The sequence below is a fragment of the Heterodontus francisci genome, chromosome 16 (assembly GCF_036365525.1).
Source record: "Heterodontus francisci isolate sHetFra1 chromosome 16, sHetFra1.hap1, whole genome shotgun sequence".
NCBI classification, from domain to species: domain Eukaryota; kingdom Metazoa; phylum Chordata; class Chondrichthyes; order Heterodontiformes; family Heterodontidae; genus Heterodontus; species Heterodontus francisci.
In genome coordinates, this window is record NC_090386.1 from 26,675,531 (window position 1) to 26,736,478 (window position 60,948).

The 60,948-nt window shown below is 44.3% G+C and overlaps 2 protein-coding genes across 3 annotated transcripts in view; both read left to right on the forward strand.

The window, feature by feature from the left end:
- LOC137378246 (lysosomal protective protein-like) overlaps window positions 1-20,886 on the forward strand; it is a 122,473-nt gene extending 101,587 nt beyond the window's left edge. The window contains exons 16-20 of the mRNA XM_068048472.1: window positions 1,484-1,632; window positions 8,524-8,599; window positions 12,999-13,088; window positions 16,139-16,240; window positions 17,674-20,886. Of these exons, the coding sequence (XP_067904573.1) occupies window positions 1,484-1,632; window positions 8,524-8,599; window positions 12,999-13,088; window positions 16,139-16,240; window positions 17,674-17,757 (501 nt within the window). The 3' untranslated portion in view covers window positions 17,758-20,886. The remainder of the gene's footprint in view (window positions 1-1,483; window positions 1,633-8,523; window positions 8,600-12,998; window positions 13,089-16,138; window positions 16,241-17,673) is intronic.
- Window positions 20,887-31,920: 11,034 nt separating this feature from the next.
- LOC137378015 (PRELI domain containing protein 3B) lies at window positions 31,921-50,379 on the forward strand. 2 transcript variants are annotated; one of them, XM_068048046.1, is made up of 6 exons: window positions 31,921-32,042; window positions 37,426-37,594; window positions 41,297-41,386; window positions 44,311-44,381; window positions 45,052-45,154; window positions 46,075-50,379. In XM_068048046.1, exons 1-6 carry the CDS (start codon window positions 32,011-32,013, stop codon window positions 46,186-46,188), a joined length of 579 nt encoding a protein of 192 aa, XP_067904147.1. In that variant the 5' UTR covers window positions 31,921-32,010; the 3' UTR covers window positions 46,189-50,379. The 2 variants fall into 2 exon arrangements, with proteins under 2 accessions (XP_067904147.1, XP_067904148.1); XM_068048047.1 differs by lacking the exon at window positions 31,921-32,042 and adding an exon at window positions 32,058-32,387.
- The last annotated feature ends 10,569 nt before the right edge of the window (window positions 50,380-60,948 follow it).

Genomic DNA, 60,948 nt, shown 5'->3' on the forward strand with positions numbered 1-60,948 from the left:
AACAGTTTTACTAAAATATAGTTTGAAAGAAAATGCAAGCATTCAGTCTGAGTGCGTGACAAAACCCAAGCCAATGGGAGTAAAAGCTGCTTTTAAATTATACCAGAATCCTTTCAGCCACAGAAAATCTGGCACGTTTGGCATTGCCACCGGCAACAACAAACCATCAGGAGCTGATGGCACTGGCCCAATAGCAAAGTGGCTATGTGGAGAGAGGAGCCAGGAGGAGAGTACAGTGCACCAGTTAATGGGGAAGGGTGAAGTGTATTGTGACAGAACAAAGTAGGTAGCAATTTTAAAATAAGGCAAGGTCAGATAGGAAAGGAATTTTAAAAGTATGGCAGTGGCAGAGTTTGTGATGTGACCATCTGCTGGAGGGAGGAATGACCCAAGACCAAGAAAATATTTATAAGTTTGTACGTTCTGACATTAAAATTCTGAACAAGGAAGAAGTTTCTCCAGCTCAACGCCAGAAGGATCTCTTTGGCTCGCTCTCTCCCCCACCCCCACCCCCGCAGAGCCTTCAGGCCTTGAGTGCATCACCCTCCCCATTTGCTTGCTCAGCTGCACCTGCAAATACGCAACTTCTGTCTTGTCCGACTTAGTGACTGGCTCCTTTGCAACTGTACTTCTCTTTACCCCACCCCTTTCCCCAGCACCACTGACACCTTCATTCATTCATTTTTGTCACCTCCAGGTCTAACTTTTTTCTCCAAATTTTTCCTGCTTGACTACCCTTCCCCAGACATACTGTAACCCACCTGGAACTCACTGTGGAACAATCTGGATGCTAAGACTTATACGCCCGTCACCCGGTCCTCACTCACCTTCTGTAACTTCATGTCACCCAGTCTGTTTACATCTAAATCCTTATATGTAAAGTGCTCCATACCCTTGCTGCACTCTACCTCAGAAACCCTCAGTTCAAGCACAACGCATTGTCTTTTCTGCACATATCCCTCTTCCTTCCAGCTGTGGCAGAGCCCTGTAGCCACCTTCCCCAGAACTCTTCCCCCTAGCCCTCCCTACCTGGCTATCTTCCCTCCCCCCTCTTTGTAAGCCTCTCCGATGCATGTTCCTTTTGACCATAATTGTCCCTTCCACTAACTGACCCCTTATCTGTCCACTTGATGCCTGCTAGTCCTATGAAGCATCGCGATTGAAAAGTGATTCTGTAAATAAGTTTAATTAAATGAGAAGACAAAGGGGGTGTTAAGACAGAGAAAGTAGAAATACTACAAGGAAGGTGATTTTTGGAATCATGAGCCTGATGGAAATAGTTGCCTAATTTAAGGAAAATTATATCCATTGTTTCCTTATTCTAATTGTGAACTAAAATTAGTAACGGTGTGATGGTGGGAATCAGTGCAAGGAATTGGTGAACTAAATCGATATATAACTCAACCATTCTTGAAGTTTTTACTGTTTGAACTGAACAGACTGAACTTTTGCTGTGTGTTTGTCTCTGGTATATTTTGTTTAGAAACTGCAAGAAGTACAACAAAGCCACAGAAATGTCCGGCTTGACCCCCCGTGCACCAACACCACTGCCTGCAGCAGCTACCTGAATGACCCGAGGGTGCGGAAGGCTCTTCACATTCCAGCCTTTGTGCAGAAATGGGAGATGTGCAGGTAAAAATCCAGTCTCTTACATTTATCACATAGAATTGCATCATAATTCAGAGTGTGGATGTAGAATTTCTCTTGCTAGCCCATCCCTGCTGTAATTTAACATTGGGGGTGGGTGCTTGTTTTGGGGTGTAATAAGGCTGAGCTCCAATTTGTTGTGTTTCTGGGATGGTGAGGATCAATTTATTTAATAAATTACTCCAAGGTGCAAGTCATTCCAAAAGTATTAGTCATTCTAAAGTCTGGTTATGGATAGAGTCTTGGTAGAAGATGCAATTGCAAAGTGATTTGTGTGTATGGTATAAATGATGTGCTCACATTCATACTATGGGTGGGACATAGCTGTATATATGGATGGTGTCCTCACAGCCGCACTGGGTGAAACAGTATGATGACATGACTATCCTTTGTAATGTCTCTGTATTCTTGTAAGAATGTGGAAGACAACTCTATTCTGCATCTTGTTTCACCAATCTTGAAGTATCACTCCTGCCTCCTAATGCTGGATCTGCTTACACATCTGATTAATTCTGTTTGACTTGGCACTTGTTGCTACAGGATACAAGTATTTGGTAATGCACACAAATCTTTTTCCTGTTCAGTTTAGTCTGCTGGTTTATCTGGCTTTGTGTGGTCACTGCTGCTTTTAGCATCGGTCTTTTCCCACAAAACAAAGCCTCATTCACAGCCTTACTTTGCAAACCCACACTGGAGTCATAAACCGAAAATGGTGAGGGCCCGGGACAGATTTCCGGGAGCGTCCATTCATACTACAATATCCATCATGCATTGGAACCGAAGTAGTTATCCAGCCATTGATCCAAATTTATAGCTGTTGTCTAGGTCCTGTGGGCTTTCACCATGGTCACTACTCACTTCTGAGGGATTTTATCAAATGCTTTTTAAAATAGTGACATGTATAGCACGAATAGTGATGCTTCATCCAATAATTCTTGCCTATTTTGAGAATTTGCTTGCCGTGCTGTTCCTTTCACAGACTCAGGTAGGCTGCCGTTCACCGCTTTCACTTCTGTTGCTCTGGAGCTGATATCAAAGTGATATTATCCAGCTCATACTACAATTATTCCAAGTGAATTAAACATTTTACCTCCAACAACTGCACCACACCCCACTCACCCCCTCAACCTGACTTTTTAAAAATTATTTTACAGGATGTGGGTGTCACTGGCAAGGCCAGCATTTGTTGCCCATCCTTAATTGTCCTTGACAACTGAGTGGCTTCCTGGGCCATTTCAGAGGGCATTTAAGAGTCAACCACATTGTTGTGGGTCTGCAGTCACATGTAGGCCAGACCAGGTAAGGATGACAGATTTCCTTCCCTAAAGGACACTAGTGAACCAGATGGGTTTTTAGGGCAATCAATGATAGTTTTGTGGCACCATTACTGAGACCAGCTTTCAGTTCCAGATTTTTATTAATTAATTTTTTTTAAATTAGTTACTTGAATTTAAACTCCACCAGCTGCTGTGGTGGTGAGATTTGAACCTGTGTCCCCCAGGGCATTAGCCTGGGCCTCTGGTATATTAGCTGTGATATTACCACTATACCACCCCTCCCACTTATCCCTCCTGATGTCTGAAAATGATTATTAGTATCACTCATACTGAATTCAACCTGTACAGTTGTCTGGAGGAGGATATGCAGTGTTGATGGTCCAACACTTGGGAACAGGAGGAGGCCATCTAGCTCCTCAAACCTGTTCCACCATTCAGTGAGATTATGGCTGATCTGTGACCGAACTCCACATACCTCCCTTTGCCCCAGATCCATTAAATTTTTGTTAAGCAAAGATATTATCAATCTCCGATTTAAAATTAATTGATCTAGCATCAACTGCCATTTGCAGAAGAGAGTTCCACCACCCTTTGCATTTAGAAGTGTTTCCCAACTTCACACTCAAAGGTCTGGTTCCAGTTTTTAGACTATGCCCCCCCAGTCCGAGACTCCCCAAGCAATGAAAAAAAATCTTTCTTTACCCCATTAGTTCCTCTTAATATCTTGAAAACTTCAATCAAATCATCCTGTAACTTTCTAAATTCTAGGGAATACAACCCTAATCTCTCCTCATAATATAACCCTTGTAGTCCAGCTGTCATTTTGGTAAATTAATGCTGCATTCCCTCCAAGGCCAATATATGTTGTCTAAGGTGTGGTGCCCAGAACTGCTCATACTACTCCAGGTGTGGTCTAACCAGGGCTTTGTATAGCTGTAACATAACTTCCGCTCCCTTGTATTCTAGTCCTCACATTGGCGCAGTGGTTAGCACCGCAGCCTCACAGCTCCAGCGACACGGGTTCAATTCTGGGTACTGCCTGTGTGGAGTTTGCAAGTTCTCCCTGTGTCTGCGTGGGTTTCCTCCGGGTGCTCCGGTTTCCTCCCATTTGCCAAAGACTTGCAGGTTGATAGGTAAATTGGCCATTATAAATTGCCCCTAGTATAGGTAGGTGGTAGGGGAATATAGGGACAAGTGGGGATATGGTAGGAATATGGTATTAGTGTAGGATTAGTATAAATGGGTGGTTCATAGTCGGCACAGACTCTGTGGGCCGAAAGGCCTGTTTCAGTGCTGTATCTCTAAACTAAACTAAAGACCAGCACTCCATTAGCCTTTTTGATTATTTTTGTACTTGTTCCTGGTTTTTTTAATGATCTGTGTGCCTGGACCTGCACAGTTTCTAGCTTTTCTTCATTTCCAAAGTATCCTGTTCTATCCTTTTTAGATCCAAAGTGGATCACTTCACATTTGCCTACATTGAAATCTATTTGCATCTGTGGAGAGAGAAACTGAGTTAACGTTTCAGATCTGTGGCCTTTCATCAGAATTGGCAAAGTGAAGGGGTGGGTGGAAGAAGAACAAAAGGAAAGGTCTATGATAGGGCAGAGGGCAGGAGAGATTAAATGACACAGATGTCAAGGAACAAAGACAAAGGGAGTAATAAAAACAAGAAATGCTGGAACCACTCAGCAGGTCTGGCAGCATCTGTGAAAAGAGAAGCAGAGTTAACGTTTCGGGTCAGTGACCCTTCATCGGAAAGACAAAGGGAGTGCTAATAGTTCTATTAAAAGACACAGCATTAGTCCAGAGAGAGTGTTAATGGCAGAATAATCACCAGCTCTGTCCAAAAGCAAATGTCTAAATAACCAGTTTAAGACAGGCCCATGCTTAAAAAATGAAGTAAGATAAAATAAGGCAGTCATGCTCTGAAATTGTTGAACTCAATGAGTCCAGAAGGTTGGAGAGTGCCTAATCAGAAGATGAGGTGCTGTTCCTCGAGCTTGCGTTGAGATTCACTGGGACACTGCGGCAGGCCAAGGACAGAAATGTTGGCGTGGGAGCAGGGTGATGAATTAAAATGGCAAGCAACCGGAAGCTTGGGGTCATGCTTGCGGACTGAGCGGAGGTGTTCTGCAAAACAGTCACCCAATCTGTGGTTGGTCTCCCCAATGCAGAGGCGACCACATTGTGAGCAGCAAATGCTGTATACTAAATTTAAAGGAAGTGCAATAAATCGCTGCTTCACCTGGAAGGGGTGTTTGGGGCCTTGGATCGTGAGGCGCGAGGAGGTAAAAGGGCAGGTATTACACCACCTGTGTTTGCGTGGGAAGGTGCCATGAGAAGGGGACGAGATGTCAGGGGTGATGGAGGAGTGGACTGGGATGTCACGGAGGGAACGATCCCTTCAGAATGCTGACAGGGGAGGGGGAAGATGTGTTTGGTGGTGGCATCAGGTTGGAGGTGGCAGAAATGGCAGAGGATGATCCTTTGGAATTGAAGGCCGGTGGGTTGGAAAGAGGACAAGGGGAATCCTGTCGTGGTTCTGGGAGGGAGGGGTGAGGGCAGAAGTGCAGGAAAGTGGTTGGGCACTCCTTCCTATCTCCCCCTGGACCATGACCCCACCGCAGAACATTAAGCCGCTGCCTCCAGGACTGTTACTGACCTCATCTCCTCTGGAGATCTTCCCTCTACAGTTACCCACCTCATTGTCCCGCAACCCCAGACAGCCCGCTTTTACCTCCTTCCCAAAATCCACACACAGGATTGTTTTGGTAGACCCATTGTTTCAGCCTGTTCCTACCCCACTGACCTTATTTCTTCCTATCTTGATTTTATTTTTCTCCCCTGGTCCAGTCTCTTCCCATCTACATCTGTGACTCTTCTGACGCCCTACTGCCTCCAGTTTATTATGGACGTCCAATCTCTCTGCACCTCCATTCCCCATCAGGACAGTCTGAGGGCTCTCTGCTTCTTCCTTGAGCAGAGGCCCAACCGGTCCCCATCCACCGCCACCCTCCTCCGCCTGGCTGAACTTGTTCTCACATTGAACAACTTCTCCTTCAATTCCACTCACTTCCTTCAAATAAAAGGTGTTGCTATGGCAGTCATGCTCTGAAATTATTGAAATCAATGTTGAGTCCAGAAGGCTGTAGAGTGCCTAATGGGAAGATGAGGTGCTGTTCAAGCTTGCGTTGAGGTTCACTGGAACACTGCAGCAGGCCAAAGACAGAAATGTTGGCACGGGACCAGGGTGATAAATTAAAATGGCAAGCAACCCGAGGCTCGGGATCATGCTTACAGTGTTCAGCAAAGTGGCCACCCAATTGGCATTTGGTCCCCCAATGTAGAGGGACGGCCGCATTGTAAGCTGCGAATACTGTATGGGTCCCAATTATGCCTGTATTTTGTGGGGTATGTCGAACATTCCTCATTCCAGTCCTACTCATGTCCCCTCCCCTAACTCTCTTTCCAGTACATTGATGACTGTATCGATCCCGCTTCCTGCTCCCGCCCCAAACTGACAAACGTAATCAACTTTGCTTCCAATTTCCACCCTTCTCTCACCTTTACATGGTCCATCTCCAACATTTCCCTTCCCTTTCTCGACTTCTTTGTCTCCATCTCTGGGGATAGGTTGTCTACTAATATTCATTATAAGCCCACGACTCCCAGAACTACCTCGACTACACTTCTTCACACCCTGCCTCCTGTAAGGACTCCATTCCATTCTCCCAGTTTCTCCGTCTCTGACGTATCTGTTCTGATGATTCAACCTTCCACAACAGCACTTCTGATATGTCTTCCTTTTTCTTCAACCGAGGATCCCCCCCCACTGTGGTTGACAGGGCCCTCAACCGTGTCCGGCCCATTTCCTGCACTTCTGCCTCACCCCTTCCCCTCCCTCCCAGAACCACGACAGGGTTCCCCTCGTCCTCAGTCATTTCCGTCACCTCCAGCGTGAAGCCACCACCAAACACATCTTCCCCTCCCCTGTCAGCATTCCGAAGGGATTGTTTCTTCCGCGACACCCTGGTCCACTCCTCTATCACCCCCGACACCTCATCCCCTTCCCACAGCACCTTCTCATGCCATCACAGGTGCTGTAATACCTGCCCTTTTACCCCCCTCATACCCCCCCCCCCCTCACTATGCAAGGCCCCAAACACTCCTTCCAGATGAGGCAGCAATTTACTTGTACTTTCAATTTAGTATACAGTATTCGCTGCTTACAATGCGGCCGTCCCTCTACATTGGGGGACCAAATGCCAATTGGGTGACCACTTTGCTGAACACTGTAAGCATGATCCCGAGCCTCGGGTTGCTTGCCATTTTAATTTATCACCCTGGTCCCGTGCCAACATTTCTGTCTTTGGCCTGCTGCAGTGTTCCAGTGAACCTCAACGCAAGCTTGAACAGCACCTCATCTTCCCATTAGGCACTCTACAGCCTTCTGGACTCAACATTGATTTCAATAATTTCAGAGCATGACTGCCTTTTTTTGTTTTATTTTATCTTATTTTATTTTTCAACCATGGGCCTGTCTTAAACTTGTTTTACAGGTTTTTGCTTTTGGACGGAGCTGTTCATTATTCTGCCATTAACACTCTCTCTAGACAAATGCTTTGTCTTTTAATAGAACTGTTAGCACTCCCTTTTGCCTTTGTTCTGTGACATCTTTGTCATTTAATCTCTCCGGTCCTCTGCCCTATCATAGGCCTTCCCTTTTGTTCTCCCCTTTTTCACTTGCTCAAAACCTATTACATTTCTAACCTTTGCCAGATCTGATGAAAGGTCACAAACCTGAAACATTAACTCAGTTTCTCTCCACACATGCTGCCAAATCTGCTGATTTATTTCCAGCACTTTGTTTTTATTTCAGATTTCCAGCATCTGCACTATTTTGCTTTTATTGAAATCTGGTTGCCACAGTTTTGCCTATTCACTTAATCTTACCATTATTCTTACCCTCTTGATTCATGAAGGGGCATTCAGTGGTGTTGATTTAGTCTTGTAGGAAAACAGAACTAAACTTCGCTGTGTAGGTTTTGTTTCTTAACTGGGGTCTAGAGGCTTTAGGTGTTTTGAGAGAGTCTGTGATGTTATCCGAACTCTCTCCATCTGAAGCTTGGGATACCACGTAAGACGAGCACAGTGCCTTGAGAATTCTTTCCCTGTTGATTGATTGGCACATTGAGGTAATAGTAACCTAACCCACCGGACAGGGATCCCATGGGATTGTGGAGGGGAATAAATCCCAGTTTTACTTCCAACCCAATCTTAGTCTCCACTGACTTCAATGTCAAGCAATATCAGGCGAGGTGTAAAACAATTGTTACACCTGATCCTGTCAGTTTCCAGACAGGTGGGTTAGGTTCAGATTGCCTCTATTACTTCTATTGCTGCACATTAATTAAAAATGTACTGTTTTTCATGGATTGCCTGCTGTCTTTCTGGAACTGCGATGGGAAGAAAGGTTTTCCAGGGAGTCTATATTTACAGGATGGTACCAGGTACCATAATATTTGCAAAATGACCTTAGAAAATAAGACCACGGGATTATTTTTAACCGCTTTCTTTGTTTTTTGCTCCTGTTTAGTGCGATAGTAAATCTGTTTTATCAGCCCCTCTACAATGATATGAAGGATCAATACCTGAAACTGCTGGCTGCCAGGGTAATTGAAACATTGCTGTTTTATTCCAAGTTAGCCTCTAACTTCTAGAAATTGTGCACCTTTCAATCATGTAGCACTGATTTTGGATTGCGGGGAGGTGAAGCTTGATTGCATTGTTTATTGTCTCTGTGCTGTGAGCCCAGAATGCAGTTCCATGAGCACCAGAAGCTCTCTGGTATCCACCCTGTGAGGTCAGTCTTCGTGTAAGCCAAGGTAATTAGTGTCGGTGGGCTATCAACTGCGAAGGACATTTTCAGCCGAGCCAAGTGCTGCCCTTACTCAAACATGTACACTTTCTGGTGGTGGAGCGGGAGGGAGCAGACAGTGGGAGGCATGGATTATGATCAAGAGCTGATTTGCCACCCCCGGTCTCTTTTCCCTCCCCCGCCACCCCCCCAGCCCCCGCAACCCACCTTGACATCTAGTCAGTTGTAACGAAAGGAAATGAAAGAACTTTTTTATTTATATAGTGTCCTTCATATCATCAGGACATCCTAAAGCATTTCACAGTTAGGGTTGCTCTTGGAGCATAGTCACTGTTGTAATGTAGGGAAATGAGCCAGCTGGTTTGCATACAGCTAATCTGTTTTTAATGAGGACAGCAGGAACTAGGAGATCTCCTTGCTCCACCTCCAGTAGTTTCAAGGGGTCTTTTAACACCTCTACCACTGACTCAGCTGGCTTCTGACCAGGAGCTGAGCCTGGGATAATCTTCTGTCTGATACCACACCAGGTGATGTATTTACTTTCTCTGCTGCCAAAGAAGCTCTGCTGCATTTGAGAAATATGAGGAGCTGCAAAATATTTACTCTTACTCGCGTAACCTCTGCTCAAGAGGGTGAACGTCCAACCAGATCTTTGGAACCTATCAATGCTGGATTGAACTTAGAGTTGGGAAACATGCATTAGTGGTCTGGGGACAACTGTGCCTCTCCCTGGAGAAGCATCTAGCTTCTGGAATGGGCCATGAAGCTAACATTGCTGCACTGCACGTCAGGCTCTGACCCTTAGTGATTACGACACAGAAGGACATTTAGCCCATCAAGTCCATGACGGCTCTCTGGAGAGCAAACCAATCAGTCCCGTTCCCTGGCTTTATCTCTAAGTTTATTTCCCTCAAGTGTTCATCCAGTTTCCTTTGGAAATCATTCATCTTCGCTTTCACCATCCACGTAGGCAGTGATTTCCAGGTCACTATCACCCGCTGCATTTTTTTAAAAAAGTTCTTCCTGACATCTTCCCTGTATCTATTTCCCAAAACCTTAAATCTGTGTCCCCTAGTCTTTGCACCATCAGCTAATGGGAACAGCTTCTCTTTGTCTACCCTATCTAAGCCTGTCATAATCTTGTACACTACTATCAAATCTCCCCTCAATCTCCTTTGCTCCAAGGAGAACAACCCAATTTCTCCAACCTAAACTTGCAGCTAAAACCCCTCATCCCTGGAACCATTCTGGTAAATCTCCTCTGCACCCTCTCAGGGACCCTCACATCCTTCCTAATGGCCTACTCCTGCTTCTTGTTTCTATGTTTCTCTCAATATGTCCTGCCACCTTCAAAGATCTATGCACATGAACCTCCAGGTCCCTCTATACTCTTTAGAACTGCACCATTAAGTCTATATTGCCTCTCCCAATCCCTTCTGCCAAAATGCATCACCTCATATTTCTCTGTATAAATTCCATCTGCCACTTGTCTGCCCATTCTGCTAGCCTGTCTATGTCCCATTGCAGTTGATATCATCCTCACTGTCTGCCACACCTTGAAGTTTAGTATCATTGGCAAATTTTGAAATTTTATTCTGTATTCCGATATCCCAAACTATGTAAGATATTTATTTTCAGCATCCTATGAATAATTTAATGATCATGGGTACTGATTTGTATTTCAACTCTGATATGGGGAATGGACCTCCAGAGTCAATTCATCTTAATTCACTGAGCTCCTTTTGAGAATAAGTTGGGTGATTGATTAGAAATGAGATTGAAAGTTACAGGTGAACGTTATGTTCAGGCAATTACCTTTGTTTTTAAAAAAAAGTACATTGTAATGTGCAATACCAGAAAATGTAGGGGAAGCTCATTGCTTTGGAATTTTGTAAGTTTTACACGATTACAAATTGTCTTAAGAATTTTGCAACAAGTTTGTACGAGACCATGATGGTGTGATTGTTCATGATGTGTTGGAGGACTACACTTAATGGTCTTTTCCCATTTCATGCTTTATGTGAAGGTTTGAAACTGAGACTACAATTCTCTCCTGTTTACCTGAAGGTGAATTGTAGAAGTTTCTGCATAGGTCTGTTGTTTAATTTTAGACATAGTGGGGGCAATGGTAACTTTGGGTTACAGTGTAAATCAGAAGCCCGAATTAAATATTTTAATTCTATTGACTGTAATGGGAAAAAAAGATTGGGAGAGATGTGAAATGGGCAGCCAATTTGCACAGGCAAAGTTACCTCAGTGCTTTCCAATACCTGCAATTTTCCTACACAATAACAGTGACTGCACTTTAAAAATGATCCACCAATTGTGAAACACATTTGCATTTCCTGAGGATGTGAAAGGTGCTATATAAATACAAGTTGTTTTAGTTCAGTTGTCTATATTTGGACCCTAATTACCCAGTATTGGGCTTGCATTTTTTTTTTGACATGCTCATAAAGAATGAAAGATATGCATTTTCTGCAGCCTCCTGATCACACCTCTCAAACATCCCAAAGCGTTTCAAGTACAGTTAATGACTTTGGCCGGAATTTTACAGTGGATGGACGGGAGCCGGACTCCGATGTGAAAGTCGGTGGAGAACCCGCTTTCACCTAGCACGGGGATCTGTCCCGTATTTTACGGGTCCCCAGGCTCTAATTGTCCCGAGGCGGGACTTGCACCCGCTTGAGGGAAGAGGTCCCGCCTCAGTGAGCTGCTGGCCAGTCAGCGGGCTGGCAGCTCTTAGTCCCAGCAGCGGTGGCCACTCCTAGGATTGCAGCCCAGCTGACGTCATGGATCCAGGAGGGAAGGTAAGTTGGGCATGTCTCACCAGGGGGGTCAGTCCTTCCCTGGTGAGGCTGGAGTGGTCATTCGGGGCAGAGGGGGGTGTCTTGGGTCCCGGGGGGTGGGTTGGGAGGCGGGGGCGGCCCTCAATCGGGCACCCTGTGCCTGACTGCCATGCCCCCCCCGACCGAGACGCGGAAAGGCCGGCAGTTTATCGCTGGGGTGCCTTTCACGTCCCCAGCACACCCACTTGCCATGGGTAAAATACCCGTGGAAGCAGGCGAGGGCTCTTAAGTGGCCACTTAAGGTCCTTGATTGGCCTCGGGCAGGCGGGCCATTTCCCACCCCCCGCCCGATGCCGTAAACTTGTCAGGAGGCGGAAGCGGGGCGGCTAGGCCTCCCAGAGCCTGCTGCTCAATTCTACGCCGCCCCCACGCCACCATCCAACCCGCTGGGTGGCGTAAAATTCTGGCCTTTGTGTGCAGTGACTGATATGTGGTCAAATCTGGTAGCATCTTTGTGAATAGCAAGGACTGTGCAATAGCAGCGAGAGGAATGTTCAGTTAACCTGTTTTTGGTCACGTTGATTGAGAGGAATTTCGACCAAGTTTACTCCTTTTAACCAGTGCCTTAAATTCTCTCCACATTCATCCGTCTTGGTTTTAATATCCATTCCGCAGGTCTCACTATGGTAACAGAAGACTTGTGAATTTTTGATTTAAAAATTCAGATTAATTCCCTGTAGAAGGTTGCAGTTTAATTGTCGACCAAAGTACAGTTTTAAAACATTGGGTGAATTGTGGAAGGACCCTGCTAAGTTTACTCAACACCCATACCCGCATTTTAAGCTGAAAGGTAACCAGCTTTCATTATTTTTGGCTGAAGATCATGTTGTTCCTCTTGTTGTATATCGATATAAACATTGCGTTGTGATGGCACTATCTATCTTTTGAGTAGCTGATGCTGTCATTTGGAAGTTTGGAGTGGGCCTCCTGGGAATGTCAGTATTTGCAGGGATCCTGTGTCCGCGCGTACAGGTTTGAAAGCCAGTGGCTTACCTTCTGCATTGTGGTGCCTATTCCAAAAAGGAAAAAAAGTGCATTTATATAGCGCCTTTCATAATCTCAGGATGTCCCAAAGTGCTTTGCAGCCAACAAAGTAGTTTTGAAGTGTTCTTACACCCGAGAGGTGGACAGAGCTTTGGTTTAATGTCTCATCTGAATTACGGCACCTCTGACAATGCAGTACTCCCTCAGTACTGCATTGGAGTGTCAGGATTATGTGCTCGAGTCTCTAGTGTGACTGTTGCATTATAGACTGACAGCTAACATGCTGATACTTTACTTGCCAATCTCTTTCAAATCTGACTGTTTTTTTCTGCATCAATTTGGCTGCATTTCTGGCAACAGCAATATCAGATCCTGGTGTATAATGGAGACGTGGACATGGCCTGTAACTTCATGGGAGACGAGTGGTTTGTGGAGTCTCTTCAACAGAAGGTGAGCTTTTTTTCCTATCGCTCTTGGTTCGGATGTGGCTTGTTTGCTGTGTCAAGTTTGAGTGGCTTCGAGCTGTGTGGAAGTAGCAGACTGCTAATTGTGTGCATCTACATTTGGTTGAGAGTAACACTTCACACACAACTGGGTGTATAGAATGTCTGGGGAATATGCAAAGTCTGAGGTAATACACAGCCATTTTGTGTATGTGTGGAATTTTCCTTGTACGTGATTTAACAGACATAACCAATGCAAACCACGGGTAGTTTAAATGTAAACACATCAAGCTGCTGTATAAAACACAGTTTCAGTCTCATCCGGAGTATTGTGTTTCATTCTGGGCACTGCATTTTATGAAGGATGTGAAGGCTTTAGAGAGAGTGCAGAAAAGATTTGAGAATGGTTCCAGGGATGAGAGACTTCAGTTATGTGGATAGATTAGAGAAGCTGGAGCTGTCCTCCTTAGAGAAAAGAAAACCGGTTGAGAGGAGATTTGATAGAAGTGTTCAAAATCATGAGGGGTCTAGACAGAGTAGATAGAGAGAAGCTGTTCCCACTGGCAGAAGGGTCAAGAACCAGAGGACACCAATTTATGGTGATTGGCAAAAGATCCAATGGTGACATGAGGAAAAACCTTTTTTTAATGCAGCAAGTGATTAGGATCTGAAATGCACAGCCTGACAGCGTGGTGGAGCTAGATACAATCGTGGCTTTCAAAATGGAATGGGATAAGCTCCTGAGGAGAGAGAATCTGCAAGGCTATAGGGAAAGGGCAAGGGAATGGAACTAGGTGAGTTACTCTTGCAGAGAGCTGGCACAGACTTGACAGGTGAATGTCTTCCTTCTGTGCTGTAACCATTCTATGATTGTATCATCTCTTAATCAAAAGTCACTCTTCAGAATGCTGCTTTGTATTGCCGTACAAGGTGATAGAAAGGAAGAACTTAGATTTATATAGCACCTTTTTGACCTCAGGAAGTCCCAAAGTGATTTACAGCTAGTGAAATACTTTTGAAATGCAGTCACTGCTGTAATGTAGGAAATGCAGCAGCTAATTTGCACACAACAATGTCCCATAAACAGCAATGGGATAATAACCAGAGAAAGTTTTAGTGATGATGGTTGAGGAATAAATATTGGCCATACGCCTGGGACCTTTCTACATCCACCTGAAAGAGCAGACAGGGACCTCACTTTAACGTCACATCCAAAAGAAAGCAACTCCTTCAGTACTGTACTGGAGTGCCGGCCTAGATATATTTTTTTCTCAAGTGTCTGGATTGAGCCTAGAAGCCACAGCTTTGACATTTTGAGGCCAGAGTGCTACCCACTGAGCCACGGCTAACACTCTGTGCATCTATTGGGTTTGGATATATACTTGAAAAAGAAATATGGTGGAGTTTAGACTAATTGGATAGCTCGGAAAGAGTTAGCACAAGCACGATGGGCCAAATGGCTGCCACCTGTGCTGGATGAGGCTCTGATTTCAATCATTCCAGGTACAGGAAGAGAAATGAAACTATTGTGGCAGTAGTTCCGAAGAAGGGTCACTGACCCGAAACGTTAACTCTGCTTCTCTCTCCACAGATGCTGCCAGACCTGCTGAGTATTTCCAGCATTTCTTGTTTTTATTTCAGATTTCCAGCACCCCCAGTATTTTGCTTTTATATTATTGTGGCAGTAGGTCTACTTGGCCAGGGCTCTGTTACATGCTATATGGAACTGGGGATAACCCAGATTCTTGATACTATTCTCTTGCTGGATAAGAGGGAGAGGAAACAGCAATGAATTTGTGCTGCCTCAAAATCCCATAACTGGGGAACCAGTAAACAGTCACAAATATACACTGAGCTCTAATTTTGATATGTTCCCAGAGTTAGGAGTTGGTATGCTGGGCTAGCTTTGAAGCCACTGGTTTAAATTTTAGATACAATAGAAGTTGTGCTGCTATGTTGGATCCTGAAATGGATTCACTGATAATGTTGCTCTGCTTATGAGCAAGATCTGTCCAACTCGAGTTCATTACTATCCACGCCTTGGATTTGGCAGTTTTATGTGATGAATATTTAGAGATCACTCCATTGGAATACAAGGAAGTTAATTCGGGCGATGAGAGGTCATGCCTTGTAAATCAAATTGCTCATTTTTTTAAATAGAGCAACTGATGGGCCAAGGCAAGCGTTGCATGGTTCCACCAAGGACATGATGCAAATAGCGCTAGTCAGGTGACGCTAGCCTTGGGCTTCAAAAGTCTTTTGTTTGCACGGTCGGGTAGCAGGCCTCTAATAGGAAGGATGAGATTGCCCTGGAGAGGGTGTAGAGGAGATTCACCAGGGTGTTGCCTGGGCTGGAGCATTTCAGCTATGAAAAGAGACTGAAAGGGCTAGGGTTGTTTTCCTTAGAGCAGAGAAAGCTGAGGGGAGATATGATTGAGGTATACAAAATTATGAGGGGCATTGATAGGTTAGATAGGAAGAAACTTTTTCCCTTAACGGAGGGGTCAATAACCAGGGGGCATAGATTTATGGTAAGGGGCAGGAGGTTTAGAGGGGATTTGAGGAAACGTTTTTTCACAGAGGGTGGTTGGAATCTGGAAAGCACTGCCTGAAGAGGTGGTAGAGGCAGGAATCCTCACAACATTTAAGAAGTATTTAGATGAGCACTTGAAACGTCATAGCATACAAGGCTATGGGCCAAGTGCTGGAAAATGGGATTAGAATAGTTAGGTGCTTGATGGCCGGCACAGACACGATGGGCCAAAAGGCCTGTTTCTGTGCTGTATAACTGTATGACTCTATGAGAAGGAGAAAGCTGAGGGAGGGAAGGAGCTGTGGGTTTTGGAATCTCTCTAGAATCAGTGCAACACAACTTTATTCTAAGACAACTCTGCAGTAGACAGAGGTTTCTCAGGGAGGTATGACCTTTACAAGGTGTTGTCAGACCTGCATCGCTGAGGAGAGCGGAGTAGCGGAGGGTTGGTTTGCTGCCTTTTGGGACGTTTTATGTCGGAAGCTCGGTCTCATCTGTGCGCGCCTGCTCTGTTTTCCCCACAGGTGACAGTGAACCGTCGGACCTGGCTGTATGATGACGGGGATGGTGAACAGGTGGGCGGATTTGTTAAGGAGTTCGACAACCTTGCTTTCCTGACAATAAAGGTATGGCCACATGATAGTGTGAATTATAAATAAAAGCAGGAAATGCTGTAAATTCTCAGCAGTTCTGTCAGCATCTGTGGAGAAAGTTAATGTTTCAGGTCCATGTCCTTTCATCAGAACTGGAAGAAGATAGAGATTTCACAGTTTATAAGCAAGTCCAGAGCCAGGGAAAAGGCGGAGGAAAGATGAGACAGAAGCTCGAAGAATGGCACCTCATCTTTTAGTTAAGCATTTTGCAGTCTTCAGGACTTAATATTGAGTTCAACGATTTCTGCTCATTACTGCTGTCCCAGAAAATGGAAGCAGAGGTTGTTAGTAATGATTAATGGTAATGCCATTTACAGCCGTAGACCCATCTTCTGTTACTTTTCTTGTCCCATCACCAACTTTGTTTTTTATCTTGTATCATCCCTTTTGTCTTTAATCTCTCTTGCCTTCCACCTTATCACAGATCTTCCCTCTTGCCCTTTCTGTGCCTCTACTTATAAACTGCTACTTCGCTAACTATTTTTCAGTTCTGATGAAAGGTCATCGACCTGAAACATTAACGCTTCCCTCTCTACAGATGCCTGCCTGATCTGAGTTTTTTCAGCATTTTCTGTTTCAATTTCAGATTTCCATTATTTTCAGTGTTTTGCATTTGTTTTAGCGTGAATTAGAAGCTGTCCAGTATTTAAACAGTGAAGGTGAACAGCTCCCCTGCGCAGCCAGTGGGTAAAGGCACTGGACCAATGTTGAGCACAGATACACGGACCCAGGCTCCATCGCAGTCTGTGTCATGTTAGCTGATCTTGCCCAAGGCAACAAGTGAGCGACAGATGGCCCTGGCTTGGGGAAAAGAATCTAAATTAGCTTCAGGAAATTGTAAACGTCAGCATATCCAAAACTCTGCTTCCCACAGCCTAATGCGGACCAATCCCTGTTCACCCACCACCCCTGTTATCGCTAATTAACATTGGACCCAGTCCGGCAATGTTGTGATGTTAAAATTCTCGTCCTTGTGTTCAGATCCCTGCGCGGCCACATCCCTTCCTCTCAATGGAACCTCCTCCAGCCCTACAACCCTTAGCTTGGTGTTCCTCCAATTCCGGCCCTTTGGCCATCCCCCACGCCACCTAGGCCCTAAGCTGTAGAATTCCCTCCCTAAGCCTCACCACTTCCCTACCCCCTTCTCTACCCCCTTCTCCTCCTTTAAAACCTACCTCTTTGACACTATCAATTTTTGTCTGATAACGTTCCTGTGAAGTGTCGTGGAATGTTTTACAATGTTAAAGCACTCTATAAAATGGGCCTCCCAATAGCTAAGTTCCTGCATGCAAGACGGTCACTTGAAGGCACCAAATGAGAAAGTTTAGAAGTGAAAGAAAGTCGATGCCAATAAATTATACATTATATTTACAACAGTCATTTCATTTCAAATCTTTGATTTTCAGGGAGCAGGTCACATGGTGCCAACAGACAAACCAAAAGCTGCATTTACGTTCTTCAGCCGTTTCCTACGCAAGGAGCCATATTGAGACTGCCTGGCAAGAATTGCACCAGGAAGTCTAAAGATTGAGGTCACATTGCTGGACAAGTGTGCATCTTAAATAGAGGATAAGAGTTTGAAGTGTGTTCTGAGGCAATATGTGGAAAGATTGAGAGTTGATGTGACCACTTCATGGAACATCAATTCCAATCCAAGAGGGTTATTGCCTCCCAACACGCTCGAGACCAAGTCTTTTCTGTATAAGGGTCCCATCTGTAAATATTAAACACTCCCAGGGAGTGCCTTTCAATTATTGGCACATTCCTCGGACACCTCTCCCTGCAATCATGGGTACAATCCTGGGTCCTGACCTCCCTGAATTTAATGGCATTTCCTGTGGTCAGCTACCCAAAGGGGAACAGTGCTTCTGTTGGCATACATCCATAGAAATAATCTAGTAAATCAAGAAATAGCCAAATTCTGAAACCTGATAAACTCCTGGGTCTGGATACCCAGCTTGGAAACCTAAATGGGTTTTGCTTTTAACAGAGAAATATAATGATCCCTAGCCTGTTTAGAACTGTTAGTATGAGTAATACTAGAAATTCAAATGAACTGCAGTCTCCTCTATGTTGAAATGATTGATTCAGAAAATTTCTAGCAACAAGTGTTGACCCAGTATAGGAAACTGAAACTTGCAAATGGCGAGCTTAATGGGGGTTTGTGCAACTTTAAATTTTGTGCTTTACTGTTTCTGATCTTTGCTGCTGCTGCGCCACACAATATGTTTGCTGTGGCTCAATTTCTCTTGTAAATCTGGGGCAATAAGGCCCATGGGAAAACTTCTGTAGTGCAGCATCTGAGCTCCAGCATTACTGCGCTGATCTGGCATTGGTCCAGACTTTGCAGATCCGGCAATCTCTGTGGCGAGATCTTTAACTTTCCCGATGTGGAATTGATTGTAGCCGTTCTTTAATGGGGATTCCCAGTGTTGAACTGCAGTGATGCCCTCAACTGTGCAAGCAGCTAGTCGCATTAAAGAATTTTCTCAGGCACACACTAACCTGGAAATTAGCACTAATAAATCGCTTTTTATAAATTTTAGAGAATGAAATAAAGATTGGGATGTACAAAATGGGGTGAAGGTAGAAGCTGAAATATTAAAATCTAATTAGTAATTTAACAACATTCCACAAATATAAAATGATTTGCTCAGGGCCAGATAGGTTGTTCAATGGTAGTTATTACTCAGATCACCATTTAAAACCCCAGTTACACCTCACTGAACAAGGCTTAACTTTTGATGGGGTTTCTAAGTGATATGAGAGTGGAAAAGGGGACGTTCTCACCAATTCAATCGATTTCGCTGATTGCTGGCTGGCTCTGGGGGGGGTGGGGTGTTGATCCACAGTGCAGCCTGTGGGGGAGCAATGAATGATGGATTGCAACCTCAGGATTTCCCCACGTACTAAATCCTGAAGTTGAGGTCAGTTTTAGACAGCTAATGACGGTGAATGCTGACAGTCCGCCATCAGAAACCCTCAAATTCCAGGCCATTACTTTTACACCTGCTCTCTTTTACTGTAAAGGAGGTTCCTATGGAAATTGGCTTCGACCAGCCATTTTGTTTTAATTCTAATGCACAGTGAGTTATGATCTGGAATGCATTTCCTGAAAGGGTAGTGGAAGCAGATTCAATAGTAATTTTCAAGAGAGAGTGGGATATATACTTAAAGCAAAATAAATGTAGGGCTTTGGTGAAAGAGTGGGGGAGTGGGACTAAGTGTTGTTTCAAAGAGCCAGCACTGGCTTGAATGGCTTTTTGTGTTGTAATATGTAACCTTTATAAACCTCTGGGTAGGCAACAACTAGAGTATTGCGTCTGGTTCTGGTTACCACGCTATAGGAAAGATGTGAGGGTGCAGAGGGGATGTACTGGAATGATTCCAGGGATGGGGGATTTTAGCTCCAAGGTTTGGTTGGAAAAGCTGGGGTTGTTTTCCTTGGAGCAAAGGAGATTGAGGGGAGATTTGATAGAGGTGTATAAGATTATGACGGGATTAGATAAGATATACAAAGAAAAGCTGTTTCTATTAGTACAAGGACTAGGGGACATAAAATGCAGGAGGATATGAGGAGGAACTTTTTTATGCAGCGAGTGGTAATGACCTGGAACATTCTGCCCACGAGGGTGATGGTGTAAGCAGAGACGATCGATTATTTCAAAAGGAAATTCGATGGGCACGTGAGGGAAATAAACTTTCAGGATTATGGGGATAGAGGGACTGGCTGAATTGCTCTACAGAAGGTCACCATGGACTTGATGGGCCGAATGGTCATCTCCTGTGTCGTTCTGACTCCATGTAGGATCTTCATGTCTGGTGATTTGATTTTTTTTTCTCGGTCTGGTTGCCTTTTTTTAAACTGATTTATAAGAAATGAGGATGGAAAAGCTCAGAGCTCAGGTGCATGAGGAATCTACTCTTCCATTTACAGGGGAGAGGAGGAGGACTTTCACTGTGCATCAGCTCCTCCACGGGCAAGATCCCAAGGCTGCACGCATGCCTGCCAGCTCGGCTGATTAAAGATGCTGATGGAAAGGAGAAGTGGGCACAGCTTTGACTAAAGACTTTCCTTGAAATTTGCACTTCTCAGACTTAGATACCTCTCTGCTGTAAATACTGGTGATCTGGCTCTTAACTTTTATAGTTATGCCAATTATGCACTAAGAACCACCAAATACCAGGAATGCACAGGCTAAATATTCAGAAGCTATCCAAAGGGTAGTTGAGTTGTGGAATAGGTGAGCAGGAAGGGCCTTCAATGCAGACAGTGTAAGATTAGAGAGAGATTTGAATACATGTCTCACTTGAGGGATGGTGGATTTGAGTTGATGGGGTGGAGAAAGAGGACAGATTTGTTCAATATGTTGGCCTTTTCCAGTTATGAATTAGGCACTGAGAACAGGGCTCAGGCTATAGTAATGCAACCTAGGGGGCAATCTGCTGTCTCCAGATATTCCCTGCAGGGTAATATGATGTAGCTTTGTACCTTCTCTATGGAAAAATTCTACCTATCGTATATGTGATCTGCTATGTTTTGGAATATGCTAGTGTTTTAACAAAATTACTGAAAGTCTGAAGAAATCCTTTAATAAAACGTTCTTTTGAGCACTTCAGCTGGTTTCTTATTAACTACACTTGATCAGTCAGCCGTGCCACAGTTGGTAGTACCTTCACCTTTGACTCAAAAAGTTGCAGGTTTAAGTCCCACTTCAGAGACTTGAGCACAAAAGTCTCAGCAGATACCCTAATGCAATGCTAAGGGAGTGCTGCACTTTTGGAAGCGTTGAGAATGAGACATTAAACCGAGGTTCCATCTGCACACTCAGTGGTCATAAAAGGCCTCATGACGCCTATTTTGAAGAAGAGCACGGGAGTTATCCCTAGTGTCCGGGCCAATATTTATCCCTCAATCATCACTTGGAAAGAAAGTCCTACATTACAACAGTGACTACACTTCATTGGCTGTAAAGTACTTTGGGAGGTCCTGAGGACATGGAAGGTGCTATAAAAATGTGAGTCTTTTTCTCAAGGGTGAAAGATAATCCAGACTGAGTATATTGTTCAGATATTTCTTTAACCAGATTTTTTTCATTCATTTATTACATTCCTTTTTCTCTGTCACTCTTGTATTTTTGTATAACCTGCTCTTTCATTCTTTTGATCAGTTATTTTCTGTTCTTTTCCTTCTCTTGCTGCCCTCCTATTTTATCTCCCTATCCCCAATCTGCTCCCCCACACCAATTATCTACTCACGTACAGGAGCTCAACAAGGATTGCTGTGGATGATTTTCCTTTGCATCATTCCCTATCTCAGTAGTGCTGGTGGCAGGAATGGCATAGAAAAACACACAATAAAGGAGTGGGCTGAACTGAACTAAGAAGGGAAATGAACGTATTGACCGGAAAGAAGCAGAAAACGTCTGATTATCAAAATCCGCGCTTGCCACCCTACAGTATGCTGATCCAATGCTAAGTCTCAGCAATGCCTGCTCAGTTCAAGTTTAGTTGGTTTGTTTTTCTGTGAAGGTGGAAAAACTTTGAATTTCTATAGCGACTTGCATGAGCCCCCTCCGAAGTGCTCTGCAACCAACAAAGTATCCTTACAGTATAGTTACTGTTTAATGTAGGCAAATACATGCACAGCAAGGTCCTGAAAACAGAAAGAGCTAAATGACCAGTTAATTCGTTGTGGTGCTTATAGGAGAAATGTTGGCCAGGACACTGAGAATACTGTCCTTCAAACACTCTCTTTTAAGGGGACCTTGATTTAATACCTCATGCAAATAACAGTACTTGGTATAACTGGAAAGAAGAGACATGCTGGTGAAGCTTTTTGTCATGCACTCATCAGGACAGACGCAAGAGGATGCTAAAATAAAAGCAAAATACTGCGGATGCTGGAAATCTGAAATAAAAACAAGAAATGCTGGAACCACTCAGCAGGTCTGGCAGCATCTGTGAAAACAGAAGCAGACTTAACGTTTCAGGTCAGTGACAGTTCCGAAGAAGGGTCACTGACCCGAAACGTTAACTCTGCTTCTCTTTTCACAGATGCTGCCAGACCTGCTGAGTGCTTCCAGCATTTCTTGTTTTTATTACGCAAGAGGATGCTACTGTCCACTAACAGGCTGCTGCCGTCAAGCCAATAAGACGTTCTGCCTACTACACAAATGAGTAATGTGGTATATGAATTCCAGTGCTGCTGTGATACCAGGTACGTAGGCTGTACGTCCCAATGACTGGTGGATTGTATCAAACAGCACATCCCTTGGGTTGTTCACAATAAGCAGAGTACTGACTATACTCAACCAGCCCGTGCTCGCAAAACTCAATGTACTGTCCAACGTTAGATGTGGTTCTGCGATTGGACAGCACTTTCTGAATGATCCCATGTGTGCTGAGAAGTACACTAACAACCAATTTAAGATTCAGTCGGGCTCACAATGTGTTTCACTTATGCTTGCTGGAAGCTACAAATATTCTTATGCGGGAGCCTGTCCTCTGCAGGCAACAGGAACATGTTCAGGCTTTGTGCCTTTTTTGAAGGAAAACATGTGTGGGAGAATAGTTTCCTGATGCATTTCCCATGGCAACACAACCAATCGGAGACGACATGCTGAATTACCACCCTATTCTCATGCAGTATAAATTGTTGCTTCCTTTGAAATCTGGCATTCTTGCACTTTTTTTAGCTGCATTTGCTGACAACAACCACTAGGTGATGCAGTGCTTGCACATGCACAAATACAGGCTCTTTAACTGGAACATCAGTGTCGACAATGTTCAGGCAGCTGCCAGGATTAAAGATGACACCTCAATTTATCGCAGGAAATGCTTATGGCTAGATCTTTCTAGCAAACTAACCTTACATTAATATTAAAGCAAAATACTGCAGATGCTGGAAATACTTAGCAAGTCTGGCAACATCTGTGGAGAGAGGAGCAGAGTTAACGTTTCAGGTCAGTGACCCTTCATCAGAACCTTACATTAAGTTGGATGGAAGCCCAATAATATGTGACCATGTAGTTATAGGATACTAACTGTAATCCTCAGATCCATTTAATATTCCAGTAATCCTATTAAATACAAAAGCAATTTTATGATTGAATTTCCATTGGAAGATGGTGAATTGTCACCACGATTGAAAATCGGGTTAAGTATAAAATGTGCTGCCAATTTGTTATTGTGATTCATTTATATGACTGACCAGGACTGATTGCACCCGAATGCAGCTACTAGCTCCCTCTCTACTGGCCGCTCTTTTCCACCACCCCCCCCCCCCCCCCCCCCCGCCCCCCCACCCTCGCCAACACGCTTCCTCCCCCTCCTCCCTACTGGCTGCTTCACCACCAGTCTCCCTCCACCCCCCCTGCCCCCAGCTACTCGCTCCAGACCTCGCTGCTCCCCCCGCCCCCCACTCCCCTGTCCGATTGTTCCCCACTCACGCCACCCCGTTCACCGGCCGCTCACTCCCGCTTAAGGGGTAACAGGATGACGTAGAAGCGAGTGGCCGAGAGGAGAGAAGCAGCGCGGTTGGAGGGGGTGCGGGGAGTGAGTCGCCGTGGAGTGGGGTGACACGAAGCGTGGAACAATCGGCCAGGGGAGTGGGAAGGAGCAGTGAGTTCTGGAGCGAATAGCTGAGAGGAGAAAGTGTCGAGGCCTGGAGCGGGTTGCCGAGGGAGGAGAGCGGCTAGTGGGGCGGGAGCGAGTGATTGGGAGACTTTGAGGCTGGAGCTCAATCCCCATCAGCCGCTTCCTCCAGCCAAGTGGGGGACTGGATACCCGATGACACTTTATCGCACATGCGTGGAGATGGATCTGGCGTGGATATGAGATGACGTTGGCGCTGTGTGACGATGTCATCCCTGCACATGCGCCACGAAGTCCTGGCAAGATGTCGCTGCGCATGTGCGCAGCTTGGCGCACTCTGACGTCAGCGGGCCGCTGCATTGTCAGGAATCACTTTTTTTTCTAAAATGAGATTGATAAATCTTTGATAGGTAAGTGCATTAAGGGATACGGAACCAACGTGGGCAGATGGAGTTAACATACAGATCAGCAATGATCTAATGGAATGGAGGAACGTGCTCGAGTGACTGAATGTCCTATTCCTGTACCTAGAGGATTAGAATGGTTGCGTTCAGAGGTAACAAATACACGGATGAGGGTTTCAGCACCAGATGAGCTAAGACAGGGTTGGAGACAGGTTATGTTGCGGAAGTAGAAGACTGCCTCCGCCTTCCCAATCCACCACTTCCACCAGCTGGAATGATGAAGGCAGCAAGTGGATGGGAACATCATCAACTCAAAGCTACCCTGCACCCCCAGCCAAATCACACATCATCCCAGCTTTGATATGTATCACTGTTGCTTTATCATTTTCCATTTATCTAGCCTCAACAGCTTTACAGGGACAGAATTCCAGATTTCTGCCACCCTTGTGTGAAGAAATGCTTTCTGACATCACCCCTGAACAACCTAGCTCTAAATTTAAGGTTATGCCCCCTTGTTCTGGACTGGCCCACCAGAAGAAATGGTTTCTCTCTATCAACCCGATCATTCTTTAAACACGTCAATTAAATCAACCATTAATCTTCTATACTTGAGGGAATACAAGCTGAGTCTATGCAACTTATTCTCATAAATTAACCCTTTTAGCGCAGTATCATTCTGGTGAATCTGCCCTGCACCCCCGAGGCCAATATATCCTTCCTGAGCTGCTGTGCCCCGAACTAATCACAGTGCTACAGATGGGATCTAGGTGTAACATAATCTTGACCTGTTTGTATTCCAAACTCCTTGAGATTAAAAAGCAACATCTCATTAGCCTTTTTAAATAATTTTATGTACTATCCACTAGCTTTTGGTGATTTATGTACTTGGAACATTATATCTCTCTGCTCCACCGCAGTTCCTAGCTTCTCCTTATTAGAAAATTCTCTTATCTTTCTTAGGTCCAAAGTGGATTAGCTCACGCTTCCCCACATTAAATTCCACCTGTCACATTTTTGCCACCTTGCCTAATCTATCAATGTCCCTTTGCAACTTTCTGTTGCCATCTACACTACTTACTGTGTCACCTAACTTAGTGTTGTTAACAAACTAGATACACGGCTCTCTATTCCTTCAAGTGATTTATGAATAAAGTGAAATGCTGAGGCCCCAGTACAGATTCCTGGGGAACTCCACTAGTCACATCCTGCCAAATTTGAGTACATACCCATTATCCCTACTCTCTGTCTCCCACTTCCTAACCAATTTTCTACCCATGTCAATAGGTTGCCTCTAATTGCATATGTTCATTTTTTTAAAACAATCTCTTAAGTGGAATGTTGTCATCTGAAACATCCATAGACACTCTCTTATCTACCATATTTACTATCTCCTCCGAAAATTCAACTAGGATTGTTTGACATGACTTGCCCTTTACAAATCCATGCTGGCTCTCTTTCATCAGCTCATATTTATCCTGTGCTCACTAACCTATGTTGGCTCAGCGTCCAATAATGTCCCAATTTTAAATTCTCATATTTGTTTTCAAATTCCTCCATGGCCTAACTCCTTCCTATCTCTGTAATCTCCGCCAGCCCTACAACTCACCAGGATCTCTGTTCTCCTCCAATTCTGGTCTGCACATCACTGATTTTCACCGTTCCTTCATTAGTGGCTGTGCCTTCAGCTGCCGAGAACCTAAGGTCTGGATCCCCTCCCTAAACCTCTCTGCTTCAACTGCTCTCCTCCTTTAAGATGTTCTTTAAAACTTGGCTCTTTGACTAAACTTTTGGTCATCTGTCCTAATATCTCCTTATGTGCCTTGGGGTCAACTTTTGTTTGATAATGGTCCTGTTAAGCACCTTGGGATGTTTATCACGTATAACTTTTTCTAAAAACCTTTTAAATCTATGTGGGTATCACTTGAGCAGACACGTGTCTTGGGACAGACGTTCAGTATTAAAATGTTATTTGCTAAGGCAATGAATCTGTGAACTTCTGACTCTCCTACCCTGATGGATGATCACCTGCTTCAAATCTACATCCTTTTTCTGTCTGTAGGGTGCCCACCTCCCAGAACATGTGTTCCAGAAACTCTTGTGATTCCCGTATGTGATGGGTTGATTACAGTTGTTCCTCTAGTTCAAAAACATCTAGTGAAAGTTTGAGTGAATGTTGGAAATACTTCCTACAAGTGTGTTTGCATTGGATGCTCAAGTCATTCAGGACTTCCTACATTCAGCATTACATTGCAACTGTCTTGCTGTTGTAACCCTTTTATACTTTAATGCTATGTAAAAAACTTTGAAGTGCTGCATTAATACAATCACAGCACATTTTACACACTTTGGTCTAGGAACATTAGGAACAGGAGAAGGCCATTCAGCCCCTCAAGCCTATTACCAGCCAATTAGATAATGGCTGATCCACACCTCAACTCCATTTACCTGCCTTTGCTCCATCTCTTTACCTGGTCCTTTAACACCATATCAAATAACCCATCAATGCGATATTCTAAATTGAGCCAAAATATGAGGTTACTTACATGTGTTTCAGTTTGAGTGGTGGAGCTTGTTCAAGAACAATTTGGTAGGACAGTTGAAAGAGAAATGGTATCTTAAAGAGCCTGAAGTGTACCACTGGTCAGCATGGACTGCACACATAAGCACAACTTAGAAAGCAGCCATTATTTGTTCCTGCTCCTAGCTTAACTCCACGGTCCCCATTAGTTTCTTCAGTTCTTCGCCACTGTCCCTCACACTCTTGGTTTCTTGTAGCTTGCCATCTGATCGTACCACCCACCCCCCCCCCCCCCCCCCCCCACCCCCAGCTGGTCCGTGGCTTCCACTTCCTCTTCCAGCTGCAAAGGAAGGCCTCTGCTGTCCCAGATTAACCAAAAGTGCTGCATTCCCTGGGCCAGCCTCTGTTTGTCTCTCCGATCTGGGTCTGTCTTTACTCCAGTCTCCATAAGAAACACCACAGGAGATTAACTTTGAGGGATGAAAGTTGAAAACCCTAAGTTTTCCATGTTTCCTCAGCTGAGATGATCTTTCAGGAATACATCACTTAATTCTAGTTTCCACACTTCAGTTAGGGCATTTCCAGTTTATAGTGGGTCGATTGGAATCAGCAATTATTCCATTCTTATCTGTACTTAACCCTTTTTCTAATTATATAGAATGTGGCCTTCTTTAAGTGCCCTGGGGATCAGTAGCAGACCTGTCCTCCGCCTGCTTGTTAGCTCCCCACCACCTCCAACAAGTGTGTCATGGACTTCTTTGCCACAAAGATTGGGACCATCTGTTCAGCTGCCTCTTCCTGCCTTAACTCAGCCCACCAGGCCAAACTTCCCCTAAGGTTCCTCTCTCTCTTAGCCCTGAACTTGCATCTTTCTCTAGTCTCTCTCCTATCTCCCCTCATGGCATTTCAAGCTCAGCATCTGTTCCTTCAAGCCTATTCCCAGCAAATTTCCCTTCCTGGTCCCACATTAGCTGATACTCTCTGTTCAGGCACTGTGCCCCACCCCTTCAAATCTGCCGTCATCACCCAACTCCTCAAAAAACACATTCTGTACTTTTCCGTCCTTGTAAACTACTGCTCCATCTCCAATCTTCTGTTCCAAAGTCCTTGAACATGCTGTCGCCTACCAAATCTGTGCTCATCTTTCCCAAACTCATTATTTGAATCCCTCCCATCAGGACTCCGCCACAATACAGAAACAACTCTTATCAAAGTCATAAATGACATTGTATGAAATTATGACCATAGTAAACTATCTCTCATCCTTAACCTGTCTGCAGCCTTGCAGTTAATAACACCATCCTCCTCCAACACCTCTCCACTGTTGTCCAACTGGGTGGGACTGCCCTCACCTAGTTCCATTCCTATCTATCTAGTCATGGATAAAGAGACACCAGCAATGGCTTCCTGTTCCCACACCGTTGCCTCTGGAATCCCCCAAATATCTATCCTTGGCCCCCTCCTATTTCTGATCTACATGCTGCCTCTCAGCGACCAAAAAACAATCTCAGGTTCCATATGTACGTTGACCACACCCAGCTTGATGTAACTATTCCACTGTCCCTGATTTGCCTTGCTGCTTGTCTGACATCCATAGAAACACAGAAACATAGAAAAGCGGAGCAGGAGTAGGCCATTTGGCCCTTTGGGCCTGCTCCGCCATTCAAATAAGATCATGGCTGATGGTCTAATTCATTACCCTGTTCCCACTTTTTCCCCATATCCCTTGATCCCTTTGGCAGTAAGAAATATATCTATCTCCTTCTTGAATATATTTAATGATTTGGCCTCCACTGCCTTCTGCGTGGAGAATTGCACAGATTCACCACCCTCTGAGTGAAGAAATGTTTCCTCATCTCCGTTCTAAATGGCATACCCCGTATCCTGAGACTGTGACCCCTGGTTCTGGACTCCCCAGCCATCGGGAACATCCTCCCTGCATCTAGCCTGTCTAGTCCTGTTAAAATGTTATAGGTTTCTATGAGATCCCCTCTCATTCTTCTAAACTCTAGTGAATATAGGCCTAATCAACCCAATCTCTCCTCATACGTCAATCCTGCCATCCTAGAAATCAGCCTAGTAAATCTTCTTTGCGCTTGCTCCATGGCAAAAACATCCTTCCTCAGATAAGGAGACCAAAACTGCACACAATACTCCAGATGTAGTCTCACCAAGGCCCTGTATAACTGCAGTAAGACATCCTTGCTCCTGTACTCAAATCCTCTTGCAATGAAGGCCAACATACGATTCACCTTCCTAATTGCTTGCTGCACCTGAATGCTTGCTTTCAGCGACTGGTGTACAAGGACACCCAGGTCTCATTGCACCTCACCCTTTCCCAATCTATCACCATTTAGATAATAATCTGCCTTTCTGTTTTTACAACCAAAGTGGATAACATCACATTTATCCACGTTATACTGCATCTGCCATGCATTTGCCCACTCACCCAACTTGTCCAAATCACATTGGAGCCTCTTTGCATCCTCCTCACAGCTCACTTTAACCCCCAGCTTTGTGTCGTCTGCAAACTTGGAAATGTTACATTTAGTTCCCTCACCCAAGTCATTAATATATATTGTGAATAGCTGGGACCCAAGCACTGATCCCTGCGGTACCCCACTAGTCACTTCCTGCCACCTGGAAAAAGACCCATTAATTCCTACTCTCTGTTTCCTGTCTGTCAACCAATTCTCAACCCGTGCCAGTATATTACCCCCAATCCCATGTGCTTTAATTTTGCTCACTAACCTCTTATGTGGGACCTTATCAAAAGCTTTCTGAAAATCCAAATACACCACATCACTGGTTTCCCCCTTATCTATTCTAGTTACATCCTCAAAAAACTTCAGATTTGTTAAGCATAATTTCCCTTTCGTAAACCCACGCTGACTTTGCTCAATCCCGTTTATGCTTTCCAGGTGTTCTGCTATCACATTCTTTATAGTAGACTCTAGCATTTTCCCCACGACTGATGTAAGGCTAACTGGTCTGTAGTTCCCTGTTTTTTCTCTCCCTCCTTTTTTAAATAGTGGGGTTACATTTGCCACCCTCCAATCTGTAGGAACTGCTCCAGAATCTATAGAATTTTGGAAGATGACCACCAATGCATCCACTATTTCCAGGGCCACTTCCTTCAGTTCTCTGGGATGTAGATATTCAAGCCTTGGGGATTTGTCAGCCTTTAACCCCATTAATTTCCCAAGCACTATTTTTTTACTAATACTGATTTCATTCAGTTCCACCCTTTCATTAGACCCTTGGTTCCCTAACATTTCTGGAAGGTTATTTGTGTCCTCCTTTGTGAAGACAGAATCAAAGTATATGTTTAATTGTTCTGCCATTTCTTTGTTCCCCATTATAATTTCCCCCGTTTCTGACTAAGGGACCTACATTTGTCTTCACTAATCTTTTTCTCTTCACATACTTATAGAAGCTTTTACAGTCAGTTTTTATGTTCCCTGCGAGTTTACTCTCATACTCAATTTTCCACCACTTAATCAAACTCTTTGTCCTCCTTTCCTGAATTCTAAACTGCTCCCAATTCTCAGACTTGCTACTTTTTCTGGCAATTTTCTATGCCTCCTCTTTGGATCTAATACTATCCCTAATTTCTTTGGTAAGCCACGGTTGAGCCAACTTTCCAGTTTTATTTTTGTGCCAGACAGGAATGAATAATTGTTGTAATTCACGCACACGTTGTTTAAATATTATCCATTGCCTATTCACCGTCAACCTTTTTAGTAAAGTTCCCCAATCGACCATGGCCAACTCACGCCTAATACCTTAGTAGTTTCCTTTATTTAGATTCAGGACCCTAGTTTTAGATTCAACTACTTCACTCTCCATCTTAATGAAGAATTCCTCATGTTATGATCGCTCCTCCCCAAGGGACCCCACACAACAAGATTGTTAATTAATCCTTTCTCATTGCACAATACCCAGTCTTGGATAGCCTGTTCTGTAGTTGGTTCCTCAATGTATTGGTCTAAAAAACCATCACATATACACTCCCGGAAATCCTCCTCCACAGTATTATCGCTAATTTGATTTGACCAATCTATATGTAGATGAAAGTCACCCATGATTACAGTACTGGAGGAACAGATATTTCCTCCAATTTAATAGTGGGAAGCCATTGTCTTCAATTCCCCACCACAAACTCTGTTCCTTCCCTTTCCCTGGCCACTGTCTGAAGCTGAACCAGACTGTTCACAACCTTGGTGTCCTATTTGACCCTGAGATGAGCTTCCAACCCCACATCCTGTCCATCATCAAGAATGCCTACGTCCATCTCCGTAACATTGTCTGACTTTGTCTTTGCCTCACCTCATCTGCTCCTGAAGCCCTCATCAATGCCTTAGTTATCTCCATATTTGACTATTCCAATGTACACTTGGACAGTCTTCCGGTCACCCTCCGTAAACCTGAGCTTATTCAACCCTCTCCTGCTCACATCATAACTCACACCAAGTCCCATTCACTCATCACACCTGTGCTTCCGGTCCAGCAACGCCTCAATTTTAAATTCCCATCCTGCTTTTAAAATTCCTTACCCCCTTCCTATCCCTGTTATCTCCTCCAGCCCGACAACCCTCTGAGATCTTCATGCTGCTCTGGTTCAGGCCTCTTCTGTATCCCCTATTTGAATTGCTGTGCCTCCAATGGCAAAAAGACTCTAAGCTCTGGCATTTCCTTCCTGAAACTCTCTACCTCTTTTTGTTACTTATAAGAATCTTCCTAAAACCTTTGACCAAGCTTTTTCTCATCAGTCTTAATATTTCATAATATTTCATACTCTGCTTCTCTCTCCACAGATGCTGCCAGACCTGCTGAGTATTTCCAGCATTTCTTGTGTTTATTTAATATTTCATAATGTGGCTTTGGGTCAAATTTTGTTTGATAATGCAGCTGTGAAGAGCCTTGGGGCGTTTTTACTACGTTAAAGGCGCCATACCAATACAAGTTGTTGTTGACGATTCCTCAGAATGCTGAGGCTCGAGACAGTCACTCAACTGTCACATACTGTCCACTGTTAGTGCGACACTTTGCGTCATTGAGCCCAGGTCAATGTCCGTTGAGGCACGTGCGTGCGTCATGACGACAGCGGCCGCCGAGCACATGCCTGCGTGCTGGCGTCATCGGTCACCAGGTGGGCGGGACCTGAAGGAAGTTTGTGCCGGCGGCTGCAGGACGGGGACGGAGCGGGCGCGATTAGTAGGAAAATGAAGATCTGGACGTCGGAACACGTGTTTAAGTGAGTGAGAGAGCCGACAGCAGGACCCTCATCGCCCGATCGTGGGTTTGGCCAGGTCCCGGCCTCAGGGTCGGAGTGAGGAGCCGGGAAGAGGGAGCGGGCCCCGGTCTCAGGGTCGGAGTGAGGAGCCGGGAAGAGGGAGCGGGCCCCGGTCTCAGGGTCGGAGTGAGGAGCCGAGAAGAGGGAGCGGGCCCCGGTCTCAGGGTCGGAGTGAGGAGCCGGGAAGAGGGAGCGGGCCTTGGCCTCAGGGTCGGAGTGAGGAGCCGGGAAGAGGGAGCGGGCCCCGGTCTCAGGGTCGGAGTGAGGAGCCGGGAAGAGGGAGCGGGCCCCGGCCTCAGGGTCGGGGTGAGTTACTAGGTGTCCGCGAGAGGGGTGAAGGCGGCAGCTTCCATCCCCCGGGTTAGTCGGTGAGAAGGGGAGTGGTCTGGGTGCAGCTCCCTCCTTAGGCGATACTCACCCCAGTCAAGGTGACAGCAGCTGTTTAGTTTGTTGACCTCGAGGGAAGGAGCCGTGAAGTCGGTGCTTTAAACATGATTCGGGCTAAGATTGTTGAGATAAACGATCCACTTTATTTTTTGGATTTACTAATTCTTTTTCCTGTCTTGACTCATCACTAAAATCTGCAGGGATGTGAATTTGTGGCTGTAAGATCTTAACACCGATTTAGATAAAGTGGATAAAAGGAGCAAAAGCCTGTTTTTCCATGCTTAAATCACCCTTGGGCCATCTCACCTGACTTTTAACAGCTAACTCATATTTTTGCTTTTCAGCCTGATATGTGACATGCACAGAAACCCATCCTATTGTTCTAAGGTTGCAGGATTGTCTGAGTCGATGTGGCACATATGTGGATCATAGCATAAATGCAGCCTAGTTGCTGAGAAATCCACTGTGTTTCTGTTAGCCCAGTATGTTGCACACTCTATAATGGCACATGTTAGTGTTGAAGTCCAGTGAGCTTGGGTGTAAAAAGTTGGAAGAAATATGCCTAAGTGACATTAATAGAGGCCTTAAGAGTAGTTTGTTCTACTTCCTGTCAGGGATCACTTTTGGGGGAGACACAGAAGACCACTGTTCCTGATCGCTAGCCAGTGATTGCTGCTGGGAGGACAGGATTGTGTTGTGATGCTAACCACAGTCAAATAACTTGCTGATGCTCGCTGTTGGCCCTCACATATAATGACTGGTCATCAGGGAACCTTGTGCCTGTGAATCATACTCCAGAAAGTGGAACAGTAGAGGAGAATTTGACAAATGCTGTGTTTTTTAAAAGTAAATGGTGAATTACAGCCCAGTTTACTTGAGCTGTATTTTACAGTTTTAGTTTAGTTTAGAGATACAGCACTGAAACAGGCCCTTCGGCCCACCGAGTCTGTGTCGACCATCAACCACCCATTTATACTAATCCTACACTAATTCCATATTCCTACCACATCCCAACCTGTCCCTACAACCTAGAAGTGCGACCTTTAGTTGAGGGAATGAATGTTGCAGGTGGTGCCGATCAAGCAGGTTGCTTTGTCCTGGATGGTGTAGAGCTTCTTAAGTGTTGGAGCTGCACTCGTCCAAGCATGTGGGGAGTATTCCATCATACCCATGACTTGTGCCTTGTAGATGGTGGACAGGTTTGGGGAATCAGGAGGTGAATTACTCCCTGCAGAATTCCCAGTCCCTGACCTGCTCTTGTAGCCACAGTATTTATATGGCTGGTGCAGTTAAGTTTCTGGTCAGCAGTAGCCCCCGGGATGTTGATGCTGGGGGATTCAGTGTTGGCAATACTATTGAATGTCAAGGGGAGATGGTTAGTTTTTCTCTTATTGGAGAAGGTCACTGCCTGGCAATTTTGTGGTGCAGATGTTACTTGCCACTTATCAGCCCAAGCCTGAATGATGTCCAGGTCTTGCTGCATGCGGGCACTGACTGTTTCTTTTTCTAAATTCATTCATGGGATGTAGGCGTCACTGGCCATGCCAGTATTTATTGCCCATCCCTAATTGCCCTTGAGGAGGTGGTCGTGAGCTGCCTTCTTGAACCGCTGCAGTCCATGTGGGGTAGGTAAACCCATAGTGCCGTTAGGAAGGGAGTTCCTGGACTTTGACCCAGCGACAGTGAAGGAACGGCGATATAGTTCCAAGTCAGGATGGTGTGTGACTTGGAGGGGAACTGGCAGGTGGTGGTGTTCCCATGTATTTGCTGCCCTTGTCCTTCTAGTTGGTAGAGGTCGCGGGTTTGGAAGGTGCTGTCTAAGGAGCCTTGGTGCATTGCTGCAGTGCATCTTGTACATGGTACACACTGCTGCCACTGTGTGTTGGTGGTGAAGAGAGTGAATGTTTGTGGATGGGGTGCCAATCAAGCGGGCTGCTTTGTCCTGGATGGTTTCGAGCTTCTTGAGTGTTGTTGGAACCGCACCCATGCCAGGCAAGTGGAGAGTATTCCATCACACTCCTGACTTGTGCCTTGTAGATGGTGGACAGGCTTTGGGGAGTCAGGAGGTGAGTTACTCGCCTCAGGATTCCTAGCCTCTGACCTGCTCTTGTAGCCACGGTATTTATATGGCTACTCCAGTTCAGTTTCTGGTCAACGGTAGCCCCTAGGATGTTGATAGTGGGGGATTCAGCGATGGTAATGCCGTTGAATGTCAAGGGAAGATGGTTAGATTCCTTCTTGTTGGAGATGGTCATTGCCTGGCACTTGTGCGGCACGAATGTTGTCCAGATCTTGCTGCATTTCTACATGGACTGCTTCAGTATCTGAGGAGCCGCGAATGGTGCCCTCTTCTGGCCTTATGATTGAAGGAAGGTCATTGATGAAGCAGCTGAAGATGGTTGGGCCTAGGACACTACCCTGAGGAACTCCTGCAGTGATGTCCTGGAGCTCAGATGATTGACCTCCAACAACCACAACCATCTTCCTTTGTGCTAGGTATGACTCCAGCCATCGGAGGGTTTTCCCCCTGATTCCCATTGACCTCAGTTTTGCTAGGGCTCCTTGATGCCATATTCGGTCAAATGCTGCCTTGATGTCAAGGGCAGTCACTCTCACCTCACCTCTTGAGTTCAGCTCTTTTGTCCATGTTTGAACCAAGGCTGTAATGAGGTCAGGAGCTGAGTGGCCCTGGCGGAACCCAAACTGAACGTCACTGAGCAGGTTATTGCTAAGCAAGTGCCACTTGATGGCACTGTTGATGACACCTTCCATCACTTTACTGATGATTGAGAGTAGGCTGATGGGGTGGTAATTGGCTGGGTTGGACTTGTCCTGCTTTTTGTGTACAGGACATACCTGGGCAATTTTCCACATTACAGGGTAGATGCCAGTGTTGTAGCTGTACTGGAACAGCTTGGCTAGGGGTACGGCAAGTTCTGGAGCACAGGTCTTCAGTACTATTACCGGAGTGTTGTCAGGGCCCATAGCTTTTGCAGTATCCAGTGCCTTCAGTCGTTTCTTGATATCACGTGGAGTGAATCGAATTGGCTGAAGTCTGGCATCTGTGATGCTGGGGACTTCAGGAGGAGGCCGAGATAGATCATCAACTCGGCACTTCTGGCTGAAGATTGTTGCAAATGCTTCAGCCTTATCTTGTGCACTGATGTGCTGGGCTCCCCCATCATTGAGGATGGGGATATTTGTGGAGCCACCTCCTCCAGTTAGTTGTTTAATTGTCCACCACCATTCACGGCTGGATGTGGCAGGACTGCAGAGCTTAGATCTGATCCGTTGGTTATGGGATGTTTCAGTGTCTGAGGAGTTGCGAATGGTACTGACCGCTGTGCAATCATCAGCAAATATCCCCACTTCTGACCTTATGATGGAGGGGAAGTCATTTTGAAGCAGCTGAAGATGCCTAGTCCACCATCTCCAAGGTGGAATACTCTCCATTTGCCTGGATGAGTGCAGCTCCAACAGCACTCAAGATGCTCAACACCATCCAGGACAAAGCAGCCTTCTTGATCGACACCCCATCCACCACCTTAAACATTCACTCCCTCCACCATTGGCACACAGTGGCAGCAATGTGTACCATCTACAAGATGCACTGCAGCAACGCACCAAGGCTCCTTCAACAGCAACTTCTGAACCCACGACCTCTACCACCTAGAAGGACAAGGACAGCAGATGCAAGGGAACACCACCACCTGCAAGTGCCCCTCCAAGCCACACACCATGCTCACTTGGAACCATATTGTCATTCCTTCACTGTTGCTGGGTTAAAATCCTGGAACTCCCTTCCTAAAAGCACTGTTGGTGTACCTACACCCCAAGGACTGTAGCAGTTGAAGACGGCAGCTCACCATCACCTTCTCAAGGGCAATTAGGGTTGGGCAATAAATGTTGGCCTAACCAGTGATGCCCACATCCCCCGAACGAATTTTAAAAAAAAGTCATCCACATTGCTGTGCATCTAGAGTCATGTGTAGTCCAAACCTGGTAAGGATGGCAGATTTCCTTCTCTAAAGGACATCAATGAACCATTCGTGCTTAAAGGAGTACAATTGTAAGAGTGGATAATTTTATTATGAAATGCTTTTCCTCTGAATTGATGATTTATTTTCTTTTAAGTCATCTTGGCTTTTATAATTGTATTCCTCATGAAACCTGTCATTACCACTCAACCAGTCGTTCTGAAATATCAATATCCGTTTTTATGAAGATTGGGGTAAATTACTTGCTTAGTATCTCTGCCATTTTTTCACTATCTACTAAAAACTCTTTCATTTCTTAAACCATATCTTGGCTAACATTTGCTAATGTGCCTATAGAAAGCCTTTATTTTCATTTTTTGCTATACCCTCTTCGCATTTCTCTTCACCCTCTCTATAGTTCCCTAAATTTCTTAGAACTGCCCTTTTATTATCTATCCTGTTAGAGCTCATTGTTTTTTTACGTTTGTATTAAATTGACAACAAACATCTGTGTATGCCAGGTACAGCCATTTTTTAGAATGATAATGGATTAATGTTGGTCAGGCGCTGATCTACAGCATTCTTACTGAGCCTTCAGAGGTCTCTCTGTCCGCTGCTAATCAAAGGGTTAACCACTGGCAGTACAATACTTTGTATTCTAGAACCAATGTTGAAATTGGTATCTAGTATTCTGGACAATGGAATTGGTAGAATCTTTCATCGTGCAATGTTCGTATGTTCACATGCCCAGATGTCTGATAGCCATCCATTTAGGAATTAAGAACACAATACAATGTTTTTGAGTGAGAGACTAATGCTTGAATTCGAGTTCTCACTTGATTTGGAGTTTGTAACCTGTCAGAATTATGCTTTGCCTCTTTTGTGTGCTCCTTTTGAATGGCAAATTTCCCCCACACTGTTGTCTGTAATTTTTCTTTTTAAGTATTCTGTTGCTGAGCTATTTGTATCTCTTTCCACAGCCACCCATGGGAAACTGTATTTAAAGCTGCCATGCAAAAATATCCCAATCCCATGAATCCATGTGTTGTAGGAGTGGATGTATTAGATCGACATGTTGATGACCAAGGCAAGTTGCATAGTCAGAGGCTGCTCAGTACAGAATGGGGGGTACCGTCTGTTGTCAAATCAGTAAGTATTGTTCTATTATAAACTGTTACACTCTCTTTTAGCGATTAAGGAGCATAATCTACACTTTTTTCAAGTATTCTGTGTATCTTGGGTCTTACCCTTTTTTTCTTTTTGAGAGCACCAAAATACTTCTGACATTGTTACAGCCGCTGGCTCCCTTCAGATCCTGCAGGGACAGCACTGTCTGACAGCTGAAAGGGTGAATGAGCTGTTGCACATCCTCAAACAATGCTGCTCTTTGGCTAGTAGTATATACATGAAAAACCTTGTAATTATTGTCCTTCTGATTTCCCCCGCCCCCCCCCCCCCCGCATTTGTTTCTTCCAGTTATTCTCTAAAGAGCACCCTCTGTAAATACTTTCATCTTATCCTGCTTTCAAAAACATTTAAAAACCCTTTCCTCCTCCCACCATGAACTATTCTGTGACCTTCTCGTTACTGTCCATCATTTTTTTGTTCAATGACCTCTATAATACTCTGCACTATCTCTCTCTGTATCCAAGGAGTACTGTGCAAATGTACGCTTTACTAGCTTGAAACCCATTCTGGGGAGGGGGCATTGTACTGCAGTGCTCATCTGGCAAGTCAGTGTCCTTTGCTTGTGATATTGTAAATTATGCGTTACTATATTTGGGAACATGTTTAACCATCACTTCTCCAAATATAGTAACCACAACCTATGGTAGTACAACAAAATTACCCCAGAGATGCACTTGGGGACAAGAATAAGAGCATATAGAGAGATACAGCACTGAAACAGGCCCTTCGGCCCACCGAGTCTGTGCCGACCCATTTATACTAATCCTACATTAATCCCATGTTCCCTACCACATCCCCACCATTCTCCCACCACCTACCTACACTAGGGGCAATTTGCAATGTCACAGGGAGAACTTGCAAACTCCGCACAGGCAACACTCTGAACCGAACCCGGGTCGCTGGAGCTGTGAGGCTGCGGTGCTAACCACTGCGCCACTGTGCCGCCCAAACTGTTTCCATTCACCAGGATCCATCTCCAGTGTCATCTGCCAGCCACTTTTTACAGCTGTCACTCTGACACTGATGAGCTGAATCAGTTGAGACCAGTGATCCATCACCTAGCATTTGTTGTATGGGATTCTGATGGCTCCAAAATAAGTGGAAGACTTGTGTGAGTGACCTCTTTAGTCAGGGAGAGGAATATATCTCAACTTAAAATAAGTAGCATGGAGGGACTGCAGTCAGGAGGGAGCAAAATCAGACCTCAGCATATAAAGCATGGGATGAAGCAATAGTAGGTAGCAATGCTCTTTTTGTTTATTCGTTCTTGGGAGTGTTCTGCATAAATATATGAATAGTAGTTCCACCTCTTGACTGGGGATCCAGTGTTAACAGTGAACTTACAATCTTGGGAGATTTCGAGCTCTCATCAGTCATCGGACTGGTCGAACTCTTGATCTCACTTGGTCATAGCTTGTCTTTGTTTGTGGTCTAGTGTTAATTGGTAGAATTGTAAAGGAAGTTTATTGACATAGGCTAGTATTTAAGGCTGAAGCAAGTTGTCTGTGTAGTTTATAAACCATATGTGGCCCAGGTGCGCTGGCAACAACATGCATTGGGCTTTAGTTGACTAAATTGTCCTCCTTGACTTTAATGTTCCTGGAGGTTCTGAAAGAGCACTAAGGTGCTGTTGAAAATATCTTGCATTTGTATAGCACCTTATCATTTCTTGAGCACATCCAATAAAGTTTTGTAACAATTTTGCATGGCAAAGGTATTTAGTTTTCTAGGCAAGTTGTTGCCTTGTTGGTGGATAAATCCCAAGTTAAAGCACCAGGATTTGTTAGTATGCACAGTCTGAGTTGTATGTGAATTAATAGGAACGTGGATTTAAATTTTCTTGTGGCCCGCAAAGCCTCATGGTGTGGAGCTGAACACCATGTTCAGCTTACTCTAATAATTAAATGACCCAATCTGACAGAATACTCTTGAGGGCAAGAACTGAAGTGTATTCCATAACTGCTACTGTCCTCCAGGATCAATCTTCAGTGTGCTAATCAGGAGTGCTTTTTTCAGAACTCTGAACAATGTTTGGTTCTCTGATCTGTGCAGACTTGAGGTTTGGATTAATGACATTTGAACTTCTATTCTACCATGAATAGCTATGCATATTATACTGTGCTCTATAAACAAGGAACCACGGCATGCAATGGCTGGGTGAAGGAAGCTGAATTTAGAAAACAAACTGTATCCTATTAGGTGAAGTTATATGGCTCCAATTCATGGAATTGATATTCATTTTATCCAGTGAGTCTGAGGAAAAATATGAATTGCGTAATACCTTTGCTTTATTAAATTAGACTGACAGATGGGTAAAGTTCAGTAATTGTAGTAGAAATTTGATGGACATTGATTCTATCATGGAATGAATGTTGAAGGTTAGCTCACTGACACTGTGGTTGTGGATGACTTCAGTTGTGTAATCGGCACCAGGCTGCCTTGCTATTGCACAACTCTTTGTGTGAAAAGCAGGCCAGAAATGACACAAGGTCACCTTTCAGTGCCTTCACTGTGAATACTGCTCAGTGACTGGGCAGATCAGAAGGTTACTACTTAGAATCATTCACAAAGTTGGGAACATAATATGCACTGGAGGGAAGGTCGGGAAGTGCACTTTGGCTTTATTTGATGCTGGTTTCCTGTTCGCCCTTTATAACATGTGATTCCTTGCTGGTGACTTAACACATTTCTTTCTAAGTTAGATCCAGAGGTCAGAATCAATTCATTGCTTTAGTCTAAGTACAAGAATTTAATCCAGTTGGAGGTACTATATTTAAATTAGGTGATGGAAATATACAGCTCAGCTACAATCTGTTCAATTGTTTTATGTGTGAGATTTGTTTCCGCTAAATAAAATTGTATTTTATAAAACAAAATTCCTTATTCTTTCAATTAAATTGAAAGAGAGGTTTAGTCAACTGCATCTCTCTCTCTCTTCCCCCACCCACCCAGAAAGCATCATGTGTCACTTTGGCACCAAGCATGTGGTCCTGCTTGCCTGCAGGCGAGGTCATGGTGTCCATTTTCTGCAGCTTGTTAAATAAGTCATTTTGTGGAAGATGTAGTTGGAATGGTATCACAAATTGAGAGTGAAAGAAGAGATGCTCGTGAACGCCACTATGACTCCTTTAAAAAATCACCTGCAATTTCCCTTATTTCGTTTATAACTTGTCCTAATACCCTGTGCCCAGCATTTAATGAGAAGCAAGGGTGTTTCTGGTGCTTACTGAGCTGGATCAGTGTGTTTGACACCTGTATGTTTAACTATTTGAAATTAAGGTTTGGGGGTAGTGAAGGAAGGAACACTTTGATAATTGAACAAATGTTAGAAATGACCCTTCTTCCCACTCTGGTTTTCCACTCCCGAACAAAAGAAATGGTTGTCTCTGCTTTGGCAAGTGGCTGATCAACTGCTAGGGCATCTCAGTTGTGTCCATGTATTGTAACATCGAGAATCTGTGGTGTCTCGCTTAGAACCATGTGGTTGGAAGCAGCTCTGTGGCTAGTTTTGCTGTGCTATACGATGTCATTCTTGTCAAATGCTGGGTCGTTGTTGAAGGTCGTGGGAGTTGAATATGTTCGCTGTAGCTATGGTTTATGCCAGGTGGAAGAATTGAGTATTTTTGCCTAAATCAATGACTGATCTTTCTTCCAATTTTCCAGCTCATTGGCACATCAAGGACCCGGACGTATGTACAGGAGCACTCTGTCGTGGATCCCGTGAAACGGACTATGGAGCTTAGATCTGCAAATGTTAGTCAAGTAACATGAATGTAGAAACAGAGCATAATTTCCCACTGTGTAATGCATGAGGAGATGATTAGAGCCATGATATTTGACCACAACATCACAGAATTGTTATAGCACAGAAGGAGACCATTTGGCCTGCTGTGTCTGCGCTGGCTCTCTGAAAGAGCAATTTTACCTAGTGTCACTCCCCATCTTCTCCCTGTAGCCCAGCACATTCTTCCTTTTCAGATAACAATCGAATTCAATTGAATCTGCCTCCACCCTGCTCTCAAGCAGTGCATTCCAGATCCTAATCGCTCGCTGTGTGTAAAAGTTTTTCTTCATGTTGCTGTTGCTTCTTTTGCCAATTGCCTTAAATCTGTGCTCTCTCATTCTCAATCCTTCCACCAATGCGAACTGGTCTTTCCCTGTCTACTCTGTCCAGACCCCTCATGATTTTGACCCCCCCCCTAGAAATACTGTATAGTTTCAGGAACCCCATGTTAGGTCAGTAGTCAGCTCCACTTTCCGAAATGTCAAGATCATGTTTTACCTAACAGGCTACATTCGGTGCATGTGATGCAGTTTTTCTGGAACTGCATTTCCTTCTATAGGCATGACAGAAAGCACTGGCCATGTAAACCCTTGAGCACTGTAACCCGCATGCTGGGAAAAATTGCACACATAACACATGTTCCTGTGGCAACTGGTTTGTACCAGTGAGCAGCAGGCATAAACTAACCATTTAAATTGGTTTCTTTCATCATTGGCATGCTAAGAACCAAAGTTTATTTTTGTAGGACATGTCTTCAGTAGTGAGATTTCGACGACATTGTCTTAATCAACTTTTTCTATTATTTATTACTTTTGCCGACTTATTCTAAGATGTAATGCATTTATGGTGTAACGGGAAGCTTATTGCAGACACCTTTGGATATTTTACTCCCAAGTAAAAGAGTTGCTGCAGTATGGTTCCATGTTAGCAGTAGCATGTTGGTATCCTACTCCATGTGTCAATCAGCTATTTGACTTGAGGGCAATATAGCTGAACCCAACTGATTGACATCAAATGCACATTTTCCAGAGTGTCTTTGGATAGTAAATGAGCCCCTTTGACTTTTTTTTAAATGACTTTTGTCCCCCTTCTCTAGTGAGGGATGCTGCAAGTCATTTGTGGTAATGTTGCCCCAGCTGTTGTCATCCAGCTTGACACAGACTGGGTGTCAGATCTGGGGCTTTCTACTGTTTGACTTAGTGCTGTACTGCGTAGCGCCTTTTACCAATTGGATACATGGGGAACTCTTAAACATTCAAGCATTACTTCATCAGGTTTTCCAATTTGGTAAATACTCTCTTCCAGTCAGTCCTTATCACTAAGCGTCCTTGTGAAATTATTCAATGTTATGGATCACTCAGACCTGAATTCTTTGCAAAACTTTTTAAAACGGAATACTTTGCCCGTATTTGAATCTGGACAATAATATCCATGTGAGCAGTTACACCTTGGTTCATTGTACTGAAGCAGTGGAGATTTTGGGAAAGAGTGCAGGCTTCCCTAATGAAAAGCTCCCATTAACCTGCCAGAATCACAATTTATCAGCTGCATACTGTGCAATACTTACTGCTGTATACCCAACCAGTTACAGGGATTTGACTGACACGGGGCCAGGTTCCACATACACGCAGACTGCACTCAGCTTTATCTCGCCACCAACTTACTGGACCCCTATACGGCCTCTATGCTCTCAGACTACTTGTCTGGCATCCAGCCTTGGATGAGCTGTAATTTCCTCCATTTGAACCTTAGGTGTCCAGTAGGTGACAGTCCCTACCACAAACTCTGCCTTTGTCACTGATTCTGTCCCCCCACCCTTCCCGTTGTGTCCTGTTTGATCCTGAACTGAGCTTCCAACCTCATGTGCATTCCATTACAAAGACCACCTGCTTCCATCTCTGTGACATCACTTGATTCTGCCCTTGCCTCAACTCATCTCCTGCTGAAATCCTCCTCCATGCCTTTTATTACCTCCAGACTTGGCTATTCCAGTGCTATCCTGGCCAGTCTCCCATCCTCCATAAACTTGCTATTCAAAACTCTGCTCTTTCCTTTAGAAAGGAGAAAGTCGAGGAGTGACCTTATGGAGGTCTTTAAGACTTTGGAAGGGTTTGATAGGATAGACTTAGGGGAGATGTTTCCACTTATGGGGGAGTCCAAAACTAGCAGACATTAATGTAAGATAGTTACTAATAAATCCAATAGGGAATTCAGGCAAAACTTCTTTACCCAGACAGTGGTTGGAATCTGGAACTCCTGACCACATGGAGTACTTAAGGCAAATAGCATAGATGCATTAAATGGGAAGTAAATAAGTACTTGAAGGGGCAACAAATAGAAGGACATGATGGTGTGGTTGGATGAAGTAGACTTGGAGGAGGCTCATGTGGCGCATGAACACCAGCAAGGATCTAGTAGGCCAAAAGGTCTATTTCTGTTGAAGATTCTGTTTATGTAATTCAGTATTATTATTCTCATATCAGAATGGCACAGTAAAATAGTGTAAAGCTCACTTTACTGTAACACCGTGCCTCAGTCCCAAACTCAGAAAAGCAGCCCCTGCTGCACCAGTGATGTTTTTCCATTTACTGAAACAGCCATTGTGTGGTCCCTCAAAGATTACACTATGGTCCATGCCAATAAGGAGCAGGGTTGCGTCTACCCAAGCTGATGTATCTTTCAGCCTGCAGACAAACTGTTACTTTGGGTTTGATTTGAACCCAGGTGTGTTATCCACTGCATCACCCAGTTTCCCATCCATTTTGTTCGGATATTATTGATGGCCATATCGGTCACTATTGGTTTGTATCGTTATATTTGAGTGTCTTCATTCTAGAGCCCACAAATGTATGTTCTGCTTATGTTTTAGTCCTGTTTCTTAATTATTTTACAGATAACGTTAACAAATTTAGTATCGGTGGATGAACGATTGGAGTATAAACCCCACCCACAGGACCCAGAAAAGTAGGTACAGCACATATGTTAGTCAAGTGCAAAGATTCTACACAAAGCACCATCCCACTACCGAAACATTGTGCAGTTTTATTGCTAGTCCATGTGTGGATATGAAATTCTTCTATTTCTCCTTGTTCTTGACAGCTGGATGACTTCCAAGATTTCCTATTGGGTGACCAATAGCAGCTCACTGTTTGCAGTGCTTTACAGGCACCAAATGGAGAGTAAGCACCTTTGCATCAACTTCGCTAAGAGCAAGAATTTGTAGTGAAATGTGGTGTCTAATAGTATAACTAGGCAGTGAGGTTGGATAAGGCAAGTTACAAACCCATGGAAATTCACTGACTTACATGATACATTAGCTCCTTTGTTTGCCACATTCCTCTGCCTTCTTGCTGTGTCTGATCCTTTTTGTGTTAAGAGTGCAAATGTTTACCAATGACTAGCCCATGTGGCCTGTTCCTTTTTGGCTTGCCCTCAGTGGAAAGGCAGGTAGCTTTGGGACGTGAAGGGAAAGTCGCTTGTGTTTTCTACCGTACATCTTTGCAGCAGAATCGAGTGGAACCTGAACCGGGAAATTGTATAATATTAATTGAGAGCGAGGAGGAGTAGACAGTTCATCTATTCTATTGCTCTTCTGATAGCACCTTGAATGTATGATCCTGTTTTGTTGTTCCAGGACCATCCTTACCCAAGAAGCTATAATCAGTGTAAAAGGGGTCAGTCTAAGCAGCTACATGGAAGGAATAATGGCGAGCAGCATCTCTGCTAATGCAAATAAAGTGAGTGCAAGGGATGGGGAAATAGAATTGTAAGTGACACAATAGAGAAAGGTCAGTTTCTTTTTCAATTACCTGTGTAGCATAATAGTTTACCCCTGTGTGTTTCTGACCACGGCCCCCGCACCCCCCCCTCCCCCGCAGCTAAACATTTCTTCCCAGCTTTTGAGTAACGTATGGTTCTAACGATGCTGGACGTTCTCGATCTATCTTCCTCTTCCTCCATGGCAATTCTGCATGTATGAGCCTACTAATTTGAACATCATCGCCCCGGCCTGATCTTACCCTCACCTGACAGCACTGCTTTGTAATCAGGAGACAAAATTCTGTCTTATTTTTAGCTTTGTGTTCTGCCCCCACCCGTTCACCTCACCTTGTACTCTTTCTGGTGGGCACTGAGGGCAATTGCAGCTCCCCTGAAATTGGCAGCAAAGCAGAGAGTAGGGATGAGCTTGAGGCTGCTTTATTTGTATGACTCGATTGACAGGCTGAATTGCTTCTGGGAGTCTCAAAGTGGTCTTACTGCATTGTTTTATAATTCTCATCCTTGCTGTGTTCTTTTAACTACATTTAATGAACAACTGCCTGTGCAGAGTTTGCAAGTTCTCTCTGTGACCGCGTGGGTTTCCTCCGGGTGCTCCGGTTTCCTCCCATAGGCCAAAGACCTGGGGGTTGATAGGTTAATTGGCCATTGTAAAAAAAAATAAAAAAATTGCACCTAGTGTAGGTAGGTGGTAGGAGAATTGAGGGGATGTGACAGGGAAAATGGGATTAGTGTAGGATTAGTATAAATGGGTGGTTGATGGTCGGCGTGGACTCAGTGGGCCGAAGGGCCTGTTTCGGTGCTGTATCTCTTTATGACTCTTAACTTTCACTGTCCGTAGCCACTGTTCTAATACTTAAGTCTCTGTTTTTCTACTCAGGGACGAGAAGCAATGGAGTGGGTAATTCACAAGTTAAATGCTGAAATTGAAGAGTTGGCAGCATCTGCAAGAGGAAGTATCAAAATGCCAATGGCAGCAACATCAGTGGAGTAATAGCTGAGAGTTGTGCAGAAATACATTTTTGCCTCTGGGCTATTTAGCCTACTGCTTCCCACTGTGCATTTAATTTCCCTTGTTCACCAGAGCTGCAGATCTAAGGAATGTAAAGCAGCTTGATTCTTCTTCTGTTTCAGTGGGACACTCCATACAGCAGCATGCTGATTGCGATTGTGTCCTGCTGTGCAGTGCAGATGTTTCCCTGGAGGGTTTTTGCTGAAGACTGCGTATTAGAACAGGTGCACAGAGGGAAGTACTGGGTTTTAATATTTATTACTCGTTATATTGTAATTTTGGCAGAAGAATTGAGAAATGGCAAAGACCAATAAGTTGGCAATGGTGGAGCTTGTGATCTCAATATCTCAGATTTTGTGGCCTATATGATTGCAGAGGTTAAGGACAAAACTGTGTTGTGCCACTTACCTGAATTGATCAGAAAGCAGTACACCCTCTGGTGAATCAATTGGCAAATATCTTGTATAACTGAGGCAAACAGATCAAGTTCAGTCTGTCATCTGGACTCTGTTAACTAGTTTTAGCCAAGTGGCCAGTAGGGTTGTTGCAATTAACCTCAGCAATGTTAAGACCAGAAAAATCAGCCAGGGTTCCCATTCCTGATTGCTATCCAGTAGCCCCTGCTAGAAAACGTGTGGAAGTAGACTCAGCTGTGATACCCAACAACCTGCTGATGCACATTGTCTGACTTCACAACTTGTTTACTCACCATGTAAGATGAGACACTGGAAGGTGATAAGTACCTGCTGAGCTGTAGCCCAGCAAGACTCAGCACCTAGCAGCTTTGGGCAAGGATTGAGATACAGGACACATACAAATATTTCACCTGCAGTTTGGACGAGCACCTGTGATTTAGACTCATTGGAAGCCAGGGACTAACTTGGGGGTTTACTGGCATAATTGTACTGATAAGTACAATGTGATCAAAACTTTGAAAAAAATTGTTTTGACCTCCCATGTCTATGGGAGTCAATGGTTAGTTCCAAACAGCAGGTATTGCTGCATAAGTGCTTTAAATTTCAGTGTTTAAAATTAGGAGGTTAAACTTTAGGAATTTGTATCCAGTTCTCAGTCACTTAATGCAACATTTGTCAATAAATGGGCCTCTGTTGTAGTAAGACATACAATATTGCACTGAAGTGTTCTGCAGTTGGTATATTTATCTATGAAGTCTTCAAGCTAAGGGCAAATCTGTGTTGGGAAGCCAAGGGTGTTGACGTAATCCAAGAAAACTTTGCAGTCACAGTTTTGTATGAAAGTACCTGCGAATCTCTAGTTAACTAGGTTTTGGTAAAGTATTTGTTTCATTAGCGTTTACAATTTAACTTGGAGAGAATTATACCATGCAATTGCCATAGATTTTCTACATCAAGGTGTTGATATTCCTAAAACACAAACGTTATTGAAGGTTTTCTGTATGTTGTAGCATTTGGATCTCGTGCTTTTTAAAAGGGAAGCTGTGTGACACTTCCTCTTAATTAATTTTGGTTTTCATGGGAACATCCTCTGATCCAACAGTCAATTAGCACAAGTAAATGCACTTCCCTCCCCTCCCAAAGTTGCATTGCTTTTTAAATTGCCAGAATTACAGTGAAGCCATGTAATAAGTTTGCATATCATGGTGCCTCAGTGACCAGGCTTCGGCCCCTGTCTTCTGACCATATGGCGCATTGATTTTGGCTACTGTTTGGATATCTAGGATGCTCCTGTAGCAACTTGCAGACTACAGAAAAACAATCTTTTTGTTGCACCACACCAATATCATACAGTTACATGGAAGAGTTCACCATGTGAGAATTCCTGGGCCAGGCTTTGTGGGGAGGAGAACCTCTTGTAATGTTAAAAGGCACTTGCCAAATTTTGGAGCTGAGTTGTGATCTGTTTCACTTCAAACATATGCTTAACATTTTTTAAAGCACATGAAAGTATATAGAACTTGAATTTCATTTGGTGTTTGCAGGGTTCCAGTTACAAAGAGGATTCCTGGTCTGAATGTAAAGTGATTACTGTAACTTGTAGAGTTGTTGCAATGAAGTGTGATTTTGGCTCAGTTAGCAGCAGTCTTGCCTCAGGATCAGAAGATCATTGGTTCAAGCCCCACTCCAGCATTGAACACCAGCACAGTAGCTATACAGAAATCAGTAATGCTATCCTTTTCATGAGACTTGATCAAGTCAAGTGGACAGTAAAGAACCTAAGGCAATAGTTGATGGACTGAGTTTTTCCACTGCCTTGACTAACATTCCTCCTTCAATACCATCAAAGACATCATAACTGAGCACTTACCTCATTACTCTTTGTGGGACTTCACTGTGTTCAAAATAGCTGTACATTTTCCTGTATAAGTCACTCCACAGTAATTCATTGAAAATGAGGTGCTTGAAAAGTGAGAGTGCTTTACGAATGCAATCCTTTCTTTAATTGGACAATACACTTTTTAAACTTAACTACAGGACAGTTTTGAGTTTGAGAATCCCATTTGGGCTGCCCTGCCTGAGGGCTACTTAATCCTTTTGAGCTCTCTTTCTGTAACATTTTTGTCAGAGTTAAGAACTTTCAGCTTCTGAAGTGATGCTGTTGAGCTGTCCCTGTATAACAACTGATTTTGCACAAAGAAGTCTTAGTACCAACTGATCACTGACTAGTTAATACAGCAGATGTTTGATTTGTTCCTGGGGACTGTGTTCTGCTCAGTTTCCATTATATTTACAGGGAGTGCAAACACAGAGCTATGCTGTTCAGATGGTTTACTTCATTGGAACAAGCAGAAAATGATAAGTACAAGTTGAGGCACCTGCATTCCCCAGCATCTTGTGTAACAGTAAACTGATGAAAACACTACAATCTGATGCAGAGACCTACTTGTAGCACTAGAGTGCGGGATTCTCATGTTTAGTATTCCACATAGGATGGCATTACACACAACATATCTTCCAGTAAGAAACTCTTCACTTCTTAGTTCCAAACCTTAACTTTTCATATAAATATGTATCTTCAGGGTTCACCTATTGTTTTGCCACTGTCTGGGCAGAGCATAAAGATAATTTGTGCCAAAACAGATGCAGTAGTGTCTCATTATTGGCGAATAGGAATAATCTTTCAATAAATTAGGTTTTTTAATGAATGATGTATGGAAAATGTCAATGCACGTGGTGCGTTTGTTACTCTGACTCAGAGTTTGTATAATTGTACAGCTGGAAAATGGGTTTAAAGTAGATGTGTGGAGAGAGGAAGATATAGTTAATGTTTCAGGTTGATTAACTTTCATCAGAAGTGGTTCTGATGAAAGGTCATCGAACTGATACATTGACCCCACCTTCCTCTCGCTGCAGATGCTGCGCGTTTCCAGCATTTTCTATTTGGCTTCATATTTTCAGCATCCGTGGTATTTTGTTTTATAGTAAATAGCTCCAGTTGAAGAGTTCACACCAGCACAGAGGGTTTCTTGTGCTGTACTTTCTGAGATTCTCTAGGGATACTAAGGCTGGGGTGATTCTGTGGAGTTCATTTTTAAAAACCATATGGGGTTTAGAACTGGAACCTAGGCTTTCACCATCTGATACCTACAGGCCCAAATGCTCATACTTTGAAAAATAGGATTCAGAAGGAAGTAGACTTAATTAGGCAGCGTGACCCAAAATTATGGTGAGAGTTAACAAAAACTTGTGATCAGCAAGGGATCAATTCTACACTGAACTCTGCAGTATGTTAAATGGGCTCAGAGGGACTGTTCCAGGCTCTACCCTTACACCTACTTTATTTTATGGTTTTGCTGTGGTATAATGGGCATTTCTGCATAGGCCAGTCTGCATTTACTTGTGTTTCCTTCTCTACATAAAGTGGCCTGCGAGCTGAAATCTTTAACAGCTACAAAAAAACCCAAACAAATTTTATATGCTGCTAGTAACATTTATTATTTAATGTTTTGCTAGATGAAAATTTTGTTGAACTTAATGTGACCAACAAAAAAGTGAGCATTGGATTAGGCTTGTTCAATTGAAACATAAGTTTTTTTAAAAAATTTATTTTTCTGTGTAATATCTGTTAACTTCCATTTCCATGAAGGATTTTTTTGTATGGAATAGTATTTATTTTAATAGCACTGAATTGTACTTCAAACTCTAGCCAAGTTGTTATTTTTAACAAAACTGCTGTCAATAAAATTTAGTGTTTTTAAAGTAGTGTATTGTCTGTGGATTTCTTTGGAGTTGAAGGTTTGCCTAGGCCCATTAAGTACAAAGCTGATGTAAGATAGCTGGCTTTGAGTGATATGTGAGAACATGTCGTCAAGCAAACCCTATATGCCAAATGAAAAACAATAATTTCTTCGATTGGAAACTGACATTAGACTTTTAATGGGGAAATCCTACAGTAACTTTTAAAAATACTAGCAGCCAAGATTGCAGATGACACGAAAATTGGTGGTGTCATAAATAGTGAGGAGGAAAGCCTTAGATTACAGGATGATATAGATGGGCGGAGCAGTGGCAAATGGAATTTAATCCTGAGAAGTGTGAGGTGATGCATTTTGGGAGGACTAACAAGGCAGGGGAATATACAATGGATGGTAGAACCCTAGGAAGTACAGAGGGTCAGAGGGGGACCTTGGTGTACTTGTCCATAGATCACTGAAGGCAGCAGCACAGGTAGATAAGGTGGTTAGGAAGGCATATGGGATACTTGCCTTTATTAACCGAGGCATAGAATATAAGAGCAAGGAGGTTATGATGGAGCTGTATAAAACGCTAGTTAGGCCACAGCTGGAGTACTGTTCTGGGCACCACACTATAAGAAGGATGTGATTGCACTGGAGAGGGTGCAGAGCAGATGTTGCCTGGGCTGGAGCATTTCAGCTATGAAGAGAGACTGAAAAGGCTATGGTTGTTTTCCTTAGAGCAGAGAAGGCTGAAGGGGGACATGATTGAGGTTACAGAATTATAAGGGGCATTGATAGATAGGAAGAAACTTTTTCCCTTAGCGGAGGGGTCAATAACCAGGGGGCATAGATTTAAGGTAAGGGAGCAGGAGGTTTAGAGGGGATTTGAGGGAAAAAAAATTCACCCAGAGGGTGGTTGGGATCTGGAACGCACTGCCTGAAGGGATGGTAGAGCGAGGAATACTCAGAACTTTGAAGAAGTATTTAGATGACACTTGAAACGCCATAGCATACAAGGCTACGGGCCAAGTACTGAAAAATTGGATTAGAATAGATAGGTGCTTGATGGCCAGCACAGACACGATGGGCCGAAGGGCCTGTTTCTGTGCTGTATGACTCTTATGACTCTTAAGATGGCCACTGAAATACCAGGAAATTGAACTGGAAATAAAAAGTCTAATAAGAAGCCCAGCCAGGACATTGGCTTGCTCTAAGTGATTGAACTACTTAAAATGACTTCATTAGCACAGCAGTCAAGGCAATCCTCATATATTGACTTTGGAAAAGCAAAGCCCCTGACATCCTGGAGCCTGTGAAACTTGGAATTTTATTAGAAAGTTTCAGAAAAACCTGAAGCAACCATGTGACTGTCCATCTCAGGGGAGTTATTGCACAGACAGAGACAAGCAGTAACTGTGCAGCAGCAGAGAAGGCTGCAGGCCTCCCGTTCTCTCCCCGGAAAACAACAAGTTTGAGAACTGTCTACGACTGAGGGACCTCCAAGCCTACCGACTGCTACAGCCAGTGACTGGGGGAAGAGAGCCAAATACAATTCTGCCTTTAGGAAAACCTTGGGCAAAGCAAGCCAGCGAAAGTGCACTATGACCAGCGAGGACTTCAAGAATACCTCTTCAGCCGAGAACTACCGGATCATCCTCTTCACAGACAGTGTATTTGAGTTCCATTTATTCTGGACTTTACAGAGGGAAAAATAGATTTGGTGGTTGGAGTAATCTATTTGTGTATGCGTGAGATTTTTGTGCAAATGTGTAGCATATTAGTATTTCTAAATCAGGGTGAGATAAACTTACCTCTTTTTTTGTTTAAACTCAAGAAAACCTGTCTGATTGCTTTCACGATCACAGTAAAGGTAAAAAAATTTAGAAGTGGTGAGCGCAATCACTGTTTAAAAGGAATGATTGTTGCGATCAAAGAGGGAGGGCAAGAGGGGAGACAGAGACCCCCTCACCTGGCCGTAACAATATAGTAGTCCAGACTTTGTGCTAGGAACGTAGTACCAAGAGTAGACCATTCAACCCCTTGAGCCTGTTCCACCATTCTATTATGGCTGATCTGCACTTCAACCGCATTTACCTGCCTTTGCACTAAATCCCTTCATACCCTTACCCAACAAAAAATGATCTGTCTAGAAAGTTTCAATTGATAGAAAAAACAGAAAGTGTATTTCTTTAGTGGTGAGAGGTTGGGAAATGTTAATGTCCAAAGGGACCTGGGTGTCCTTGTTCATGAGGCACGAAAAGCTAGTATGCAGGTGCAGCAAGCAGTTAGGAAGGTAAATGGTATGTTGGCCTTCATTGCAAGGGGATTTGAGTATAGTAGTAAAGATATCTTGCTGCAATTGTATAAAGCCTAGGTGAGACCCCACCTGCAGTATTGTGTGAAGTTTTGGTTTTACCTAAGGAAGGATATACTTGCCATAAGAGGGAATGCAACAGAGGTTCACTAAACTGATCCCTAGGATGGTGGGATTGTCTTATGAGGAGAGATTGCAGAAATTGGGTCTGTATTCTCCAGAGTTTTGAAGAATGAGAGGTGATCTCACTGAAACTTACAAAATTCTTACAGGGCGTGACAGGGTAGATGTGGACAGGATGTTTCCTCTGACTGGTGAGTCTAAGGGGACACAGTCTCAGAATTAGGGGCAGGCCATTTAAGACTGAGATGAGGAGGAATTTCTTCACTCAGAGGGTGGTGAATCTTTGGAATTCTCTACCCCTGTGGGCTGTGGAAGCTCAATCATTGAGCATGTTCAAGATAGAAATTGATAGATTTCTGGATACTAATGACATTAAGGGGTATGGGGATAGTGGGGAAAAATGAGGTAGATGATCAGCCATGATCTGTTTGCATGGCGGAGCAGATTCGACGGGCTGAATGGCCTACTCCTATTTCCTATGATGCAAAATCCAAACCCTTTGGGGAAGAGTGCTTAAAAAAATTCTACTACAATTTGTGTAAAAGAAGTGCTTTCCAATTTCACTCCTGCAAGGACAGACTAATTTTAAATTTATGTCTCCTTTGCACTAGATTCCCCACCAGAGGAAATATTTTCTCTTTACCCTAATTAATCCTTTTGTTATTTTAAACACATCAAATAGATCACCCCTCAACCTTCTATACTTGAGGGAATACAAGACAAGCTTATGCAATGTTTCCATATTTCACTCTTTCTCCCCCCTGCTGCTGTATCATTCTGGTGAATTGGCTTCACCCCCTCCAAGGCCAATATATCCTTACTTAGATGTGTCCAGAACTGAATGCAGTATTCTAGTGGGGTCTGCCCAAGGTTTTGCACAACTGAAGCATAAACCTCCCTTTTGTATTCCAACCATACAATAACAGCAAATTGTTAGTCAGTCCAATTGACAGTAGCTTTAAACCAGATTGCAAAGCTGTTAATTGAACATATAGACAGGGGTTTTCTATTTCTGCATATTCCAACACAAAATTTCCCAAAATTCAATTACATCACAGAAGTTACTCTTCGTTTGGTTCTGTATCCATGTTGTGAAATTGGATATGACTTTGTACTGATGCCGAGTGAAGTTGAAATTCACTAATGAGTCTAAATATGGGTAACACCTACACACACACTTTGGGATGTTAACTGAGAATCAGGAATATGCAATAGTATCTGTCACAATTAAATAAAGGTCAATCAAAGCTGGAGTTCCAAGACATGGGAACTGCCTGAGACAAAGCAATTCTGATTTTTCTAAAAATAATATCATAAAATTGGTAAAATTACATGACAGTTCAAATTTGGCATTACATAAAGTGCAATACAGATCAGTTTCTTTCAATACAGTACATGACATGCCTCACTGCACTTGCCATTACCGGTTATATTTATAATATACATTTACACTTCATGTCAAATATCTTTAGTACATACAGCCCAAGGGGTTTTACACGGTTTCCGGCCCCTCGGTATACTATGGCGGGAGGTTCTTACACAGTAGCCTTTCCCCATTGAGCCTTTGCGGCAGCTGTCCCAAGCTTTAGTGCGTCCCTCAGCACGTAGTCCTGGACCTTGGAATGTGCCAGTCTGTAACACACGGTCATCGACAGCTCTTTGCACTGGAAGACCAGCAAGTTTCAGACAGTGTGTCTTTCACCGAGTTGATGGTCTCCAGCAGCAGTTCATATTTATCTCAGCGTGCGTCCCTGGGAACAGCCCGTAGAGCACTGTGTTACGTAGCTGCTCAGGTTGAACCTTGACAAAAACTACTGCATTTCTTTCCAGACCTGCTTTGCATAGGCACATTACAGAAGGATCTGGGCAACACTTTCTTCCCCATTCCAGCCGCCTTGAGTGCACCGTGTGGGGACAGTGAGATTCTGGGCGTGCAGGAAGGATCTGACAAGGAGGGCCTTTCTCACTATCAGCTAAGCTACGTTTTGGTGCTTGTTTGAAAGTTCGGATGATGAGGCATTCTCCCAAATTAGTTTGATAGTCTGCTTGGGAACCATCCGGCAGGATCCACCATCTCCTTTTCCCTCAGGGCCTCAAGGACTTTTTTTGCAGCCCACTGCCTGATGGACTTGTGGTCAAACATGTTTCTCTACAAATTTTTCAACAAGGGACAGGTGGTATGGTATGGTCCAACTGAATGGAACGTTTTGTGACAGCATAGCCAGACCCATCCTTCGCAACACCGGGGACAGATAGAACCTCAGCACTGCATCAGGCTGTGCGTAGACTCTCGGTACACAGACAAAGCAAATCTGATAGGCTGGCCAGAGGTATTGATGGTCGTTATCTATGGATTTTGCGAAACAGTCCATCTTTTCGGAGGTGATTCCTTACCCTTCAAAGTGGTTTCTGCATGAGTCAGCACATGCATATTGCGCCTGATGTAAAGAGATAAATACCTTCCAAATAGTACAGCAGAAGTTTACACTTAATGCAATCCTGCCAAACTATGAATTCCCAAAATAAAATATTAAAAATAGTTGGGGTGTATTTCTGTGGGGTTAATTTCAGTAGGAAAGTTGCAGAAACCCCAGTGAAGTTCCTCAGGGTGGATGTTGCCCTAATTTGATATTTCTGTGGAGTGAAATCCCTTGTGGTGACGTTGCCCTGGTGGGACATCCTCTGGGGTAACAGTGGCATGGGATGACATAGAATCATAGGATGATACAACACAGAAAGAGCTAGCCAATTAGTCCCACTCCCCTGCTCCTTCCCCATAGCCCTGCAAATTTTTCCCCTTCAATATTTATCCAATTCCCTTTTGAAAGTGTCATGCAGGCCCACACCTGCCAAGAATGAGGCATATTAATTTCACCATATGGCCATTAAATTTCAAATTGTTGCTGGGAAGAAGAGAAGGCCTGATACAAGGGGTTGCCAAGCCCGGCTGGAAAGACATTTTTGCAGATTAACAAACACAGCTCCAGGGACCCGGGTTCGATTCTGGGTACTGCCTGTGCAGAGTTTGCAAGTTCTCCCTGTGACCACGTGGGTTTTCTCCGGGTGCTCCGGTTGCCTCCCACAGCCAAAGACTTGCAGGTTGATAGGTAAATTGGCCATTATAAATTGCCCCTAGTGTAGGTAGGTGGTAGGGAATATGGGATTACTGTATAAATGGGGTTAGTATAAATGGGTGGTTGTTGGTCGGCACAGACTCGGTGGGCCAAAGGGCCTGTTTCAGTGCTGTATCTCTAAATAAAAATAAATTTGACACCGAGCCACATAAGGAGATATTAGGGCAGAAAATCAAAAGCTTGTTCAGACGTTGGTTGTAAGGTGATTATTAAAGGAGGAAAGAGATGGAGAGGGTTAGGAAGGGAATTTCTGAGCTTAGGGTCTTGGCAGCTGAAGGCACAACTGCATATGGTGGAATGATTAAAATCAGGAATGCAAATGAGGTCAAATTTGATGAATGCAGAGATCTCGGTGGGTTGTAGGCTGAAGGAGATACAGAGATAGGAAGGGGCGATGCCAAGGAGGGATTTAAATACAAGGATGAGAATTTTTTAATTGAGCTGTTGCTTAACCTGGAGCCTACGAGCATAGGGTTGATGGATGAACAGGACTTAGTGTGAGTTAGGAAATAGATAGGAAAGTTTATGCCAGGTAGAAGTTGGGAGGCTGGCCAGAAGAGCATTGGGATACTAAAGTCTAGATGTAACAAAGGCATGGATGAGGGTTTCGGCAGCAGATGAGCTGAGGCAAATGCGGAGTCGGGCGACGCTACAGAGGCTTTAAAAAGTGCAGCGACAGTGAGAAAGAAGGAGACTGAGTGAGACCAGCAGTTTTTAAAAAGTGCAGCGACAGCGAGAAAGAAGGAGACTGTGTGAGACCAGCGGTTTTTAAAAAGTGCAGTGACAGCGAGAAAGAAGGAGACTGAGTGAGACCGGCAGTGTTTAAAAAGAACAGCGACAGCGCGCCTGAGTTTTGAAAAAAAAAGCCAACAGTGACGTCACAGGAGAACTGCAAGGTGATTGGTTGGTGAGTCACTGCTGTTAGGGAACAGCTCTAAATAGTTGGGTTAATATCTCAGGTAAAAAAAAGGGAAAGTTTTTTTTTGTTGAAAAAAAACCTCTGGTGATAAGGTGAGTACTACTAAAGTGTTTTTTTAAAATTCAGTGTAGCTTATAAGGACTTTAGATTGTAGTGGGTAGAACAAGGCCCCTAGTGTAATTAGTATTTTTTAAAGGGAGTAACTTAATTAATTTAAAGGTATGTCATGGCAGGAGAGCTCAGCCCCATGATATGCTCCTCCTGCACTATGTGGGAAATCAGGGACGCTTCCAGTATCCCTGATGACCATGTGTGCAGGAGGTGTATCCATCTGCAGTTACTGGCTACCCGCATTACGGAGCTGGAGCTGCGGGTGGATTCACTGTGGAGCATCCACGATGCTGAGGACGTCGTGGATAGCACATTTAGTGAGGTGGTCACACCGCAGGTAATGGCTTCACTGGCAGAAAAGGGATGGGTGACCACCAGACAGAGTAGTAGGCGCAGGCAGGTAGTGCAGGAGTCTCCTGTGGCCATCCCCCTCTCAAACAGATATACCGCTTTGGATACTGTTGGGGGGGTGACCTCCCAGGGGAAAGCAGCAACAGCCAGGTCTGTGGCACCATGGAGGGCTCTGCTGCACAACAGGGGAGGAAAAGGGGTGGAAGAGCTATAGTGATAGGGGATTCTATCGTAAGGGGTGCAGATAGGTGTTTCTGTGGCCACAAACGAGACTCCAGGATGGTATGTTGCCTCCCTGGTGCTAGGGTCAAGGATGTCTCGGAGCGGCTGTAGGACATTCTGAAAGGGGAGGGTGAGCAGCCAGAGGTCGTGGTACACATTGGTACCAACGACATAGGTAGGAAGAGAGATGAGGTCCTGCAAAGTGAATATAGGGAGTTAGGCAGAAGGTTAAAAAGCAGGACCTCTAGGGTTTTAATCTCAGGATTACTCCCTGTGCCACGTGCTAGTGAGGGTAGGAATAGGAGGATAAGGCAAATGAATGCGTGGCTGAAGACCTGGTGTAGGCAGGAGGGCTTCAGCTACTTGGATCATTGGGATCTCTTCTGGTGCAGAGGTGACCTGTACAAGAAGGGCGGGTTGCATCTGACCTGGAGGGGGACCAATACCCTTGCGGGGAGGTTTGCCAGTACTACTCGGGAGAGTTTAAACTAGTCTGGCAGGGGGGTGGGACCCAAAGTAGTAGTCTCTCCGATGAGATAGTTGAGACAAATGTAGAGGTTAAAGCAAGCAAGTCCAGTAGGCAGGCTGGACAGGGAGCGTGGAAGGTCTGGTAGGCCAAACTGCATTTACTTTAATGCAAGAAGCCTTACAGGTAAGGCAGATGAACTCAGAGCATGGATCGGTACATGGGATTGTGATATTATAGCTATTACAGAAACGTGGTTGAGGGATGGGCAGGACTGGCAGCTCAATGTTCCGGGGTACCGATGCTTCCGTCGTGACAGAGGTGGAGGTAAGAGAGGAGGGGGAGTTGCACTATTGATTAGGGAGGACATCACGGCAGTACTTAGAGAGGATATCCCGGGGCGAATGTCCAGCGAGGCCATTTGGGTAGAACGTAGAAATAAGAAAGGGGTGATCACTTTGATGGGATTATACTATAGGCCCCCCAATAGTCAGAGGGAATTGGAGGAGCATATATGTAGGGAAATCACAGATAAGTGTAGGAATTATAGGGTTGTAATCGTAGGTGATTTTAACTTCCCTAATATTGACTGGGACTGCCTTAGTGCTAAGGGATCAGATGGGGAAGAATTTGTTAAGTGCGTCCAGGATAGTTTTCTGAAGCAGTATGTGTGGCCCTACTAGAGAAGGGGCTACATTCGACCTCCTCTTAGGAAATGAGGATGGGCAGGTGGTTGATGTGTCAGTGGGGGAGCACTTTGGGACCAGTGACCATAACTCTATTAGCTTCAATACAGTTATGGAAAAGGATAGGACTGGTCCTCAGGCTGAAGTCCTAAATTGGGGGAAGGCTAATTTCGATGGCATCAGACAGGAACTCTCAAAATTTGAATGGGAGAGGCTCTTTACAGGCAAAGGGACGTCTGGCAAGTGGGAGGCTTTTAAAAGTGAGATAGGAAGAGTTCAGGGCCGGCATGTTCCTGTTAGATTGAAGGGCAAGGCTGGCAAGTTTAGGGAACCTTGGTTGACGAGCGATATTGATTGTCTGGTCAGAACAAAGAAGGAGGCATATGTCAGGTATAGGCAGCTGGGATCGAGCGAGTCCCTCGAGGAGTATAGGGGATGCAGAAGTACACTGAAGAAGGAAATTAGGAGGGTGAAAAGGGGCCATGAGATTTCCCTGACAGATAAGATAAAGGAGAATCCTAAAATATTCTATATATTAAGAGTAAAAGGGTAGCTGGGGAGAGAGTAGGTCCCCTTACGGATCAGTGTGGTAATCTATGTGTGGAGCCACGGGAAATGGGGGAGGTCTTAAATGAATATTTCTCTTCTGCATTTACCGTGGAGAAGGTCATGGAAGCTAGTGAGTTCAAGGGAGGGAACAGCGATATCCTGGAGCATATCAACATTACTAAGGAGGAGGTGTTGGAGGTTTTGAAGCGCACTAAGGTGGATAAATCCCCAGGGCCTGACCAGATGTATCCTAGGATGCTATGGGAAGCAAGGGAGGAGATTGCAGGGGCCCTGACAGAGATTTGTGTATCATCGTTAGCCATGGGTGAGGTACCGGAAGACTGGAGGATAGCTAATGTTGTGCTTTTATTTAAGAAGGGCAGCAGGGATAAGCCAGGGAACTACAGGCCGGTGAGCCTTACATCAGTGGTGGGAAAGTTATTGGAAGGGATTCTGAGAGACAGGATTATACCCATTTGGAAAGGCAAGGTTTGATTAGGGATAGTCAGCATGGCTTTGTGCATGGGAAATCATGTCTCACGAATTTGATAGAGTTTTTCGAGGAGGTGACCAAGAGGATTGACGAGGGCAGGGTGATGGACGTTGTCTACATGAACTTAGCAAGGCCTTTGACAAGGTCCCGCATGGTAGGCTGGTCCAGAAGGTTCGAACACATGGGATCCAGGGTGAGCTGGCCAATTGGATACAAAATTGGCTTGGTGAAAGGAGGCAGAGTGTGGTAGTAGAGGGTTGGTTTTCAGATTGGAGGCCGGTGACCAGTGGTGTGCCGCAGGGATCGGTGCTGGGCCCTCTGTTGTTTGTCATATGTATAAGTGACTTGGATGTGATTGTAGAGGGCATGATTAGTAAGTTTGCAGATGACACCAAAATTGGTGGTACAGTGGACAGTGAAGAAGGTTGTCTAAGTTTACAACAGGATATAGATCAACTGGGAAAGTGGGCAAGGGATTGGCAAATGGAATTTAACGCAGACAAGTGCGAAGTGATGCATTTTGGGAAGTTAAACCAGGGCAGGACATATACAGTGAATGGCAGGGTCCTGGGGAGTTGAGCAGAGAGACCTTGGGGTGCAAGTACATAGTTCCCTGAAAGTGGCAACACAGGTAGACAGGGTGGTGAAGAAGGTGCATGGCATGCTTGCCTTCATCGGCTGAGGCATTGCATACAAGAGTTGGGACGTCAAGTTACAGTTGGTTAGGCCGCACTTGGAGTACTGTGTGCAGTTCTGGTCACCGCACTACATGAAAGATGTGATTAAGCTAGAGAGGGTGCAGAAAAGATTCACAAGGATGTTGCCTGGTTTGGAGAGCTTGAGTTATAAAGAGAGATTGGATAGGCTGGGTCTGTTTTCCCTGGAGTGAAGGAGGCTGAGAGGGGACATGATGGAGGTATATAAAACTATGAGGCATAGATAGGGTAGATAGCCAGAATCTGTTTCCCATGGTAGGGGTGCCTAAAACTCAAGGGCATAGATTTAAGGTGAGCAGGAGGAGGTTTAAAGGGGATCAAAGGGGTAAATTTTTCACACAAAGAATAGTGGGTATCTGGAATGAGCTGCCTGAGGAGGTGGTGGAGGCAGGAACAGTAGTGACATTTAAGAGGCATCAGGACAGGTACTTGAATGAGAAAGGCATAGAGGGATATGGAATTAATGCAGGCAGGTGGGATTGGTATAGACAGGGATTATGGT

What these genes read in the sequence shown, in the direction of transcription:
- LOC137378015 (XM_068048046.1), top strand. Translation starts at nt 32,011, where the DNA reads ATGAAGATCTGGACGTCGGAACACGTGTTTAA. An exon ending in CACCCACAGGACCCAGAAAA is followed by an intron (nt 44,382 to 45,051) that starts GTAGGTACAGCA and finishes TTGTTGTTCCAG; the next exon opens with GACCATCCTTACCCAAGAAG. An exon ending in TCTCTGCTAATGCAAATAAA is followed by an intron (nt 45,155 to 46,074) that starts GTGAGTGCAAGG and finishes TTTTCTACTCAG; the next exon opens with GGACGAGAAGCAATGGAGTG.